General features: G+C 42.4%; 1 protein-coding gene across 1 annotated transcript; it reads left to right on the top strand.

Moving 5' to 3' along the window:
* Positions 1–11,773: 11,773 nt before the first annotated feature.
* Positions 11,774–58,575, top strand: EFNB2 (ephrin B2). The gene is made up of 5 exons (XM_007667986.3): positions 11,774–11,945; positions 33,450–33,733; positions 51,729–51,821; positions 52,566–52,676; positions 54,270–58,575. Exons 1-5 carry the CDS (start codon positions 11,824–11,826, stop codon positions 54,656–54,658), a joined length of 999 nt encoding a protein of 332 aa, XP_007666176.2. The 5' UTR covers positions 11,774–11,823; the 3' UTR covers positions 54,659–58,575.
* Positions 58,576–69,450: the final 10,875 nt, after the last annotated feature.

Below are 69,450 nucleotides of genomic sequence, written 5' to 3'. Positions count from 1 at the left end.
CTTAAAATTTTCGAGTAATTATCACTGCTTTTGACCTGATGCGAAGTTTTCAGAATTGCCTGTTGTATGAACTAAGCACTTAAAAGTAGTTTGGCATGAGTACTCTTTCCTGTCTTGGAAAAGAAAGATTTTCCTTGGATGTTTTGGCGTCTTTTTCTCTGTTGTATTGTACTCTCCCAGGCGCTTAATGCAATGCTCTTCATACAGTAAGTGCTCAATAAATGCCACTGGCTACATTTAGTTTTATTTAAAATCACAGAATTTCTGTTCCAGATGAAGCTAGTGCTTCTGGTATCTACAGGACATGTGCAGTATGGGTGTTCATATTATAAAGAAATAAATCCCCGCCAGCACGGAACTACTTGTCCCTTAAGTTTTCTTCAATCCTTTCAACTCTTTATTTGTGGTAGTGAATGAGGTAGCCAAGTATTATTGCTTATAAAACCCACACTTTATTTTAGCCAGCCTTCTTTGTCTTGTCTTAATACTGTCTAGTTGTCTCTGACCCATAGCGGCTCCATGGACATTTCCCCCAGAACGCCCCACTCTCCATCAGCAATCGTCCGGGTGGTGGATCCATAGAGTTTTCTTGGGAAAAATATGGAAGTGGTTTACCATTGCTTTCTTCCGCACAGTAAACTTGAGTCTCTGCCCTCAACTCTCTCCCATGCCGCTGCTGCCCAGCACAGGTGAGTTTTGACCTGTAGCAGCAGATTGCCTTCTGCTCGCTAGCATGGCCCAAGCTAGGAATGGAATGGGTATGCCTCAGTTTGACTCTCCCTCCCATAGCCAAGACTGGTAGAGTACTGGAAACTCGCCAGGTGCGATCCCGAGAGGGACGGTCTCCTTTATCAAACTTTATTTTAGCCGATTTCAGACCTTGCCCCCCACAAACCTCTCTAATAACTAACAAACTCATTTCCCTTCTCACACTGAGATCTCCACACATTGAAAAGGGTAGTGGCTGGGAGCAGTGCGGGAGAGATTGGAGCATCCACAAATCTGACAATTAGGTGACCGATTTTCAAAAGTTTCTACCTCCTAGTTTTGAAACCGGGGATCAAAATATGACATATCTCCTGAGCTGCTCGCTTCTCTTCCCTACCCTTTCCCAGAAAATCAATATTCGAAAGCATTTTCCAGCCTATTTGTTTAGTACCATGCCTTATGTATTTGTGGCTCTAAGGTACATTTATGTATAGAGTGTATTTCAGGTTAATTTTTGCCACATAATATGTGTGTGCATTTAAACATCAAGGTAATTGTATAATGCCATTATGGTATACAATCCATTCACTGCTAATGGGGCCAAGTTCTACCATAATGCATTTCATTACACACTTCAAATAGAGTCATATTGCAAAATTCAGGAATGTTCTTTTTGTCAGTGCAAGTATCAATCTGACAGTAGGTGATGTAGCATTGAAAGAAATGGTTTGGGGTAAAGTGCAGGATACAGCACGAGTACTGTATAACATGACTTGTCATGAAGGTGACACTCTTCTGGAACACAGTCTCCATGTAACAGAACGGACAATTAGAAAATATCAAACCAATTTTATGGGTATGAAAAGAAGAATTCTAAAAGATCCATATTTATATACATGCACAGGGCTGTGGGGACCCTGGACATAAAAGCCAGGGCAGCTTCGTGCTCTTAGGTTTGGGGGAGGGGAGGATATGCCTCAACAGCAGGGAATAACAGAAGTGTTTAGGGGGAATGGCACTCTTCTCCCTGACCAGCTGGCTGAAGAACGAAGCATGGCACAATTGCCCCGGAATGGGAAGGGAGTGCACTTCTCAGAGTTTTGGGGCTCTCATTTCTTGATGTACAAGCTGCTCCCTTTCCTCTCCTCTCTTCCCCACAGACCTCATTATCCTTGTCTTTAGAAAATGGTATTTGCTGAGCACTTATTCATTCATTCAATAGTATTTATTGAGCGCTTACTATGTGCAGAGCACTGTACTAAGCGCTTGGGATGAACAAGTCGGCAACAGATAGAGACAGTCCCTGCCGTTTGACGGGCTTACAGTCTAATCGGGGGAGACGGACAGACAAGAACGATGACACTAAACAGCGTCAAGGGGAAGAACATCTCGTAAAAACCGATGGCAACTAAATAGAATCAAGGCGATGTACAATTCATTAACAAAATAAATAGGGTAACGAAAATATATACAGTTGAGCGGACGAGTACAGTGCTGTGGGGATGGGAAGGGAGAGGTGGAGGAGCAGAGGGAAAAGGGGAAAATGAGGCTTTAGCTGCGGAGAGGTAAAGGGGGGATGGCAGAGGGAGTAGAGGGGGAAGAGGAGCTCAGTCTGGGAACGCCTCTTGGAGGAGGTGATTTTTAAGTAAGGTTTTGAAGAGGGAAAGAGAATCAGTTTGGCGGAGGTGAGGAGGGAGGGCGTTCCGGGACCGCGGGAGGACGTGACCCGGGGGTCGACGGCGGGATAGGCGAGACCGAGGGACGGCGAGGAGGTGGGCGGCAGAGGAGCGGAGCGTGCGGGGTGGGCGGTAGAAAAAGAGAAGGGAGGAGAGGTACTTATTAGGCCTGGCACTTATTAGGTGCCAGGCATCGTAGTAAGCACTCGGGTAGATGCAGGGTAAATTAGGTTGGACAGTTCCTGTCCCACCCAGGGCTCACCACTTAAGTTACTATTTTACAGATGAGGTAATAGATACAGAGAAATTCAGTGATTTGCCCAAGGTCGTACAGCAGACAAGTAGCACAGAGTTGGATTTATAATCCACGTCCTCTGATTTAATCAGAAACCAAAAGGCCTTAAGCAAAAATGAATCGCCAAAAATGTAAGTTGGGAGTGAATAACGTCTGGATGTATTTCTCTTCACAGATTCAAAAGTGGGTCTCTTTTTGGGCAATTCGATCTATCACTGACCTAAAAAATAAAAGCTCTGGGGCTGATATTGGTTCAAGCACTTTTGGTAATCACTCATATTTAACGAACGCTTACTCTGTGCAGAACACTAGACTAAGTGCTTGGGAGAATACGCTTTATCAGTTGGTAGACACATTCCTGCTCACAACGGGCTTACAGTCTACAGTGGGGGGACAGACAATATAAATAAATTATGGATATGTACATGAGTGCTGTGGGGCAGAGGGAAAGGGGTGAATAAAGGGAGAAATCAGGACGAGCTCTGGGTCAAATACGAAATGACTTTTGTAAAATATTTTGGGCTTTACGGAGGAATCCGCCCATTAAGGCCCCGTGTCTAAGGCGGTCGCAACAGTGTAAGACACAGTCACGTATTTGGAGCATCTGGATAAATATTGTAAAAAGGCGGCCTGTGGAGGGTTGGTAGAGTTTTCCGCTCTAACAGAAGAATGTTTCACATTCAATGGTGCTTCTATTCATAGTACGACATTTGGAAGGAGAATTGCCCACGAATTTTGTGTTTGTTTTTTACTAGTATTCCTATTTTTGCCACCTAAGACAGCCGATCGATTCCTTCCAAGATGGACTATCAGAAAATCTGACGGGGGAAAGAACAAAACAAAAACTCGGGTAAACGAATGGCTACAAAAGCTGTGATACAAGTGTATTTCGGGCTTGTTCCATCCCATTTAAACTCGTTACTCAAATTCCAATCATTCTTATCTGCATCATCTCGGCCAAGCACTGTGAGGTTTCAGCTCTTTCTTCTAAGAAGCACTCTTCAAGAAATGATCCCGACTAGACGCATTTTTGCATTTAGTTACATTTTCGCCTGGGTTTCGTCACAGTTGATATTTTTAAAAGCGTCTTGCAAATTGTGCGCGCTCTTGGCCCACCAAGATGCCAACAGTCGAAGTCAAAATACCTATTTAGCTCGGACGGGCGGAGAGATCGAATGGCTGGCGAAGGGGAGATTGGATTAGCCACATTGTGTTTTCCCCTGCCTCAAAACAGTGCATTCGACCGGTTTATATTTGCTTTTTTTTTTTTGGCTCCTCTCGGCCAAGAAAAATCCCGGTTTCAATGGGCTCGGGCTTGGTCTCAGTGTGCAAGGAGCCGCTCCCTCCACCCCCGGTTCCACATCACGGGCTTCCTGATCGATGGCCGAAGCAAATAAAGAAAAGTTGCCTTTTCGGAGTTATTCGTCCTGACAACCGAAAGGCACTTTTCAGGGGCGCGTTTCCCTTTGTAAAGTGAGATTGCAAAGGCCGCTTGGCGGCGGTGGCCCCCGCCCCCCCCCCCCCAAAACACAGACAAACAGGCGTTATTGCTGCAGCGAAAAAGAATTAAAAAATTAAAAAACGAATGCGCATTGCAGCCCTCCCTGTCCGAGTTGGACTGTGATATTCAAATCAGCCCGTGTTGTTTAATTAGCCTTTAATTAACACTTCAGAGGAAGTGAAACTTCTAACACCCCGAAGTTGTTTGTTAATGCTGATGTGTGTTTTTCACAAATGGTCCGCGGAGGTTGGAAAATCTGCACCTACTTGCCACAAAGTTTGGGCATATTCACACACATCGCTTAATTTATAAAGTGTCAACCAGGGGGGACGGGGTGAAGGGGAGTGATGGCTTTTTAGATCTTTGGTTAAAAAAAAAAAACCAAAAAAAAAAAACCCCAACAAACCAAGGCCACACATACCTTGTTTGAAAAATCATTTTCAAAGTAGGGGTGGACAGGACGGTAGCCCCCTTCCCCCTCCTTGATTTGCTGAAAAAGTGTATATTCGGCAGCAGTCGGGATATTCTCAGGCAACACCGATCTTTTCATTTCCTCTGGTTTACTCGGAACGAGGATGTGGAGAGCCAAGAGGTCACCGCTCCCAGCTTTTGCAAAACATCACTTGGTAACCTTTTGCATGGAAACAAACAATTCGGGAGGATGGGGAAACAGGCCGTTCAGTCTTTACAGGGAACTCTTGTCATCTTTTCAAGCTCTGCGCCTTAAAGAGAAGCCTGAAAAACACTTCTTTTCACAGGAGTTGGGTGCAGCATTCCCTTTCCACCAGCACAGACGGAATGAATCCCAGATCAGCGCGCACTTTGCTTTGAGCGATGGGGCCGGTCCCCTTCTCCCCTTTCTGCCCTAATTCCCCGGCCGGATCCGCACCTCCTTCCCGAGCTGGTAATTAATTCACCAATTAATCCTTGGAAGCAAAACGAGGAGGGGGTGCGAGTCTGCGATTTTTCTTCACCCCCTTCCATCCCCCTAGGAGGGGACATCCAGAAAGTAGTCAGAATTAATCAAAACCGGGGCCTGCGATCTCAGGAGCATCTGACATTTATTTCCCCCCCCCCTCTTTTTAATCGTCGATACCCCGGGCGAATCGGTCTTGCGATTGTCCATTCCAAGCGCTTAGTACAGTGCTCTGCACATAGGAAGCGCTCAATAAATACTATTGAATGAATGAATGACTGAATCAGTAAACACCAAGGGATGTATCTGGGACCTTAAACTGTCCCAAAGCGGCTTCTTTGGTACCAACTGCGCGCGGGCCCAAAAGAGAGGAGAGAGGTGGCGAGTTATCTCGGGGAAAGGGACCCTGGAGAAGGGGACAAACGAGCTTTTCTTTTTTCCTCCTCTTATTAAGAGCTCACCTCCTCCAGGAGGCCTTCCCAGGCTGAGCCCCCCTTTCTCTCTGCTCCTCCTCCCTTTCCCCCCCTCTGATCTCCCCCCTTCCCCTCAGCACTGTGCTCATTTGTATATTTTATTTATTACCCTATTTATTTTGTTAATGAGCTATCTCCTTGATTCTATTTATCGTGAAGATGTCTTGTTTTGTTGTGTTTTGCTTTGCTGTCCTTCTTCCCCGTTGAGATTGTGAGCTCGTTATTGGGCAGGGATGGTCTCTCTCTGTTAACCGAATTGTGCTTTTCAAGCGCTTAATACAGTGCCCTGCACCTAGCAAGCGCTCAGTAAATACTATTGAATGAACGAGAGGGCAGCAGAGTGGGAAGAGGAGGGAAGGGCCACCCAACGTTTGAGGTTGAGTCCAGGGGACAGGCAGGGGTCGGGCCCACAGCCTTTGCTCGCTCTTGGAAAAGAGGAAAACCTTTCTCCTTCGGCTCCCCAGCTGCTCCCGTTAATAACAATAATAATGTTGGTATTTCTTAAACGCTTACTATGGGCCACGCACTGTTCTAGAGAAGCAGCGTGGTTCAGTGGAAAGAGCCCGGGCTTGGGAGTCAGAGGTCATGAGTTCAAATGCCAGCTCTGCCACTTGTCAGCTGTGTGACTGTGGGCAAGTCACTTAACTTCTCTGCGCCTCAGTTACCTCATCTGGAAAATGGGGATGAAGACTGTGAGCCTCACGTGGGACAACCTGATTACCCTTTACCCTAGCGCTTAGAACAGTGTCCTGCACATAGTAAGCGCTTAACAAATACCAACGTTATTATTCTAAGCGCTGGCGTAGATACAGGGTCATCAGGTGATCCCAGGTGGGGCTCCCACTCTTGATCCCCATTTTCCAGATGAGGGAACTGAGGCAGAGAAGTGAAGTGATTTGCCCAAAGTCACAGGGCTGATGTTTGAGGGAAAGGGGATTAGCACCCATGACCTCTGACTCCCAAGAGGCCACTTCCCAGTGGCTCTTACCAGCAAGCCACCCTGCCTCTCGCGTTGGAAGCCTTCTGGGATGAGCCGCCGGGATAATAATCATGATGGCATTTGTTAGCGCTTATTATGTGCAAAGCACTGTTCTAAGCGCTGGGATCCTTCCCGGCTCTTGCAGGGGGTCTCGGCCGTTGTCACGGGTTCTAATCCCGGCTGCGCCGCTAGTCGGCTGCGTGACCTTGGGCAAGTCACTTAACTTCTCTGTGCCTCAGTTTCCTCCTCTGTCAAATGGGGATTAAAACTGTGAGCCCCCCGTGGGACAACCTGATCACCTTGTATCTCCCAGCGCTTCGAACAGTGCTTTGCACATAGTAAGCGCTGAACAAATACCACCATTTAAAAATAGATTTTTTTTTCCATCCACCCACCCCTACTGAGCCCCACTCTAGCCCTACTGAGAGCTCCCCTCCCCAGGCTGAGCCCCCCCCCCGCTCTTCCCCCTTCTCCTCAGCGCTGTGCTCCTTTGCCTATATTATTTATCCCCCTCTTGATTTTGTTAACGAGGTGCACCTCCCCTTGATTCTATCCTGTCTTTTGTTCCGCTTTGCCCTGCAGTCCGACTCCCCCCTTTGCACTGCGAGCCCGTCGGGGGGGGAGGGGGTGGGGGCGGGGATGGCCGCTCTGTGTGGCCGAGGTGGAGGTTCCCAGCGCTTAGGGCAGGGCCCTGCACCTAGGAAATGCTGCGTAAATACGATTGAAGGAAAGAATGAAGCCACCCACCCATGCAGGCCTGCATGCACCCACCCATGCAGGCCTGCCTGCATCCATCCTGTCGGCCAAGGCCTGGGCGAGCGAGAAGCGGCCACTGGGGGGCGCTGTGGATCCGCGGGAAAAAGGACCGGCAGCCGAATCTGTTGTCGGCGCCGACCCAGCGCAGCCCGTGTCTCTCTGTGTCTCTCTCTTTGTGTCTCCCTCTGTGTCTCTGCCTCTGCCCCTGTGTCTCTGCCCCTCTCCCCTGGAGGCCCGGAGCGGGAAGGGCTGCGCTTCCTCGGGAGGCAAGAACTGCGAAAAAGCAGCGTGGCTCCGTGCAAAGAACCCGGGCTGGGGAATCGGAGGTCACAATGATAATAATGTTGGTTTTTGTGAAGCGCTTACTAAGTGCAGAGCACTGTTCTAAGCGCCGGGGGAGAGACAGGGTCATCAGGGGGTCCCACGCGTGGCTCAGTGGAAAGAGCCTGGGCTGGGGAGTCAGAGGTCAGGGGTTCGACTCCCGGCTCTGCCACGTGTCAGCTGTGTGACTGTGGGCAAGTCACTTCACTGGGCCTCAGTTACTTCATCTGTAAAATGGGGTTTAAGACCGTGAGCCGCCTGTGGGGACAACCTGATGACCCTGTATCTCCCCCAGCGCTTAGAACAGTGCTGTGCACATAGTAAGCGCTTAACAAATACCAACATTATTATTTTTAATCCCCATTTTACAGTTGAGGTCACTGAGGCCCAGAGAAGTGAAGGGACTCGCCCACAGTCACCCAGCTGACAAGTGGCAGAGCTGGGATTCGAATCCATGACCTCTGACTCCCAAGCCCGGGCTCTTTCCATGGAGCCACACTGCTTCATTATGGGTTCGAATTCCGCCTCTGCCCCTTGCCAGCTGTGTGCCTTGGGGGCCAGTCAAGACACTTCTCTGGGCCTCAGTCCTCTCACCTGGAAAATGGGGCTGAAAATGGGGAGGACTGTGGGCCATGTCCCTTCTCTGGGCCTCAGTTCCCTCATCTGGAAAATGGGGGTGAAGACTGTGAGCGTTACAGGGGGCCACCTGATGGCCCTATATCTCCCCCAGCGCTTAGAACAGTGCTCTGCACCTAGTAAGCGCTTAACAAATTTATTTTACAGGCAGAGGGTGTGGAGAACAATAATAATAATAATAATAATAATGTTGGTATTTGTTGAGCGCTTACTAGGTGCAGAGCACTGTTCTAAGAAAGGGCTTCCTCGGGGCTCGGCCTGGAGCTGCAGGGCGCTGCAAGTCTCTGCAAGGCACTGCAAGGCGCTGCAAGACACTGCATCCACCTTCCCTGAGCTGATTGCAGCAAAAGGAGGGAGTCTCCGTGAACAGGCAGTGGGGCTGCAGCTGCCCCGGATCCTTTTTTGGGGGGAGCTCCCCGTTCACACCCTCGCACCAACGCTCGCCCACAGATTTGGCAGCTGTGTGACTGTGGGCAAGTCACTTCACTTCTCTGGGCCTCAGTGACCTCATCTGTCAAATGGGGATTAAGACTGTGAGCCTCATGTGGGACAACCTGATTACCCTGTATCTACCCCAGCGCTTAGAACAGTGCTCTGCACATAGTAAACGCTTAACAAATACCAACCTTCTCCCTGCCCCATCCCACCTGGGGACCTAAACACTGGGCGGGAGACGGGCTCCGGCCAGGCTCGGGGAAGGTGGAGGGGCCTGTTGGCCGGGGAGGTGGCAGACCTTTCCCTCCGGGTGGACTAAGCGCTGCTTGGAGGGATGAAACGTCCTGCTGCGGTCGTTTCCACAGTCTTTCATCAATGACCGGAGGAGGCCCCGGGGAACCGGCATCGAGGCCGACAGGGGCCGGATAATAATAATAATGTTGGTATTTGTTAAGCCCTTACTCTGTGCAGAGCACTGTTCTAAGCGCTGGGGGAGATACAGGGTCATCAACTTGTCCCACGGGAGGCTCACAGTCTGAATCCCCATTTGACAGGTGAGGTCACTGAGGCCCAGAGAAGTGAAGTGACTTGCCCACAGTCACACAGCTGACAAGGGGCAGAGGCGGGATTCGAACCCATGACCTCTGGCTCCCAAGCCCGGGCTCTTTCCACTATTGGTTAAGCGCTTGCTATATGCAGAACACTGTTCTAAGCGCTGGGGGAGATACAGGGGAATCAGGTTGTCCCACGGGAGGCTCACAGTCTGAATCCCCATTTGACAGGTGAGGTCACTGAGGCCCAGAGAAGTGAAGTGACTTGCCCACAGTCACACAGCTGACAAGGGGCAGAGGCGGGATTCGAACCCATGACCTCTGACTCCCAAGCCCGAGCTCTTTCCACTATTTGTTAAGCGCCTACTACGTGCAGAGCACTGTTCTAAGCGCTGGGGGAGATACAGGGTCATCAGCTTATCCCACGTGAGGCTCACAGTCTTCATCCCCATTTGACAGATGAGGTCACTGAGGCCCAGAGAAGCCAGGCGACTTGCCCCTAGTCACCCAGCGGACAAGGGGCATTCGAACCCATGACCTCTGACTCCCAAACCCGAGCTCTTTCCACTATTTGTTAAGCGCCTACTAGGTGCAGAGCACTGTTCTAAGCGCTGGAGGAGATACAGGGTCATCATCTTGACCCACGTGAGGCTCACAGTCTTCATCCCCATTTGACAGGTGTGGGAACTGAGGCCCAGAGAAGCCAGGCGACTTGCGGCTAGTCACCCAAAGGACAAGCGGGATTCGAACCCATAACCTCTGACTCACTCTTTCCACCGAGCCACACTGCTTCCCGCCGTATCTCCCCCCCAGCGCTTAGGACGGTGTTGGGCACCTAGTAAGCGCTTAGGAAATAGCACACAGTAATAGCTTAATAAATACGATTGAAGGAATTGTACTTTCCAAGCGCTTAGTCCAGTGCTGTGCACACAGTAAGCGTTCAGTAAATGCGATCGAAGGAAAAAACGAACTGTACTGTCCAAGGGTTTAGTCCAGTGCTCTGCACAGTGTAAGCGCTCAATAAATGCGATTGAAGGAAGAAACGAATTGTACTTTCCAAGCGCTTAGTCCAGTGCCACACAGTAAGCGCTCAATAAATGCGATTGAAGGAAGGAATTGCACTTTCCAAGCGCTTAGTCCAGTGCCACCCAGTAAGCGCTCAATAAATGCGATTGAAGGAATTGTACTTTCCAAGCGCTTAGTCCAGTGCCCTGCACATTAAGCGCTCAATAAATGCGATTGAAGGAAGGAATTGTACTTTCCAAGCGCTTAGTCCAGTGCCCTGCACATTAAGCGCTCAATAAATGCGATTGAAGGAAGGAATTGTACTTTCCGAGCGCTTACTCCAGTGCCACCCAGTAAGCGCTCAATAAATGCGATTGAAGGAACTGTACTTTCCAAGCGCTTACTCCAGTGCCACCCAGTAAGCGCTCAATAAATGCGATTGAAGGAAGGAGTTGTACTTTCCGAGCGCTTAGTCCAGTGCCACCCAGTCAGTAAGCGCTCAATAAATGCGATTGAAGGAATTGTCCTTTCCAAGCGCTTAGTCCAGTGCCACCCAGTAAGCGCTCAATAAATGCGATTGAAGGAAGGAATTGTCCTTTCCGAGCGCTCACTCCAGTGCCACCCAGGAAGCGCTCAATAAGTGCGATTGAAGGAAGAAACGCATTGTCCTTTCCAAGCGCTTAGTCCAGTGCCACACAATAAGCGCTCGATAAATGCGATTGAAGGAAGGCATTGTCCTTTCCGAGCGCTCAGTCCAGTGCCACCCAGGAAGCGCTCAATAAATGCGCTCGAAGGAAATAGCAGCGTCAGCGGCATCAGCAGCCGGGCGGGGGAAGCGCCGCGCCCGCGCGCGTCCCCGCGCGTCCTCGCGCGCGCGCGCGCCGGGAGGGGGGGGGAGGGAGGAGCCCGTCGTCCGGGGAGGGGGGCGGGGCCCGGAGGGGCTGACGGACGGGCCGGGCGGCCAATCAGCGCGCGGCTCCGGCGGGGCCCCTCCGAGGGGGGGGGGGGCGGGCGGCGGGCGCCGTTTATAGCGCGAGGGCCGCGCGCGCAGGCGGCTCCCGTCGCTGCTCGGGGAGCGGAGCGTCGTTGCACGGAGCGTTGCTGCTGCTGCTGCTGCAGCTGCTGCACGGAGAGCTGCTGCACGGAGCGCTGCCGCACGGGCCGCTGCCGCACGGACCGCTGCCGCAAGGACCGCTCCTGCCCTGTGCGGAGCGCTTTGGCCGAGCGGGCTCTTGGACGAGGAGGAGCGGGACCCGCCACCGGCGCGGGAGGCGGCGGCGGGAGCCCTTTGCCCCGTCGGTCGGTCGGTCCGTCCGGCGCCCGCGCTCCCGGAGGAGAATCTCGGTGCCGCCGGAGCCGTCCTGTGCCGTCCGGAGGCGAATGGGCAGCGGGAGCGGGAGCGGGAGCGCCCCGGGACGGGCCGCCGTGCGTCTGGATCTATAATTGGTGTCCCGGCGTGTGGCCGCTTCCCTGCGGGGGCGGGGGCGGGGGCGGGGGCGGGGGCGGGGGCCCGGGGCCGCCCCTGGCCGCCGGTTGCGACCTTCTCCCCCGTTCTCGGCCCCCGCGGAGCCATGGGCGGCCGGAGGGAGTCGGCGTGGCAGTGCTGGTGGGGACTGGCCGTGGTTTTCCTCCGGACCGTGGTGTCCCGCTCCATCGTGCTGGACCCCATCTACTGGAACTCCTCCAACCCCAAGTAAGCCTCCCCGCGCGCCCCTCGAGCCCCTCGCCTCCCTGCTCCTCCGGACGGTGCCCGGGCCCCAGTTCGAATGGTGCGCCCCGGTCGGCGCCGACGCCGACGCCGACCCCGACTTGGAATCACCCGCTCCGACTCCGCCTGTCCCCGACTCCCAGTTCGAGTCATCCCCTCCGTCCTGTCCGACCCCGGGTTCGAATCACCCGCCCCGACCCCTAGTTCGAATCATCCCCTCCGTCCATCCTCTGAATTCGACTCGTCCCCTCCGTCCATCCCCACCCCCAATTCGAATCATCCCCTCCGACCCCGAGTTCGAACCATCCCCCCCCCCCCCGGGTCCATCCCCGACCCCGAGTTCGAATCATCCACTCAGCCCTATTTACTGAGCGCTCCCCTCCAAACCCTCCGAAATCTGCCTTGCCCAGCGCTCAGTCCAGAGCCCCACCCGCGGGAAGGTCCCGATGCAAACCCCTCGATGAACGCGTGCAGAACCCTCTTCTAAGCGCTGGGAAAGTTTTCCCTCCTCCAGGGAGAGAGACCATCCTGGCCCCCCGCGACCTCAGGGCCTAGAGGGAGGGGAGCGTGATTTGGGAGTCAGAGGACGTGGGTTCTAATCCCGACCCCCGCCACTCGCCTGCCCGTGGGCAAGACGCTTCCCCTGTCTGGGCCTCCACGGTCTCATCGGTAGAATGGGGATGAAGCCTGGGAGCCCCACGAGGGACCAGCTGATGACCGTGCGTCTCCCGCAGCGCTTAGAGCAGTGCTTGGCACGTACAAATCCCATCACGATGATGATGGTAGAGGCCCTCCGGAGCCGAGTTTCTGTTTCTCGGGTCGTGGCAGCCAAGCATCTTGGCTTCGGTAGCCCGGGTGGCCCGCGGAGGACTGTCCCACCTTTGTCCGTCTGGGCCTGTGACTCTTAAAATGAAATTCGGGAGTATTTATTGAGCGCCTACTTAGCCCTGTACTAAGTGCTTAGAAAGGACAATTCGACCATAGAGACCAACCCTGCCCATTGACGGGCTTAGAGGCTCCAGCCTCCCGCAGGTGCCCTGCCTTAGGAACCAGGCAGGTAGGGTTGCAGGCCAACATTGGCAAGCGATCGGGTGGCGAGAAAGAGGGAGAGGCAGGGCAGGAGCTGGATCCTGCCTGGACCACTTTTCCCTGAGGGGATTGATGGAAAAGTGGCGTTGGGGGTAGAGTGGATGAGAGCATAGAGGGTGAGAAGTGATGGAGGGGAAGAAAAGGTGGGGTGGAGGAAGGCTTTCTCCCAGCTCTCGCCCTCCTAGGCCACCCTGACCCCCCTCATCCCCTTCCGCAGCCAACGGGGGTGGGGGACGGGACAGAGCTTTTCTTGGGGAGTCCAAGCTGCCCACCGGTCCTCTACACCTTGGTTGGAAAGATTTCCCTCTCCACGGATGGAGATTTCAGCGGGCGCCTACGCTTCCAGGATTTAAGTTGCCCCAATCCTTTGATGACCGGTCTTCATTAGCAGGTCCAAAGCAGAAGGCTATGGGGAGCTCTAAGGGCGCCTTGTCTTAAGAGAGCCCTTTCCCAAATAAGTTCTCAGAAATCTGCTCCCTTCCCCCCTCCCCGCAAAACGCCCAAATTTTGCACTGGGACAAGAACGCCGATCCTCTTGGATGTGATTCAGGATGATCCCGCTTACCGTATTCAAGAGGGGTATTGTTCAGGCCTGTTGGTCTTCGGCAGTAATGCAGTCTAGGTTGTAGTCACTAAATTTAGACTCAACAAAGTCTTGTTTGGAGAAAGGATTTTAACTTTCCCAAACCTCTCCCTCCTGCTTTTGCTGCCTATACGCCCATGTTTCCGTTGGCTGCAGGAAGGGAGATCCTGTAGGGAACAACTTTCTCAGCCCATTGTCAAAGACGCATTCACCATCTTTGAAACTATTATGTATATTTTTTTTTAATCTCATGGCTTTTAAACGGGTGGTGAAGAGATGGTATGAGAATGCCGAGTTGCCTTTTGACTCCTTTGTGGGGATTTAGTTTGGGAGAAGTGGAACGAGTATGAAGAAAAGATGTAAACTAGTTCATAGGAACTACCTATTATGAGTGTAAGGTCCAGAAAATGTAATCCAGGCTAATCGAATTTGCACTGGAATGAGGAGCTAGAAAAATGCTTACTAAAGGAGTCATTCCATTTTCGGATTTCTGAAACTTTTTTTATTCATTTGGTCATTGTCCTATTGATTGAGTGCTTACTGTCTGCAGAGCACTTTACTGAGTGCTTGGAAAGTACAGTTCGGCAACGGATTTTTAGATGATATCCATTCTCCTCACATACTCCAAAAAGTTAAGGTCCAGATTTTTTCTAGTCGAGATGAAAAATTTGTCGTCATTAACACCATTTCAGTATGTGTGTGGGTTTTTTGTTTGTTTTTTTTTTTTTTAATCCCCACTGTTACCGGGGAGTTTTCCTATTGAGTATCTCCAACTCTCATCCTGATTGTCAGTAAATGCATTTCATTAAATCTAGACCACTTGTCTCTCTTTCTCTTTCCCCCCAGTGAAATTGATTTAAAGTATTTAAAGTATCTTCCCCCCCCCCACACTATGAGATAATATAGGATGATAAGCTTGGTAGTGGTGGAGAATACAGCATGAGTAGCACATAACGCAGTAAAGGAATGGATACCTCATTCTAAAGCCAATAATCAGTTTACGCCTATAGAGGTCACTCTTCCAATACTCAAAACCTTCCGTCTGCCGGATTTCTTCTCTAACCTTGCCTGGTTACCCGGCCTTAACTTTTCACTTTCATTGATAAACTTCTCGGTTTTGTCTCTTTCTCCTAATTCAGTATGGCACATTTTAAAAGTTCCCGGGAAAATAAATGAGCACTCTGTCTTCTGGGCCAAAGACTTCATTTGAATCTTGACCATATACTTATAACCCATTGGGAGCCGAGTCTTTTTCCGTTGGAGAGATATCCTCGTTAAAGGGATTGGATCTCATGGCAGTATCTAAAATCATACATTAAAAAAAAAAATTTCTCCTGTTGAGATAGGATTCGCTCTTCTTCGCTCACCTTGAGATTGAAAGACCAGTGGAAATGCACTATTAAAATTAGTCTTTCAGTGAGTGGGACTAACAATTAGTAGGCTAATTGTAGCCCAATTGGAAAGAAACATCATAAAATGTAGTATTGATCTTGCTAGTGCTCTTCAGGAACTGTTTTTCTCACCCCCCCACTGCCCCCAAATTGTTCCAGTTCTTCCCCAAATTGGGTGCCTAATTAATCCCAAATAACTCTGGAAAGAAGTCATCGTCTTCCAATAAACAGGCTGAATCTAGCCCAGATAATTAGAAAATTTTTATTGCTGCTGCCTGGAGGAACTTATGCTAGGGTCATGTTAAAAGGACTTCTTCCGAGATAACTAGAGCCCATTAGTACTAGGCAGTTTATGTATTTATTGAAGTTGTAGCCTGATTTCTGTCACATTTCAACTACAAAATATCTGGTAAGATGAAGGGTCTTAATATAGTGAAAATTTATGTGTCAAATTAGTAAAAAAAAAATGTGGAAAAGTACATTCTATGGCTGAGAAATATAAACACAATCAGCTTAGTTCATTTGGGGGGTCAACCTTTTTAGCAGGTGGCAGTAGAGGAACCGTGTAGTAGTTATTTGAGCACCGGCTTCAGAAAAATTGTCATGTTTCACTTTTTTAGTAGAGGCTTTTATCACTCTGGCTAAAAGAAAAAAAATCCCATGATATTAATGAAAATAAATCGTAAGCTGCACAAGGAAAGTAGCACATTGCGTGCAATCGTATGTGGTTTATGATAGCCGTGGATCAGTCCTAGCTCTTCAGACAGATCCCACTCTAGGAATTCAAGAATGTTATCATAATTTAACTTCTGTTATTCATTAACACTTTAGTCAATTTTTTTTCTCGGCCAGAATTATCACTAAACTAAAATGAGGTACTTGAAACTTTACCTTAATTTCATTTCACAGACAATAGCCCTGCTTTTTAAATTACGTTTTAAAAGTAATTAGGTTGACTTCATTGATGCACGCAACCAAACACAGCAGCCATGTTCCGAGAGTGCAATTCTTGTCTATGGGGTTCACTACCCACCATAGGGTAGTGAGCAAGGCATTTTTTTTCTTTCCCAACATTATTCTGTAGTTCTTGTATCGATTGACTTGAAGAAAACAAAGAGCAGCTGAATATCCAGATAACCTATAGTACATGGATCTGCCCCAGTCAGCCCCTGAATAAATACACGTCAGAGATTGATTAAAAAAAAAAACCACCAAAGAACTACAATGGACGGGTCTAGTTAAACAGTCTATTCAATGACACATATAAGCCAGCTTGCCTGCCATTGTATTTGAAATTCTTATTTTTGTAGGTAAACAAATGCACATTCACTACTGATTGAATAGCTCCTTGAACTATGCTCTGCAGTTTGCATTTGGGTTAATCTTGTCAGTTTTAATATAGAGAGGAAAAAAGGACAAAGCATCGGGGGTGAAATTGTTAGTGCTTTCACATCCACATTCCACGCATTTTGTCAGGATGATAAACTGTAGGTAATGGACAGTCGTTGTTTCGGGGGACAGCTTAGCCGACCCGGGCCCAAGGAGTCTATTTTACAACGTGTTTGGCAGACGTCCCCTCAGACGATTTATTTGGGAATCATATGTCGAGGGGACTGCATTCTGTAACTGACAATTAGTGCTCCAAGCAGTAGACACGGGAGCTGAAGGTTAAGGTAACGTATTAAGAATTTTACTCCAAATCCTGCGTTCGCTCAGGAACCGTGACCACTGATGCTTTGAATAATGATAGTAGACTTGGAATATTATCATTAAATGCTTCTGGCACTTGCCATCCAAAAGTGGTTAAGCGTAGTATTAATCGAGGATTTAGTACCGGGTGAAGAATTCATTTTTGAATCGTTTCCCTTAACCTTTTCTATAGGGTCTCAGCCAGAGTGGAGTTGGTTATATCTCTTTTGTTGATCTTAAACCCTCTTATCTGTAAACTTTACTGGGTGAAACACTTAGTGATGTGGTGCTCATTAAGTCACCCATTTTTTTTAAACCTACCCTTCCACCAGCATATTTTAGTGAGCTCATTGAGCTTCAGCATGACACATAATTTAGAGCTCCAATTCACTGAGCGTTCACCTAATGGGAAAGTACAGAAGTTGAAATCCCAGGATACTTTTCCTGATGTCTGCCTGGGGGGAGGTAGGGAGAGTGGAGGCCTAAGAGGTAGGTCAGCTCCGTGACCTCCTTGATCTAAAAAGTCTATATTTTTAGTAAGAATTTCACATCCTATGAACGTTTTACCTTCAAAATTCTTAACCGCAAATTTTGAAGAAGTGGTGCTCTGGGAGAAATAGTGATTTAAAGCAGCCTTCGTGTATGCCTAATCTCTGCCGCCTAGTGCTGCTGACTCTGAAGGAACCTGTTTTTCAGGCCATTTATCATGCATCTACATAGATTTGCTTATGAGCTCACCCTTTATGTGGCGTGGTGGAGTTGAATAGGAGTGTTCAACTGTCTAGAATATTTTGATGAAAATATGCAGAACTAGAAGCTTCTAGCAGGACTTGGTTCTTTCAGGAAGGATCTCCCCATCTTCCTCCTTTCTTCCCTCCTCTCTCTCTCCCCCCCCCCCACCTTGTTTTGAGGGGAGGAGTGAGGAAAGGGTATATGAAAAGCATAGAGGGAAGGTTGGCCAATGGACGGTGTTCGAACAGCTTGGAAAAACTCCCGTGGCTCCATTGTCTCGCTAAAGCCTGAGACTACAAAGACATAAGCAATTCAGCCCTTCTCCCATGATGGAAAATGTAAACCGTTGACATGGCTCCCCTGTTTAACTTGTTTAATTCTCATTTTAAATTCAGTACTATACCGGCCGTGTGAACTCTGAAGATTTCTTTAGTAATCCATTTTGTAGTTCCGAATCAAAAACAAAGTGAAAAGGTCTGACACAATTTGCTTTTATTTTTAGGCAAATCAACCCTGGTCATAGTTAATAAGGGGATTACAACCCAGACTAGGTCTTTACAGATGTAATGTAAATCAAGGGCAGAGTATAAAGAAACTGATCCCTTTTGATTGAAGTATGGTAAAAAGGCATAGAGAAACTAGCAGCAGTAATCTGATTGTATGGCAATAAAACCACCATTTTCTGTCTTTCAGATAAAAATAATGTGGTAAATCCATGCAGTTCATAAGATGTAAAGGCAGATAAAGAGTGATGCCATGGCAACATATAGATTAGCTTGATGTTAGAAATGACACGTCTCTGAAAAGGGTGTAGGAACTAAGTAAGGCCCTTTGCTCCAGGCTGTTGGGTATTATGTGAGAACTGCACAGAACTTGGAAATCAGGATTAGAAAGTATGAAAGACCTACTTGTGGCCTGGGATGGTTAAAGCGGTAAAGAAAAGCTGCTCAGTTCTTGCTCATTGGTGGTGCATAATATGGTAAAGGTAGATTGCATTTACAGCTCTTTTTTTAAATATATATATATATACTGAGATTTGGTCAGATTAAAGCTTCAGATCACTGCAGTCGTTAGGATCTGGGAGATTTTCCTTTTTTTTTTTTTTTTTTTTTTAACTCCTGGCCTAACAGCAGAGGCCTTTCTAAAGGATTAGCTGCACTTTGCGTTTGTTTCCTTAATCTATTTGGGCTTCAGGCAGGGACATGCTGGGAAGGAACAGAGACCAATGGGGATAGGTAGGACTGGGGTTATCTGAAAAGAAAACAGAGACCTTTTGATTTCAGCCATCCTTCAGGCCGGGCTCAATCTCACACTGCATGGGAGAGGCAAAGATAAACATTACACATTGTCCCTCTCCCGTAGCCAGATAAATCTTTTGCCATTTTTGCCATTCCCACCCCACAGAAAGAGAAAAAATCCAATTTTAATTCAGATTAGCAATAAATCCCATAGCACAGTGGATGGCACTAATCCAGGTGCCTTAAATACGATCGAATGGATTTTATTCCTGAAATGTCAGATTGAAACCTAGAGTGGAATGGAAAGGATTCCTTTTATGTCTTTGGGCGTACGGAAGGACAGGTGAATGTTTGGCAGGTATAAAAGAAAACCCCTGATCTACTGATAAGGAAATCCTTTATTGCCCCTATCCTGAACAACCTTGGAAGTGGATTAGACTTCTGTACACTCGTGGGATTTGCCATTTTAGATACCCCAAAAGACTACTGATTTCCTTATTGGGTTACCGCCTCACTCTGTCCTCTAAACTTGGGTGAACACTTATTCTGTGTAGAGCACTGACCTACAGGTACAGGTCAGAAAGGTAATATTTGCTTTTATTGCTTGCCATCTGTGTGCCTAAGGGGGATTCTGGAGAGAAAACACTGTAGACCGCTAGCTGAAGTTTTAGCGATACAGGTCCTTGGGTGTATTTCACAAAACAGAACTCAGTGCTGGGTCCTTGGCATTCTTTCGTAGCTTTTGTTAGAGTGCTGGATAAGTCTTAATTGCATTCTAAATAGTCTGTTTCCTACTTCCATGGTTTTTGCACTGACAGTTTCATTCCCAGAGCAGCCTCACCAACAGCTGATGTTGGAGGAGATCATCTATTGGAATAATCTGTTACATATGTCTTTTTTTTCCATTGAAGAAATGGCATTCTTAAGGAATTTGAAGACTTCAGTAAACTACATCTGTAGTCTAATGTCAGACCTTGCATTTTAAATGCTTTCGATGATGATTTCCCTCCTTAATTTAACCTCCAGTAGTCTAGATCAAAAGATCTACTTCATTTACTGAGGTTCTGCCGCGAGTTGGGGCACCTTCTAATTTACAGGCTGGTCACATCCAAGCACCTTGCATTCTGCATTTGACAATGATTGCTAATGGGCCATTCAACTAAAGTATTTGCTTGTTAACAGGGAACAGAGCATGATAAATGTCCAGCAAGCTTGCGGCCTCCTTCAGCTTTTCAAATGCAGACTGGTGCATATTTATGGTAGGCAAATGACAAAAGAAGAAGCAGAATTACTCTGGCCTTGTGCTTTCTGTTAGAATAAGGGTTAAAGTGATTAAAGACATAATGCAAAAAGCAAAGTCATTTGTTTGATAACTATTATCCAACATCTAGCTTTCAACCTACCTGCCCCATCACATTTCAGAAACGTTACTGGTAGAGCCATGCAGCTGGAAAGCCAGAAAAAGTAGGGAATGATTTCTGCGAAGCTTTCTCAACAAAGTGCCAGGTAGGACTATTTACGTGTTCCCATAGAGAATTTCTACCAACTGTATTATACTACAGCTGTGTGATGTGGGGCACCTCACTTAACTTCTCTGTGTCTCAGTTACCTCATCTGTAAAATGGGGATGAAGACTGCGAGCCCCACGTGGGACAACCTGATTACCTTCTCTCTTCCCTCAGTGCTTAGAACAGTGCTTGGCAGTAAGTAACAGTGCGTAGTAAGTGCTTAACAAATACCATTATTATTATTATTATGTTGCCTGGTGGATAGAGCACGGCTCCTGGAGTCAGAAGGACCTGGGTTCTTACCCCAGCTCCACCACTTGACTACTGTGTGAACTTGGGCAAGTTACTTAACTTCTCTGTGCCTCAGTTACCTCATCTGTGTAATGGGTATTAAGACTGTGAGCCCCACGTGGGACATGAGCTGTGTCAAACCTGACTGTCTTGTATCTACCCAGAGCTTAGTACAGTACCTGGCATGTAGTAAATGCTTAACAAATGTCATTTAATTTAAAAAAAAAAAGCTACCTTTAAACTACTAATGATCCTATTCTACTAAATTGTTGTTTTTTCTGCATCCATTCGAAGTTTTTCGTAATTCAGAGAACTTCGCAGTTGGTGACTTTCGTATGGTCATGATTTCAAAATAGAAAGCACCAGTATGAGAAAGCCATGTTAAGGAAATTAACTCCTCTGCCCTCGTTACAGTAGTTATCTAGGTAAAACGGTGGATATCAAGTAAATAGTTTTACCGTTTCTATTCTACAAATCAAATAAGTATTTTTAGAAATAAGGTACATACATGTTCAGCATACTGGGGATGAATAAGTGTCGTACCACAAATTTTGAAAATGTCATTGAATTTCTTAATTACTGCATCTGTACATCGTAACAAAGCTATCCCCTGCATTTTTCTTGGAACGAAATTCTATCAGCTACTTTTACTGAGAGAGAACTCTGCAGTAACTACTTCTAGTGAGCTCATTCCTTAATTTTCACCTGCTGAATTTTTTCACGAACGAAATGCATTAAGACAAATCATTAACAGAATCGAGCACCTATGTTTGGAGAACTATACTATTCACGGACTGCAATAAAGTACAGAGGTAATAGAATACACTGTCCTATCCTTCCAAGTAAATAAGCAAGCCCTTTTCTTCTCCATTTTTTTTTTAACCTCTGTTCTGTGGATAATCCTCTGGATCATAATCAGTTCTGGGCTAGAGCAAAGGGCGGTATGGGAGATCTGGGTGGGCATCTGCACTGACGGAGGGGACGTTAGAGGTACAAAGCCTCCCCAAGTCTAGGCAAGTAGCCCCCCTGCAAACAATGCAGTCCATTGGGCAACTGAGCAAAAAAGGCTAGTTGTCTGGTGCACTGCATGGATTCCTTTGGTGTCAGAGAAAAAGCGCTTCCTGGCGGGGGTCCCTGACCTTGGTCTCCCAGTGGTATTCAGAGGAGACTCTTCACTCACCTGCTCAGGCCAGGCTTGGGATTCCTCTTAGGGAGTGGCCCTACCGTGGGATCAGGGTAAAAGCCATCTTAAGGTAACACTGACTTTTGGCAGGAGGAGTCTTAGGCCGAACAGAAGCAATTAGCCCGGGTGGCAACAGTACAGACCTGGGAACTCAACTCTCCTTACTCAGGCCAGCTTGCGGTGAAACTATCGTGAGTTTGCGACCTTGATTCTTGGTACTACTTTCTAGTCAATTCTAATAGCAGCTTAACTTGGTGTTTGAGGTAAAGGTAGTAGGGGTGAATTTGTTCTTAGCTAGTAGAATCTGCATTTAAGGTCAACACTTTTCAGGAACAATCTATGGTATAATGTTGCTTTCTTGTTTACCAAGTCCATGATCTGCCAGCTAGGCCCAAAGTGGTCCAGGTTGTTTTCAGAGACTGTTATCCTCTCTATTTACCTATTTATAGGGTAGTGATCCAGATGAACTGTCTTTAGGAAACTTGATGAAGGAGGAGGAATAGTGAAAATTTGAGTTGAACTAGAGCCAAATACCCTATAAAAACTCATAAAATTATTAATACTGAAATAATTTTCCCTTGACAATCACTGGGAATAATAGACTGCTTGGCCTACTCAAGAGTGTGTGTGTATGTGTATCTATACAGATAAAAATGAACTCCCAGAATTTTGTGGCCATCCTAATTCTCACTCCTGGATGTGTCCTCTGGGGGAAGAAAAAAATCCAATTTTAAGTTTGTACACTGCAACTTGTTTTTGGAAACCAACATCCATTTAGCACAGTGATTTTTCTACTGCTTAATACCGTTCCTCTGTCATAAAAATCCCTAGCAGGCAGATTGACAGTTTGTTCGGTTAATCGTTCTTGACATCACTTTATGCCTCTTTTTCTATAATGTTTGGTTGTTTCTAAATACCCCTTTTTTAAGGTGGCATTAACTCCTTACGTACTTAATAGAAGTAGAAGTAATTATTTGACATTTATTGCCATGAGAAATGGTAATAACTTTGTCCCCTTGTCTAGTGCTGTACTTATATGAAATAATATTTGATCCATCTTCTCTTGTGGAGAGGAAGTCAGATTAGCAATGACGTTTGGTTAGGCCCTGGGATTCCTGATATAAAGGCTAAGGAGATAGTATGACATCTTTTTTAAAGTCTACTCACTATTAAATGCCATTTTATTTTGGATTTTGGGAATGCTGCCAGCTGCCAGCTTGTCAGAGCTGAGAAGCCTCAAATCAAGTCCAGGCCTATTTCTACAGCGAACTAGAATCCTGGCTTCTTGCCTGTGGATTCATTCAATACAGCCCATCTGGCTTTTGATGTTCTGCAAGTTTGAAGCAGTTTGTTTAAGGAAGCTATGCAGTGAAGACTGGAGAACCTCTCTGTCTCCATACATGCTGTAGTTTTGACGCTCTGCATTTTCATTATCATTCGAGCTTGCCATCTGCTTACCTATTGCTGGAGCAGCAGTCGGTCTCTATACCTGACTGGATAAAAATGTGAATTTGGAGTAAGAAGCATCTTAACTCCTTTTGGGGCTCCGAAATCCCAAATGCTTTACTGTCTGCATCTCTGTTGCTTGCTTCATGTTTAATTAATTTCAGTTTAGTAGCAGTCTGGCTTAATCACTCTGAAGTACTTAACCTTTGTTTTTGTCAAAGTAATTCTGGGCTTCATACGTTCACTTAGGGAGGCAACAAAATTACCATGCAGTTTGAAAGCATACCCTTAGTGGATTACTTGCATCAAGAATGAGAACTTTTAAAAGTCAGATTTTTTTTTTTCATTTCAACATCCAACAATGTCCTAACAAAACTTGGTGACATTTTTCTCACGTATGTTTCCAATACAAATTTTTTAAGCTGCATATAAAAAGTACATTGAGAAGATTTGTGGTGAAATGACCTGAAAATATCTGCCCCTCCCCGCCCACAGACTTTAGCTCTATTGTGTCTTATCAAAGATGTGTAAATCCCATTTCTTTAATTTTGCAATGTTACAATACAGTACTGTGTATCACAGACTCTGACGGCATGATTTGGAAGTTCTTTTCATCTCTATGGTTTCCTTACTCAGGCAAATGGAATGAAGTACTTTCTCCTAACAACTGAGAACCAGCTGAAAATTCTCTCTGAATTTTTTTTAAAATATAAGATGTAGTCACATTTTGTAAGCGCCTCGCCTATAAATAACAAGAGTTCCCCACCTTCTTTTATGGACTTTTGCATGGAACATGGTTTGGAACAAGACTGTACAGGTGCAAACAAATTACAGTTGAGTAAGAGACGACTGTAAATTCTCTTCATCGGTGCATGACGAAAGATAACATAGTAGAACATGGTATGAATGAAATCATCCATTTTTGTTGTCCATCCCACCTGCTTGCCTACTTTGTTTTTACCTTTACGGTCTTGTTTCAGAGATCCAGGTTGAGAGCCTGGCTTTTGGCAGGTGCCAGCTGGTCTCTGTTAATTTAAGTCAATTTTTTTTTTCCTCTTGGGGCGTTGGTTCTGCAACTTTTCAAGGGTGTTATAATTTTCATCATAAGCTTTTAGGGTCTTGCAGCTGCTTTCAAGTGAGGCAGGTTTTTATTGCCCTGCAATCACTGTTCACATTTTTTCTAAAGTCTCAAACAATTTCCCCTTTCTGGAAGAGTGAAAAATAATGTTTTCAATAATTTAAAAAATTATCTGTGAGAGTCACATTCTTTCGGTATCATGACAGTAGGAGAAAGCACCGACATTAATATCAATGGAATCTACTTTCATTCCAGTAAAGACTCAACTGTGCCATGCTATAGGCAGTGAAATGTAATATTATTGTGATTTGTTTAGTAATTGTGGAATAACAGAGGAAATGGAGAAAGTTTAAATATATGTGTACCCCATAGTGCATGGATTTTGTCAAATAAGAAAGGAGATTATTGGGGCAAAGAGTGTTCCCTCTGGCTCTGTCATTATGAATTAGGGTTTAGTAAATACTAGTCTGTTGATTGCAGATAAATTACTTTTCACATACCTCATAACTATATATGGTTTGTTTACTCTCTCTCACACACACACACACACACACACACACACACCCATCCCCGCTTCCCCTCCCCCCCCCCCCCCCAAAATCTCCTGAAGTAGCTGAAATGAGGGCTTGTCAAACTGGTTTGTGGCCTTTATGCTCTAAGTGCATTTGAACCCCTGGTCTTATCTTTCCTTTTCTCAAATATTTTGCTCATCATTGCGTGAAGTTTGGTTTGAAATGTACACCCTCACTTTTAGGGCTGGGATTCCTAATACTTTAATGGCTTCAAACTGGATAACCCCTTACTACCCCCTTTCTTTTCCAAGAATGAACCAGGTTCAAGTTGCACATGATCTTTGTTTTAGAAAAATGGCAAAGAGGGGCACCTGTAAAAACAAGCAATTGTTCCAATACATACACATTTGGATTAAGGCAGGGGATGCCAATTGAATCTTCCAATTACTGCCTTGTTTCTTGGCTGTTTAAAGTCAGTGAGAAGATAGAGTGCTAGCAGTTGCTCGAAGTGAAGGTAATTGCTGGATACACCAAGAACAGTATCTGGTAACCTAGTTCTATATAACTTAATACCCTGTAACTGCCCCCCGCCCCTTGTCTCCCAGGTTTTCAAACAGCATGTTTGTGCAGAAAACTGTTCTGAAGTTAGAGTGCAAAAGGGGGCAGTAAAGTGCTATCCAAAAAAATGTTGATTCTTTTTTCCCAGGGAACTCTTATGGTAGATATTATAGTCCTCCTTAGGTCTCTGACTTGGTTATTTGCATTAAAATAAAAATTTCATGACTGTTTTTTGGCATTTAGTGATTCTAAGTGTTAGAAGCAATTTAGATTAAACCAAAGCAACAAAAGACTGAATATCTTGCACGAATGTGAGGTGTGCCATCAAACTGGAATCATTATGAATATGGCCTCCTTTCTTAAGAGTATTCCCCTACAGAGTGTTTCTGAAAGCCAGATGAACACAGTCCTCTTGTTTTGTGTTTTAGCAGTGTTACATCTCTGTGAAAACCAAACAAGAAAAAGGCAACTTTTAGGTTGTTAATGCCCCGTTGAAGTACTGAGATGTGTAGTGGTGTCATGGGTCAAGAGTTGGGCTCTTATCCAGAGTAGCATGCATCATTTATCAAGAGGTAACTAGAAAGAACAACTAATTACAATGCACCTACAGAGAGTTTTCCCATTCACAAATTCTACAGCATAACCAATTTACATTGTCTAGCTTCTGTTCTTTTTGCCTCTGGCATTTAATAAAAGCACAGAGATTTTTTTTTCTCCTGAACTGCAATAAATTGCAGGTGTTTGAAGATTCAATATTGGAAGCAAGCGAATATACTAACAGAGCTAAAGTTTGCCAACTTCTGTGTTAAATCCCGGCATTGAAACGGGTGAGACTTCAGTTTGCTAGAAATATTTTGTAACTGATTAACCCAGATTTAAGAGCTAGTCTCATCTCTTCAGTGTTTTCAGTTACTAGATCTGATATATAACATATCTGTTTCAGTTTGGTACCAGAAATTAGTTCATTTAGTAGGCCAGAATTCTGTTTTATGGAACGAAAAAGTTTACTTTGCAGTGATCATTTAAAACATAGAGATCTAAAGCTTATGATTTGTGGAAATTCTGTTCTCAAAACTTACTAGTTTCAGTTTGAAAAGAAATAAAAGCTGCATGAAACAAAAGACGTTGGTATATTTTGGTGCAGCCTAGGTACTGCAGCGTGGCTTAGTGGAAAGAGCCCGGGCTTTGGAGTCAGAGGTCATGGGTTCGAATCCTGGCTCGGCCACTTGTCAGCTGTGTGATCGTGGGCAAGTCACTTCACTTCTCTGTGCCTCAGTTACCTCATCTGTAAAATGGGGATGAAGACTGTGAGCCCCACGTGGGACAACCTGATTCCCCTGTGTCTACCCCAGCGCTTAGAACAGTGCTCTGCATATAGTAAGCACTTAACAAATACCAACAAATACCAACATTAGGTACGTTTTAAACTATTTATATGGAGCAGCAAGACAGATATATTTCCAAAAGTATTATGTTTGACACAGTTTAAAGTCTTGTTGGCAACTAGTTAAAATTTGCAAATAGCTTGAGATATATGTATACATATATATTCTGTAAATGAAAAAGCATCTGAACACAGAGTGCTCAAGTCTAATAAAAATATTCATTTTAAAAATATATATCCTCATGTAATAATATGCCCTGGTGGCAGCGGCAACAAGATATTGCCTTGCTGGGAGAGGCTCATCCCTGGTCCTTGTGTACCATCTTTGTGGTATCCAGATATCTTGCTTCTGTTTGTTGGTATCACTATTCTCTCGGTATAATGGTGAAAACGATCTTGAAAGGCATCACTAGGGAACAGAGTGGCAGAGGGAAAGCAGAAAAGGGCACAGTAGATGTGACCTGCCTGCTGTGTGACCTTGGACAAGTCACTAACTTCTCTGTTCCTCAGTTTTTTCTTCTGTGAAATGGGGATTCAATTCCTGTTTACCCTCTTATTTGTACTGTGAGCCCCATGTGGAACAGGGACTGTGTCCTACTTGATTATCTTGTATATGCCCCAGTGCTTAATAAAGTACTTGGCACATAGAGTTTAACAAATACTATATAAGAATAATAATTACCATTACCACCAACTTAGTCTAATGTCCTCTTACACAGTAGGAAGTGGGAGAGTGGTCAGATTCTGGAATACCCACTCAAATGAGTTGACAGCTTCATCCTAGCTTCAAGGTTTGGGTGGGTGTCCGTCCGTGTCCCCCTCCAGTTTCAGAAGTGAGCATGTTATAGTCACATTCCTTAATGTTGTTAGCCTGATTTGCACTTTAATAGTATGGAAGTATAGACATACATTATATCAATCGCTTTCACTTGTGACTTTTTTTTTTATTTGACAGTGTGCTGGTCAGAAATGCCTAAAGTATATGCTTTTCATTGACTTTGAAATTAAATTTTGCTTTTTTTCCTAATTTTGGAATGTTATATTTATTTTTCAGTATTATTACATAGCTAATGATTTCATTATCGGGTGAATGCTACGTAGTGTTAATATTGATTACATTAAAAAAATAGCTTGTGCATAGCATTGCATCACGGCTGCTGAGGAAGAGATATTTAAATAAGGCTCTTAAAGTGCATTTCCATGGAACTCATCCATTATTTAACTTGTAGTGTCCACTGATTTTTTTTTTAATATGTGCCTGTCAAAATTAGTTATGGTAAGCCCAGAAATTTGCCACTTCTACTCCTGTTTTAAGCTACAGCTTGGGACAGCAGAGAGCTGTTACCTTTGCAAAGTGGGACAGGAATTGTCTGATTTGATTATTTTGTATGCATTTCAGTGCTTAGCCCAGTGCTTGGAACAAAGAAAGCACATAATAGTAATAATAGTTAGAGGACAAGTAAAATGACACTGACAGGTTGTCTCCCACCTTGGCATGCTGTCTATTGCTATTTTCTCAATCAGTCATATTTACTAAGCGCTTACTGTGTGCAGAGCACTGTACTAAGCACTTGTGAGAGTACATTATAACAGCTGGTAGACATGATCCCTGCCTACAAGGAGCATCTTATCAAGGCACTCTGTGATTGCAGAGTTGGATCTTGGCTGTTTTCTTGGGAATCCAGAAATGTTATTGTAACAAACATCACCACCACATCCACCTTCTAGACTTACTAGGTTTTACGTGTGTTCATGGAATGTAAGAAACCTAAACGGCAAAGGTTAGTCCCTTTTTAAAATGTGTACGTAGGAATCCATATTTTGGGATAGGACAATTTGAAATTTTAAAGAATACAGTCAATTCCCTATCCTGCCAAACTCAGAACTGTCATAAGTAATAATTATTAATCAAGTCTGGATACAGTTGCATACTCCAGGAGTGAAAGGTCTTGTTCGTAAATACTTAGGGTAGTGTCTATGCAGTTATTCCTTCATTCAATCATATTTATTGAGCACTTACTGTGTGCAGAGCACTGTACTAAGCACTTGGAAAGTACAATTCAGCAACAGAGACAATCCCTTCCCAACAACAGTCTCACAGTCTAGGAGGAGGAGACAGACATCAAAATAAGTAAACAGCATCAATAGCATCATTATAAATAAATAGAATTATAGGTATATGCACATACTTAATAAAATAAATAGAATAATAAACGTGTACATATATACATAAGTGCTGGGGGTTAGGGGCTGGAGCAGAAGGAGGGAGTCGGGAAGATGGGGATGGGAGGAGCAGAGGAAAAGGGTGGCTTAGTCTGGGAAGGCCTCTTGGAGGAGGTGAGGTTTCAGTAGGGCTTTGAAGGGGAGAAGTGTGCTAGTTTGGCGGATATGAGGAGGGAAGTCATTCCAGGCCAGAGGTAGAATGTGGGCCAGGGTCAATGGTGGGACAGGCGAGAATGAGGCACAGTGAGAAGGTTGGCACCAGAGGAGTGGAGTGTGCAGAAGGAGAGAAAGCAGGTGAAGTAAGAAGGGACAAGGTGATGGAGAGCTTTGAAGTCAATAGTGAGGAGTTTTTGCTTGATATGAAGGTTGATAGGCAACCACTGGAGATTTTTGAGCAGGGGTGGTGACATGCCCAGAGCGTTTCTGTAGAAAGATAATATGGGTAGCGGAGTGAAATATGGACTGAAGTGGGGACAGACTGGAGGTTGGGAGATCAGAAAGGATGCTGATGCAGTAGTCCAGTCGGGAAATAAGTGATTATATTAACAAGGTAGCGGTTTGTATGGAGAGGAAAGGGCAGATCAGGGATTGGGCACTCTCCTTCCCCCCAGACACACACGCACATGCGGAGTTCACAGAAAAGGTACAGAAGTGCATACACAGATGAGGCTATCCAAACAGAGTTCTTCATCTTTCATCAGCCCAATAATAGAAGGGCTAAAGAGATTAGCTTTAGGCAAATAAAGAAGGCCACAAGCAAATTTATCATCCTTTTCTTAATTATGTTTTTTTTTATTACATCCTTCAGGGCACAAAGAACAGAATATTGAGCCATTGTTAAATTTGCTAAGCACCTTATGTTTGTCTGCCATTTTTTAGTGCCCTCAGTGACTTACAGCAAGAAACATAACTTGGCTTACTAATAATCAGTTTTTAGTGTAGAAAATCCATTGTCATGGAATGCATTGTGAAAATGCTCAGTGCAAAACAAATTCAGTGAGCAGTTATCTTCCTAAGCACTTCTGAAGGTTCCTTCTGGTACATCACAAGAAAACAATGAGTTTGTGTGTGTGTGTGTGTGTGTGTAAATTAACAGATGTAAAAATGTGCTAAGAAATTTGATTTAGGCATTTCTAGGCACATCTTAAATAATCCATTGCCTTTGCACTAGAACACCGTTGTCCATAAATGGACAACAAAGTCACTTTAGTAAGGTGCCAACCACCTTAGGTCAGGGTCTAGTTCGCAATATAAAGCTAATATTTTTAGGAAATGGAGCCCACTTATTTGCATATGCATGAATCTTTTGGTGGACAAATGGAGAATGTCCCAAGATTGCATTCTTTTCTTTTTGTGTATTATAGTAAACCAGTCTATCTGGTCCTTGTGATTTTTTTTGTTTTGTTTGGGGTGGTTTTTTTTATTACAGCCCTTAGGGGACCCAGTAAAACTGTGGCTGTATTTTTATAAAGCTGGTTTAAGTTGTCTCCTTTTAAAGGCTATCTCACCACTCCAGTCAGAGAATTGCTCCTTGGCAGGAGGCATGAAACACAGAATGTTCATGAGACACTAGGCCAATCAGCATAGCAGATCTCATTTTTCTTGAGTTGTTTCAAAATTGTGCCATTAAACCTTCCCAAATAACTACTTTCTAAATATGGAAAAGAGGTTTCGGTAAGCGGGGAGATTGCCCCAATCAGTAGTGTTGATTGAGCACTTACTGTGCGCACAGCACTATACTAACCCCTTTGAAGAGTATAATGCTGATATTCTAGCTAATGTCCTCATCTTTGTTGTTTAATGCTGTTTTCATTTTTACCCAATGTTATTGTGTAACCCTGCTCAAATATTAATCTTTAGTAGATGTCAGAGACATCCAGCCTTTCGATTCTGAATTCCTAATTCAGTGGCCATTGTGAATTTCTGTGGTGGGAGAAAAGCAATTGATGAGAATCACAGTTCATAGATTCCATCAATGTATTCATTCCAGCGGAACAGCATTTCCAAAAGGAATGAACTAAATTCTAAACCCTCCATCAAGAAAATACCATGAGAATGCTACTTTTAGGATTTTAAATATGGTTCCTAATTAATCTTTTAATCTTCAAAGCTAATGCTGAAATTTGGCTTGGGGAAGGGATTGATAAGGTTCTGTTGCAGATGACACTAATAGGAATATTTTTCAGTCAATTATAATGAGAATTTTTGCAAATGGCAGGTATATAACCAAAGTAGATAAGTTGTCTTTATATATGCTCATCTACACGAAATACTGTAAAATCTGTGTGGAGTAGGCTCAGGCACCAGTAAGTGGCCAGACTGAACCTGCAAGATTTAGGAGTGGAGTAGAGCTCTCCTATTCACTCAGACTTCTTCCCACATTCTGGGATTTTTCTGCCTGAGTGGGAGAGTATTAAGAGGTAGTGACTGTACATACATAGGACACCAGCCTGAAAGCTCTGTGTCCTTTAAATGCACATACCAGTTTTCTGGCATCCTTCATTAAGTGTTTTGTGGTGATTGACTTTATGAAAAATCAGTAAGTCACACAGAGCTCCCAAAAGCTAGAGTATAAATCCAATTTATTGACCTAATGACTCGGGAGGAAAAGCACTTGGCTTGCATTTTTATGGTAGTTAAGTGCTTATTGTGTTAAACACTGTTCTAAGTGCTAGAGTATGAACAAGTTAATTAGATCAGACACCATCTCTGTTCCACACAGGGCTCACAGCCGAGGTAGGAGGGAGAACAGGTATTTAATCCCCATTTTACAGTTGATGAAACTGAGACACAGAAAAGTCATTTGCCCAAGGTCACACAGTAAGCAGTTGGCAGAGGCGGAATTAGATCCCAGATCCTCCAACTCCCAGGCCTGTGCTCTTTCCACTACAACATGCTGCTAAAGAGTAGTGTGTAGTAGGTATCAGAAAGCTTAATTTTCTTGTGACTTTTTTTTCCAAGCCTGTGCTAGTGTAGTTTTAAGAACGTATTTCCATTTATCTTCCAAAATTATGTGCCTCTGGATGTTGGATTTCTAAAAGTTGTTTGTAATTATTTTATGATGATTTTGGTTCTTTCTGCAGAAGGGTTTTTGAATTAGGTCATCAATTTATAACCCAGTTCACTTCTAACTCAGAGAAAATAATGCTTGTCTTTCTCTGCAAGAGTTCATGTAAATTTAGAAAAAAAGAGCTATGGAATGAAATAGCATAGAAAGAGTGGCACATTGGCATACCCAACATGCATTTTTCCTGTCATGAAATTGCATTTTTTAATAAACCTGTAATTATTTTTTTTCTTTGTCATGTTACATGCTGTTTCATAACCTGAATACTGGATTTACAAAGCCTTCAGAATAAAATTAATGCCATTCATTAGTATGAATTATAAGCTTATCCTTAGTAGTAGTGGAGCCAAGCAATTCCCCAGTTATGGATTTGAAATTTGGGGCATCCCATTATGCTCTTCTCATAACCATTAGAGTATCTTGGCCCAATAATAATCATTGCTGGTGGGCTTCTCCTCTTAAATAAAGGGTTGTCTTGGAGGGATTCAAGGCTTAAAGCTTTGTTCCCAGGCTTTAATATTTTAATGAGCTCTCAGACTTGGCTGCTTAGAATTGAGCTGGGATTTTTAAGTGGTGTTTAAGGTTAGTACTTATGGAAGGATGTTCATTAGGAAACTCTTGTTTCAGTTTCTCAGGACAGCTCTCTATTAAGGACGATCTTTCCAGCAGTATGACTGGCCAAGAAGAGGGATGAGGGGAGAGAGAGAGAGAGATGCTTTCTGCTCAGGGCATTAGGAGATATATCAGTAGCCCTTGTAAAGACTTGCTTCTAAGCATTAATTGGAGCAAATTCATCTTAAGGAAAAAAGATTAGTACTACAGCAGGACAGTAGCTGTTGTCCTCACAAGAAGAGGACTCTTCATTTCGCAGCTGAATCAATATCAAAGCTAATTATTTCTATTTATCTTTTACTGTTCTGTAAGACACTTCTTTTGTTCGACGTCACCATAAAAAAATACTGTTTGATCAATGACTGACTAATTATGATAAGTAATTTGAAACATTCTTGATGAAACTTGTCTGTTAATTAACTTCCAACAGCAAATGGAAAATAACAAAACAAGTGTTAGACCATCCCTGAGATTGATGAAATCTTTGCATGGTATCCCTTGTGTATTAAAGCTGCCAAATGGTTAAAAAAACAAATAGGTGGGAAGATCTGACTCACATCAGAGAAAAAGTTCTTGCAAAGTTACACAAAGAGTTACTGAAACACTGCAAGTGAAGAGGTGGGGAAGGAATTACAGCAAAGCTGATCACACCTCTAGTCAAAGGGTGTGTTTGCTTTTCTCAAAAAGAAAAAGAAAAAAACAAAAACCCCACACTTAGTTCCTAAAACCCCAGCAGTAGAATTAGCCTGTTGGTAGTCTGAACAAATCAAGTTAAACTGTGGTCCATATTTTGCTTGCTAATTTACCACTCCAAACAAGCAGAGTATCTGGTTATATGTGGCATTGTGTAGCTGTCTTTTAATTTTTTCCATTCATCTCACTTGTCTTTCTTTTGGTTCTTTCAGGTTTCTACCAGGACAAGGACTGGTACTATATCCACAGATAGGAGACAAACTGGATATTATCTGCCCAAAGGTGGATTCTAAAACTGTTGGCCAATATGAATATTATAAGGTTTATATGGTTGATAAAGACCAAGCAGATCGATGCACTATTAAAAAGGACAACACACCTCTGCTCAACTGTGCCAAGCCAGACCAAGACGTTAAATTTACCATCAAGTTTCAAGAGTTCAGCCCCAACCTCTGGGGTTTAGAATTTCAGAGAAACAAAGATTATTACATTATATGTAAGTACAGAATATTGCAGTACAATTAATGAATTTTTAGAAGTAAACAAATTATGGGTTTGTGTGGTCTTAATTTTCTTTGAATAATGTTTTGTTAAGCTGGCGTTTAGAATACTTGACATTCCATTGCTTGCTTCCTGTATAGGGTCTACAGAATCAAAGTAGTATGAAATTTCTGTCAAATTCCAGAGGCAGGAAAGCTTGGCTTCAGCCTAAAGATTGGCAATGGATAATTTACCAAAATGAAGTCAGAAAAAATTAATCCATGTTGCCCTTGGTGCAAAGGCAGAGTTTTGAACAGAAATTCTGGGGAGCTAGTTGTTTGTTTTTTTTTAATGTCTGTTAAGTGAGCTAGGCATATTTCACACAGGTGCTTTCCCCCCATAATAGAAAGAGACGTCATCATGGGATTTTTCTATTGGGCGTGATCGTGCTAATAGACAAGATCATTTTCTGTTAATTTGAAAATCAAGATCCTGTATACACAGTTATTCAAGGACATTTTTTCTTTTTTTACTTTCTCATGCTTCTAAGAATATTAAGCTTTTCCTGGAAAGAAACATTTTTAAAACTACAAAGCAGTGGATGGAGTATAAGTCAGTCTAAAGCTATTCTAGTAGAGCTGAAAATCAACAGTATGATTAAAATAGCTTTTTTGTCTTCCCTGTTTATTTTGTTCCGTAGTTTTGCCCACCTTTCTACCTTGACACTCATTAGCATTCATAGTTATTGACAGGCTCGCTTACATGATTCCATATTCTGTATTTGGATGGGGTAGTTTGGAAGTGAGGCCTCAGAGAAGAATTTGACTGTGAGGCTAAAGGGGTTTGGAGTTTACTGGGTTCTTCCTGCTGCCATATTGCACAAACAAGGTAGAAAGAAGATGAACCTATCAGATTCTGAGTATAGGACCTCTGTTGTGCTGAGGCACAGCTTGATTTCAAGCTGTAATACTTTCTTTCTGGTATTCTCTCTCTTTTGCTCCTGCTCTTTCCAAAAGCTATCTCTCTTTATGTTTCCCTATTTCTTTTCTCTTCCCCCCCACTTCTAATTTAGCGTTCTACCTGACTCTGTTACCCTTCCGTTATTTATTCCCTGACTCTTTCTCTCTTACTTTCCCATCTTTTGTCATGTCATTCCTTTTCCTCCTCCTCCTTAACCCAGTTCTTCTGTTTTTCCTCTTATTTGTCAGGTTTCTTCCTGAAAGTTGGTGCAAGGGCAGAGTTTTGAACAGAAATCCTGGGGATCTATTTTTTTTTATATAGATTGTTCCCATTTCCCCAGCTCATCCTGTGTCACTGCAGGCAAATTATTTAAACTCTTTACCTCGGTTTCACTGTCTGCAGTGTGGAGATATTAAACCAGGATTCTGTAATGCCTATGCTGTTGGTTTGACCTAAATTGATCTTTCTGAAGCAGGACCAGAACCTTAATAAATCCTGAAGTTCCTTAATATTAAGAGCCTTCAATTGACCTGAAATTATTCTTAAACCATATTCTATGCAACGCATACACACCCCCACCCACCCACACACATTCTCTCTCTCTCTCTCTCTCTCTCTCTCTCTCTCTCTCTCTCTCTCTCTCTCTCTCCCTCTCCGTGCTCTTTATTCACTCATAATTCTTCTACTTGTTTCCTAGTCTTTGCAGTTTAGTGGGCCCATTCTCTAACCTTAAATAAAGTAAGAAGCAGATAAGTTTCGTTTAGGCCAAAATGATTGGCATAAATATTTTTAAAAGTTCAAGATGAGAGGGAAATAGTACTGAATAGGTAAGTGACCAATGACCAACTACTATAAAAATGGAATTAAAAATATCTCAAGATAACCAGGTCAGGAAAAAGTATCTGTACAAACAGGGCTAAGGACATTTTCCAACTGTGGAATGGACACGAGGTTAACAATGGCAAAGTGGTATTTTTTGAAATGGGGTCTTCTGATCAAATAGTAATTGTGAGTGTTAGCTTATATGAGATAACATGCCAATAATTGTGTGGTATAAAAATACCTCTGCTTCTCTAAATGACAGATACATTCAGAAGGAATGTATGAAGGAAAGTAGTATAAGTCAGAGTAGCTACAGTAGTCATAGCATTTTAATTATAACCTTCAACCATTGGCTGTAGCTTTCTCTGATGTCAGTTGGGTAATTTATGAATCAGTATTCTGAAAAGCTGTCTGAAAGCCTTCCATTTGCTCTGTGACTTAGTTGCACATGTGAGCAACATGGCCTAGTGAAAAGACCATAGACCTAGGAATCAGGGGATATGGTTCTAATCCTGGATTTTCCATTTCATTTATTCATTCAATCGTATTTATTGAGCACTTACTGTGTGCAGAGCACTGTACTAAGTGCTTGGAATGTAAAGTTTGGCAACAGATAGAGACAATCCCTGCCCAACAATGGGCTCACAGTCTCAAAGGGGGAGACAGACAGCAAAACAAAACAAGTTCCATTTACCTGTAGTATGACCTTGGGCAAGTCATTTGACCGCTGTGCTCAGTTCCCACCTATGTAAAATGGGGATTAAATACTGCTTCACCTACTGTGAGGCCCCTTTGGGACATAGACAGTACCTGAACTGATTATCTTAAATCTTCCCCTATTTGGCCCACAGTAAGCTTTTCGCAAGTACTAGAATTACTATTTTTACCCAAAACTGTGACTCTTGTGGAATACTATTTTAATATCTTTGTAAATCTTTCCATCCTTGATCACAAATGGAAAAAAAAAAAGTGATGGGAAGTATTCTTTGTTGGAAAGCACTGTAAAGTCTACAAATCCTATATCAAATCATTAGATTATGGTAGATCTGATTTTTTTTGTCCGTGACTTAGTCCTCTCCAAGAAGCGTGTGACCACACCATCACCATTCATCATCTAGTGCCAAATTGGAATTGCTAGAAATACGACACGGAGTACATTGGTGATTTTTCAAAGTAGCCAGGTGATAGAGAAGCGAGATTGCACTAATTAACTTGGTGCAATTTGCCAAGTAGGGGAAGTGTTTATAGACTCTCAAACTTTATTAGCAAAAACCCCCCAAAAACATATTAACAGTAACTTTCATCCCTGAACAAATCTTTTCCCTTCTACCCCCTCAAAAAATGGAGAACTACAAGATTGTTGCTGTGGGCCTTTCATTGTAGTGTTTAATCAATCAATTGTAATTATTGAGTGTTTCCTGCTTTTGAAGAAATAAGAACTCAGATGGAAAAATGCTCTCGTAAATCTAAATAAGACTTGTTTTCTTTCACACTACCACACACCCGTATTAGAAGGACTAGGAGGGGCAGAAATATCTGCCTTTTTGCATATTCTAAAAGGCAAGCAAAAAGCTGAATTTCCCATGAAGGTGCTTTTTTTGTACTTTTCTGAGAAAAGGGCTTTAGACTAGGTCACATTTGTGCATAAAACATTATTCTCCACATTGAAAATATTTCTTCTATTACCTTTCATTTGCTATCATCTTTTAATCGGTGTATCAAGAATAATTTATTCTTTATTCATTGAGATTTCCTTCCAAGAGCATATGATTTGCAAGAACTGGAGTAATCTGAAGTATTTGTTTTATAGTCAGTAATTCCTTTATGAATTTAAATTTATGACCAGCTTTTTTATTTTTAATTTTTAATAGGGACATGAGTAAGATTGGTTGTGTAATCCTTAAGAATGCAATTAAACTCTGGAAACTTAGATGTAACAAAAATTTTAGAGATTTTAAAAATTTGGTGCTCTTTAGTAATTCTTTAAGATCTAAGGTGTAAGGAGTACCTACAAAACTGCCTTAGGAAATGTTGTACTGAAGCCCCCATAAAACTTCATATCTCAGTTTCCTATAAGATGATCATTTGTTTTAACATCAACAAAGTGGAATACATAGCTTTCCCTAAATGTTTTATGTCATGGCACACTTATATAATAGGTCATGGATTTATATTACTTGCAAAAAAATCCTTAATTGGAATGGTCTAGTAGAATGCACTGCGGAAAGGCTTAATAGTTGGGTTTAAGTCTCTAAACAGTCCCTAGGAATATCAAGTTCCTTTGGATTAAAAAAAAAAGGAAGTAAAACACTTATTAATTAGACTTAATTGATAGGGTCCCTCAATCAATTGTATTTATTAATAATAATAATGATGGCATTTGTTAAGCGCTTACTATGTGCAAAGCATTGTTTAAGCGCTGGGGGGATACAAGGTGATCAGGTTGTCCCAGGTGGGGCTCACAGTCTTCATTCCCATTTTACAGATGAGGTAACTGAGGCTCAGGGAAGTTAAGTGACTTGCTCAAAGTCACACAGCTGACAACTGGTGGAGCCGGAATTAGAATCCATGACCTCTGACTCCCAAACCCGTGCTCTTTCCACTGAGCCACTCTGCTTCTCATATGAGCGCTTACTGTGTGCAGAATACTGTACTAAGCACTTGGGAGAGCACAATATACAGCTACATTCCCTGCCCATAATGAGTTTACAGCCCAGAGGGAGAAATGGGAATTAAAAAATTATGAATGGGAACATAACCCAGTCAATTGTCATGTCTTTCTTTTGTCTCTGATTTTTAAATGAGCGCTAATCTTTGTCTCCCCTTGGGATTTTAATTTTAATACTGTGTCTTTTCTCATGGGAAAAGTCTTCATTGGTAAAGAAGCATTCAGTCAATTGCCCTTGTCCTTATAGATTCAAATATGAAGAGCTGACTCGCTTCTGGAGTGAGTAGACAGAGCTAGGGAATGTTGAACACCTATAATCTCATATGAAAACCATATACAATATGAGGTATCAAGAGGTTTACAAGTTTGGATAATGTTGTACAATATAATTATAAGGCTTTCTTGCTTTATTGTCTCTGATTATTATAAATGCTTTCCTGTCCACTGTTTCTTACTTCCAGAAAGTGTTCACTGGAAGGGTACTTGATTTTGCCTAAGCATGTCAGTAAATCCATTTTAATTCCCAGTAGTTATTCAGGGGAAGAACGCTGAGATACGTATACTTTTTTTTCCCTATCCAGCAAAATGATTCAAGTGATTTGCCCACATTCCTGTTTTACTAAAAAATAATTCTGATGGAGTCAACAAGGCGATTAGATTTTTCAGTGAAGACTTAGTTAAGAAAGTTGTCCTGTCCATGGTAACTAAGATATGTTTTAAAATAACAGATTATTTCTTAATGTAGACTATCTGAAGTTTGATTTCTTACTCTACTGAGGAATTTGAAAATTTTCATCAACAAAATTACTACATGGCCATTCGAATATAAGCAAAGCTTATGAACACTAGGTTATTGAATGGAAACAAGGCTGATAGAGGGAGTCTTAATGTCTGCCTAGCTTCAAGTTACTAACAGAGCCTGTGGCCTGACAGCCTAATGGAGTCATGGTCCACTGGGATTTTGTCACGGACCACACAGGGTTTAGAAGAGAATAAGGCTATTTTAGATTGATGGTCTTTGTTCATATTCAATGGCATTACCTAGGCGATACTGACAGTTTATCTCATTTATAACTATACAGTGGTAGTATAGCAGGAAATCTCTAAGTACCACTTCTCTATTCCCAGGGGCCAAGAATGAAAGAACAGGATTATTCGGATTGTTAAAGGGATGGGACTGGTGAATCATAAAATCTTAAAAAAGAAAGCAACAAACCTCAAAATGAGTGTGAAAATGACAGGAAATGAAAAATAATTTCAAGGAAGAGAATAAAGAGAATTTTTCAGAATGAAAATGTTTTCAATATTTCAGAAGTACAGTGTGATAATTCCAGATTTATCACTTTAAAGGTTCATTTAGCTTTATAAATAATCTAACATTTGCAGAAACATGAGAATTCACAAGAAACCTTCAAAACATTTTCTTTATTAATCTACCATAAGGAATCAAATTAAGATGGAAGTGTTTTTTAAAAAATTACCTAATAATGCTATAGAAACACTCACAATATGAGTTTGTTTCAATTTCATTTGCAAGAAAAAAAAATCTTCCTTGAGTACCAGAATCTAGCGTGGCTCAGTGGAAAGAGCCTGGGCTTGGGAGTCAGAGGTCGTGGGTTCTAATCCCACCTCTGCCTCTTGCCAGCTGTGTGACTTTGGGCAAGTCACCTCATCTGTAAAATGGGGGTTAAAAATATGAGCCCCGTGTGGGACAACCTGCTCACCTTGTAACCCCCAGTGTCTAGAACAATGCTTTGCACATAGTAAGGGCTTAACAAATACCACCATTTTTTAATTTTAAAACCATGTTTTTGGTTTCCCATGAAAGAGAGTGGTAAAATACTTTTTCTTTTAAAATTTTTCTTGAGCATAAACATTAAAAGCAGTGTGACGTAGTGGAAAGAGCACTAATCCGTGATTTGCCCTTGACTTGCTTTGTGACCCTGGTCAAGTCACTTAACTTATCTGAGCTTCAGTTTCCTCATCTATAGAATGGGGATTCAGTACTTGTTCTCCCTGACCTCCCTGGTACAAGGACTGTACCCGATCTGATTAATTTGTATTTACCACAGCGTTTAGAATGATGCTTGATGCTTAGTAAGCACTTAACAAATGTTGTTATTATTGATATTAGCAAGAAAGAATTTATAAATATTTGATTTTAAAGTATAATGGCATCTGTGGCTCTACAACACAACTGTTCTTACTCATACAAGATTTTTATCAGTAAAAAGCTTAGAAGGTTCATAAAACTTTCCATTTTAAATGGAAATAATTAAACCAAAAGCACATAAAGCATGGGACTAATCTACTTGAAGCCAAAAAACTGGTCCTGGAATTCCGCTGAAGAATCCAGAACTTCTATATAATATGTATGATGCATAAAATGTGAAATTATGACCCTCTCCATCCCTTACTATCTCAGCAGTAGGGCAGCATATCATTAAAACCAGCTCCAAGGGTATATTCCATTACAACGTGAAAAAGTTCAGATGCAGTCTCAGTACTGAATTTTTATCTCATTAGACACCTTAAGTAAGACATTAAACCAATTTTTTCTCTCACTTGTCCATTCTTGTGTATCATCAGGCAAATGATGATGGTGGTGGTGGTGGTGATGAGGAATGATAAATTCTGATTTGCAAGACAGTTTGTGAAATTCTAGTTTAGAAAAATCTGTGGATGGTATTCAGTCTACATAGTGAAGAAATACATCTCTTCATTCCTTCCTCCCCCACAAAACGGCATACACATACAGCATGTAGAACTAAGCCAAACTATTGATTAACTCATCCAAGTACAACCTTTTGGAAATTATCTAGTGTAATTCATCAAATTGCAGAGGTATCTTACCACATGTGAATGGAGGATCATTATGTGATGTAAACAGCTGTATATGTTTGTAATGAAGCCTACTCTTGGTGTGTTTGATATAAAATCAGGAAATGATGGCATTCTTTTAGAGGAGCAGCATGTGGAAAATTGCTCTAGATTGTTGTAGTGGAGGTGAATCTCCTTTGAAAGGAAGGAGGATCATCTGTGGGGCAAACTCTGACTTGGATACTTTATTGGGGTGACTGCTGGACTCTAGATGGTCAAAGCAAGTAATGTCGTGTCCATCTAAAAACTATTATCGTGTGAGTGGCACATTTTCTCATCTGTAGTGTTATATTCTAACCTGTCAGTAGACATTAACCCAGTCAGTATTGAAGTCCTACCACCTAGAGATGAACTCTGCTTCAAAATGTTGTTTTCCACTTGAGTGCTACTAGTCCAGCAATTACTGGGTCATTAATATCATTGCATGCAATTAGTGACAGTAGAACAAGCAAGAGGTTTGTGGGGCTTTTTTATTCGCTTTTCACTCTAACCCTTTCTTAACCAAGACTTCTATTCACTATGTAAGATTTTTCACATTATATTCAAATTCAAAGGGATGCAATTGTCTCTTCTAAATTATTCTTTCTTGGTTGCCCTCTGAAGCACATTGCTTGTCATTTAGAGACCCTATAACTTGAATGCTAATTCCATTAGTTCTGTGTAATGCACTATTTTACAGAGTTTACTAGGACTGTAAGAAAGGGTTTTCTGTCTATTTTTATGTTGCTCTCTCCAGGTATTTTGCAAACGGTGTAAAACTGCCTGCTGACTTCTGGGAAAGTTAGTCACCTGCTTAAAAATAACAATCCAACTTGTTTTAATTAGCAGGTTTTTGTTGGCAATACAGTTGACCTCATTCAAATAACTTTAAATTATTGATGATCATTCCCCCACTATAGCTTTTTGAATCATTATGGTGTTGCTAGCATCTCAATACATTTTTAAAAAGCATTTTTAATAAAATTACATTGGCAATTCCTTATCTGTGAGGTTTAACCAGCATGCAGTAGCTTAACTTTTTCAGCAGTAGTATCTCAGAGAGACTGTTCATCCTCCCCCTTCTATTTTATTAAATAAGGGCATTGATAAAGGTGGTTTGAGGGAGAATAAAGCAAACCACCCCATGCATAATCTCAAAATCATAAATGTCTCGCAGTGAAAGACCTACTAATAATGAGAAGGTACAGGCTGATGAGACAGAGCTTTGTAATCCACTTCTTACTTTGTCATTCTCTATTCTTTTACCGTAAGCCGTGCCAGAACCTGTCCTTCACAGAGAGAAACTGTGGCTCTGATAGTCATATTCATTAAATCAAGTGCTCTTGTTGGAAGTATGCTCAATAATTTAAGAAAGACCAAGTGATCACTTGGATAAATTGTATTCCGTTGTCACTCTCAGGACCTATTGGTATAGGCTAGTTAGTGTTACTTTTTCAGGCAGTGCTTGATTATGAGACTTTGACAAACAGCATATACAGTATCTTAATAGTAATCATTAAGTGCTTACTGTGTGCAAGGCACTCTACTAAATGCTGGGAAAGAAATATATGACTGAGGTATAATAATAATTATGGTATTTAAGCTCTTACTGTGTGCCAAGCCCTGTTCTCAGTGTTGGAGCACTGTTGCAGACATAGTCCCTGAACCCCATGGGGATCACAGTATAAAAATGAGGAGGGCATAGAAGGAAAGGGAAACTAAAGTGTCAAAGACTCAGGTGATGGCAAACCCGAAAGAGCAACAGGATTTCATATAACACACTGTCTTTATTAGAGAGAGTGTAATGACATTTGTGGTATTTAAATGTTTACTGTGTGCTCTGGGGTAAGGTAGATACACTACATCGTATCAGACAAAGTTTCTGAGCCACATGTCTCTCACAGTCTAAGGTAGAGAGAGAATAGATACTCCTACTACAGCCCAGCCCGCACACTCCACTCCTCCAGCTCCAGCTTACTTAGTGTGTCCCGATCACATCTCTCTCATCACTGACCCCTTTCCTAAATGCTCTCCCAGCCTGGAACTCCGTCCTCGTTGGAACTCCTTTCATGTGCCATAGATGCCAGACTGCCACTCTCTCCACCTTCAAAGCATTATTAAGGTCACATCTCCTCCAGGAGACCTTTCCCAATTAAGCCCTCTTTTCCCTGGCTCGTACTCCCTTCCGCGTCATCTGTGCACTTGGATCTGTAACCTCTGGATGTTTGATATTCGCTCAAAACCCACAGCACTTGCGTACATATCTTAAATTACATATTATAAATTGCTTATTCATGTTAATGCCTGTCTTCCCCTATAGACTGTAAACTCATTGTGGACAGGGACCCTGTCTGCTGATTCTGTTGTACTCTCCCAAGCTCTTAATACAATGCTTAGCACTTAATAAATTCTCAATAAATACCACTGATTGATAAGAGATAATGAAGCAGCATGATCTAATGGAAAGAGCAAGGGCCTGGGAGTTAGAAGACCTGAGTTCTAATCCCAACTCCGTCACTTGTCTGCTGTGTGACTTTGGGCAAGTCACTTAACTTCTATGTGCCTCAGTTCCCTCACCTGTAAAATGGGGATTAAGACTGTAAACCCTACATGGGACATAGGCTGTGTCCAACCTGACTAGCTTGTGTCTACCCCGACACTTAATACAGTGCCTGGCAAATAACTGCTGAACAAATACCATAAAATAAGTATTTAATCCCTACTTTACAGTTGAGGAAACCGAGGCATAGAGAACTTAAGAGACTTGGCCAAGCAGCAGGCAGTCGGCAGGTTTAAAGCCCAGGTCCTCTGATTCCTAGACCCGAGCTTTTTCCATTAGGCCATGCTGCTCCTCACAAGCTTGTTGTTCATTCTCTAAAAGTGTTCGTAGACTAGGAAATGATTTATGATTATTTTTAAGTCTTTCAAACAAAGAGATAAAAGTGATCCATCATCCTTCATCTAACCAGAAAGTCAATAGGGAAGGACAAAGGATTTGGAACAGCAGAATTTTGTTTCCCCTTGCTGTAGTGCAGAGGTCACTACATCGAGGCGTACATATGCACTGACATTTCTTCCAAGACTGTGTCATTTTATTTCTGAATAAGATTTCATTGTCAAAAGAACATTCCCTAATTCAGATATGTAGTGAAAATACGTAATTATGACAAAATTGAGTCTGCTGACTTTTTCTCCTTGGGTGGCGAATAGGTCTTGTGCTTGTTCTTTCCCAATTGCTCTCAAAGGGGTGCATCACAGCCAGTGCACACTTAATAAATACCATTTTTAGAACTACTGCTAGATAGCAGGCTAGAGTGATGAGGAACTGGGGTGTTGCATATCTCCCGTATGCAACAGAAAAATTTGTCTCCACAATTTCTCCAAGAAAAGGAAGAGTGTTTACAAGCACACATCATACCTTGGCTCTTTAGATAATGACATTTGTAATTCTGGGAAGCAGTTTCTGGTTAAATCTTGACAGGATGATGATCTTTCTTAGTGCCAGACATGTCTAGCAAGCCCTCTTGGAAAGTCCTGCTGAGCCGTGTTTCTTCTTTCCCTTTTTCAGTCAACATCACAGAAAAAGAGGGGAGGAATTCATTCATCTTGTTCCTTTCGAACAATTTAGAATTCCATGAGAGTTAAGAGGGTTTTTTCAATCACCCCATCTTTGTAGAAAATTAATGTTAATTACTGTCAATAAATTCTTCTGTCCAATGCAGTTTCTTAAATGGACTTGTATAATAAGGCATTAAACCATTAACGTGGCTAGCTTTTCTAAGATGATCTGAATATTAATTTGTCTCTTAGACTTGAATCCTGCACTTAATTTTTGAATTAATTGAGTGAATGAATCTGCATCAGTATCAATTTCTGATGACCATAGTGTATGCTACTTTCTCTCTTTGTATAATATATTTCATAATAGTAGCAGTACATTCATGCTCTTTCTTGTTTTGGGGTTAATATATTGCACGCATTCTAAAACTATTTCCAAGCATCAAAAGATCTGCACTTCTAGTGTAAGGAGATACAGTTCATTTTTGTTTCTTAATTTAGTAGATTTTTTTTGTGATCGTTTGTGTCTTCTGGATTTTTCATTTGGTCCTGTTAGTGAATGGGCCTTGGAGTCAGAAGGTCATTCTAATTCAGGCTCGACCACTTTTCTGCTGTGTGACCTTGGGCAATCCACTTCACTTCTCAGTTATCTCATCTGTAAAATGGGAATTGAGATTATGAGCCCCACATGGGACAGGGACTGTGTCCAACATGATTTGCTTGTGTACACCCTCATGCTTAGTACAGTGCCTGGCAAATGTAAGCGCTTAGCAAATATCACTAGTATCATTATTATTATTATTACTTCACCTGTGGATTTGAAATCTGTTTACTGAGTAGACTCTCTTTACCTGCCCTTCTCAGATTCTCTCCCCCCTTTGCCCTCCCACCCTTCCCTGTATTCCAACCAATGTGGGGCCATTTGCACTTGGTCAGTAGAGTCTTAATGTGAGACTTTTTGAACAGGATAGCGGACGAACAGGGTAGAGCCAACTGAGTTATGTTCTCTGTGCTAATAGTTCTCTATATTCATTTGAAACGAACCGCTCCCCAAGATACCCCTGGAGCAAAGGTGCAGGAAATATGTGTGACTCTAGTACAACCAACGCTAAGGATGATGCACACAAAGTTCTCCCCTTAGCATCTACAAGGGCTCATAACTACCATGCTATAATGAAAGAAAAGGAAGCTCAGTGAATTGCATAGACACATTTATTAGACAGAAATATAAATCAGGTAAGGGGGACCAAGCCCTACACAGAGGATGTCGTCATTAAAGATACCTTTAAATGAAAATAAACACAAAAAGGGTAGGTAGAGAAAAGTCAACCATAGTCTAGCATCTGACCACTTCTTGCTGGATTTTTCAACCCCTTGTGAGATTCTTCAGTTGTGTGATGTTCTGTACACTTTAGATAAAGTCGAGGTGAAAATCTTGTTTTAAAGTTATATTTTCAGAATTTAAAATAACTGTGTAAAACTCAAAAGAATTAAACTGAAAAATATCTTAAAATTGGGGATGAAGTTTGTTTCTAAATACCTTAAGAGTGAGTTAACATTGATTTTTATGGTACCGCCTTCATTCAAAATCTCTTTGTGACTGAAAAGTCACATATTGGCAGAAATCCAACCGTTTAATTCCCCATCTGATTAGAAAATATTACCAACCTGATAGACTGGATCCAGCCAAGGTCCATGCAGCAGTGTGGCCTTTTGGGAATAAGAGTAATAACAATCAAATAAAGGTATATTAAAATGTCATATTGCTTCCCCTCTATGGGGACTGAATAAGAATCGTAGCCAGGAATCAGCTTGTCTACTTGTTCATACTCCTTGATTTCCTGTTTCTGCCTTGATGGCTCAGTTCACTTAATATGTAAGAGTTTCCTAGTCCTGAAAGCAGATAGATGAAAATCTAGCTATTGGCTTATGTCATTTTCAGAAGTGTTCTAGAATTTTAAATAATACCTGAATTTGAAAATCAGGAGATATGAAAGAATAAACTCAGTAATGTGAGCTCTTAAGGTCTTTTTAAAAATGTTACTTCACAGCAGAAAATAAAAGGTGTGGATACTCTTTTTTTAAGCACATAATTTCCATGTGCCTGAAATAAATTTTCGTGTACCTTTTTAATTTTATGGAAATTTTTTTCCTTTACTCAGAATAATTTGTTCCAACCACTAAAAGCCTTTCTATAACAATGTCAATCTCATTCCGTTCAGTTTATTAAATGTTTTAATATCCATAAGAGGATGAAGGAATGTTTATAACTTTGTTAATGTTGGAAGGATACACTATTTGAAAATGTACTATTTTTAATACTAACTGAAGCCTAATGAGGTAAACTTAATTTTAACCTGCTAAACATTAGGCCAAACAAAGCCATGCAAATGACAAATAGAGGAAATGGTCCAAGAATGGAAGTACATTTTATTCATAAGCTTTAAAAAAAAATACATGTTGTTCAGAAACACTGAGTAGGTCTCAAGGCTTCTAGGCAATAGTTACTATTAAAAGACTCAGTATACTATGTTTTTATTTTTAAATTCAGAAAATTGTTACGAACTCAGTAATGAATCACAGTCAGCCATAATTGTAGCACAAGAAGAAAAAAGCGTTCAGAGGGCAGAACATTTGGACTCCAGTGTCAAAGTGATTAAAGCCAATTTAAGCATTCAAGGAGCTGGACTCTTCCACCCCCTTCCCTTGACAGGCACACGAGACTGGGGTTTGCAAAGGGGAGGTGTAACAATCACTTTGGGATCAAATATAAGGCCAGCTGAAAGTGTTTGGGAATGTTTCGCCTTTCCTCTTACATTTGACTTCCCACCCTGAGCTTTAACAGCATGAAGCTGTGTTTTCCTTGACATCTCATTTCATTCATTGTGTCATAGAAAACTCCTTCAATTCTTGGAGCAGTATGCTTCAATGACCCTCTCTTGCTCATATTAGCCTCATGGCAAGATGGGTTAGATGATATTTTGACAGCCTTCGTTAATGGAAATTTACAAATTATTTCTTTCAGGACCGTAGTTAATTGTCAGTTAATTACATTGAAAAGCTGAGTCTGGATCTTGGCTTTAGTGTTAGAATACTCCTCACTTATTGGAATGCAGTACTCCCTAATTTGAGCAATAATATCTTAGGTCTTTAGGAAAATTCTTGGAAGGCATGCAGTAAATTGTGCTGAAAATTAATTCATTGGGTCTCAGTATTGTAAGTGTGTTCTTTTAAAGGCAGTAAAAATGCAGTAGTTTGATCTTTTTTGTGGTATTTGTTAAGCACTTACTTTGTGCCAGGAATTGTGCTAAATGCTGGGATAGATACAAGATAATCAGGTTGGATGCAGTCCATGGCCCACATAGAGTTCATAGTCTTCATCCCCATTTTCCAGTTGAGGTAATTGAGAAGTTGTGACATGCCCAGGGTCACACTGCAGACGAGTCACAGAGCCAATTTTAGGTCATTCATTCAATCGTATTTACTGAACATTTACTGTGTGCAAAGCACTGTACTAAATGCTTGGGCGAGTACAGTACAACAGCAAACAGACATTCCCTGCCCACAAAAAAGCCCCACGGTCCTTTGGACTCCCAGGCCCACGCTCTGTGCACTCAGTGCACATTTTTCACACGTATGGTACAGTTTGAAGGTGACCAAAGTTTCAGTGAAAGTAACTGTGCCCAAAAGCACTTAAGCTCTCCATTTGCATTTTACTTTGTGGTTACAAGTGGCTGTTTGACTTTTAACACTCTGGCAATTTGCCTCAACCTAATAGCCTCTTTTGTATTTCTACAGTGTCCTAAATTTAATAAATCTCCAGATTGATTAGTGTCATACCTTTTAAAGATTAGAGATGATGTAATAAACTTAAAATCAAGAGGAAAGTGACTCGAGCATACTACTGCAGTTCCCAGAATGCAAGCTGTAACTTCGTTTTCATATGCCTTCTCCACTCAAACTAGCTTTTTGCATACTGTTACTTTCCCATACCCTTTGCGCTTGTGTGTTTGGTAAATAGGTATTGATAATAAACTCAACAAAGATATGTTTGACTTGTCTAGAACTAGTTCTTCCATTAATCATATTTGTTGAGTTCATACTGTTTGTATAACATTGCACTGCCCACAACCGTGGTGTTATCCTTGACTCCGCTCTATATTCAATCCGTCATCAAATCCTGTCGGTCTCACCTTCACAACATTGCTAAAATTCACCCTTCCTCCCCATCCAAACCGCTGCCACCTTAGTACAGTCACTCATCCTATCCCGCCTAGATTACTGCATCAGCCTCCTTTCTAACCTCCCAACCTCCTACCTCACTCCACTACCCGGACTGTCTTTCTACAGAAGCGTCCAGGACATATCACTCCCCTCCTCAAAAATCTCCAGTGGTTGCCTATTCCCCTCCATATCAAACCCAAACTCCTCACCACTGACTTTAAAGCTCTCCATCACCTTGTCCCCTCCTACCTCACCTCGCTTTTCTCCTTCTACAATCCAGCCTGCACACTTCGCTCCTCTGGTGCTAACCTTCTCACTGTGCCTCAATCTCACCTGTCATGCCGCCAACCCTGGGCCCACATCCTGTCTGTGTACCAGAATGCCCTTCCTCCCTAAATTCTCTACTCTCCCCACTTTGAAAGCCTTAGTGAAGACACATCTCCAAGAGGCCTTCCTAGACCAAGCCCCTCTTTTCCTCATCTCCCACTCCCTTCTGCATCATCCTGATTTGCTCCTTTTGTTTCCCACCCCGCTCCCTGACCAACAGCACTTAGGTATATATCTGTAACTTTTTTTTATTTCTATTGATGTCTGTTTACTTGTATTGATGTCTGTCTCTCCACCTCTAGGCTGTGAGCTTGTTGTGGGCAGGGATTATGTCTCTTTTTTGCTGTATTGTTCTTTCCCAAGCGCTTAGTAAGGTGCTTTGCACACAGTAAATGCTCAAGAAATACGAGTGAATAAATGAATGCACTAAGTGCTCAGGAAAGTACAATATAACATATTTGGTAGACATATTCTCTGTGTGACTTCTTTCCCCCCAAGTTGGGGAAAGTATATGCCTCTATTATTTTCTGAGTCTAGTTCTGCAGCACACATTTCAGATTTAGCTTTTATCTCAAATGGGGAATTTTTTATTTTTAATTTAGGAATGTTTTGTTTTAGTTCATTTGACGTGAACCGCTTAGGAGTGGGTGTCCATCCATAAGAAAGAGCAAAGCCTGTACTGGAATGTGAGATGTAATGAAAATTTAGTTGAGGCAGATATGAAAAAAAAATAGAAGCAATTAAATGGTTAGAAGTTTGGTTTGACTCTTTCAAAGAGAAACAGGATTAACATTTGAAGTAGCAAAGGCACTTGAAGATTTGTGAACTACAACCTAATGAAATTTAAATTGAAAAATCAGAAACCTGAAGTAGGGTTGGATTAATTTGAATTTGGGGATTTGGATGGCCTCTCATCCAGTTTTCAGTTGGCCTATCTCCTGCCCTATTCCGATGGGGTAGAGGAGTCTCGAATGTCTGTTTTGTAACTTTTGACGATAAGCCTCTCAATGTCATGATTCCTGTTGCTGAGCTTTGTGGCTTGATCACTTACCTGCTGTGTAACCTTGGGCAAGCCCCTAAACTTCTCTCTGCCTCAGTTCCCTCATCTGCAAACTGGGGATTCAATACCTCTTCTCCCTCCTACTTAAACTATGAGCCCCAACTGGGACCAAATTATCGTGTATTCACTCCAGTGCTTAGAACAGTGCTTGGCTCACAGTGAGTGCTTAAATGTGATGTGATTTATTATTACTTTTACACCTAAATTCACACAGACCTGGGAAAGTGTATGTGGCGTTGTCGGGCGGGGGGAGATTCCCCAGAAAGTTTACATAGTTTCTCAAAATGGAGGCTATGGCTTCATTAAGTTGTGTTTTTTGTACAGCATAATCAGTGGGATTTATTGAGCGCCATATTAGCATTTGGGAGAGTACAGTATGGTTGGCGGACATGATCACTGCTCTCAAAGGGTATAACAGTCTAACATGTGTAACATCACATGCATCTCCTTTTTCCTAAATTCGGGAGAGCCATTAGTAACGTGCCTACTTGGGATAGAAAGAGAAGATAGTGAAATAAAAGTTTTAGGCCTCTTGAAAGGCTCTGATGTGGCAGAAGGGAAGATCTGAAACCTCTGCAGAAAAGGGAGTTTTCATTCATTTATTAAATACAAAACGGTTGCACTGTTGTGTCAGATGCCAAGTGACTACTACTATTCATTGTCATATTTATTGACCTTCAGAGGCTGGTTTGTAATGTAAATAATACAGTAAATGAAAATATTTGTATGGTCTTGGTTACTTGGAGCACTGTGGAAGGAAATAGGAGTTGATTTTTCATTAAACGTTTAACTTCCCAAGTGTGTTGCCCTTGCATTTTGCAAGTATTGTAATTGCATTCTCTATCAGTAGTTATAAGTTGGTGTGGAATTTAAGAAAGCCACCCATAAGCGCAAGGGCATAACTATTTGCTTGTGTGGAGTGGTGAAATGACTAACAGACAATAAAAGCTCAGAAGACAAGTAAATTTTAGTAATTATGTTGTTTGCCAATGAGTGAAATATCAGTCTTTAGTTTTGAGGATGTGTGTGTGTGTGTTAATGAATAATTGTTCTTTAAGCAGGAAGTCGAAATCAGAGGAAGCAGGTGTTTTGTGGTGATTGTCATGATGCTACTTTTTTAAAATTATTGAATTCAGTATTTTGCTCTTTTGACCATGGAGTTGAATTTAATCGATTTGTAGGCTTATTTTGGAAGAAGCTGCCTTTATTTAGAAGCATAATAGTGAGCCAGTCAAAATGAAGGAATATATGTTTCTAAGAACATGTAAACCTGATAATCTACTCACCGGTGTTTTTATACATATACAGAATACAGTTTACCCGTTGGTTCATTATTCTTTTTTCTTTTTTTCCCCTTTTTTTTTTTTTGGCTTTTAGCATTTCATGAGTTTTTGAAACAAATCCCTCAGAAACTAGAGTGACAGCAAATTCTTATTTTTTTTAAACTGTTTTCAGGCATTTCATGTTCATATAAACTTGGCTATTGATTTCCTGATTTTTCTTTATTGTTTTGTTCATTTTATTTTTAATCAGCTACATCAAATGGGTCTTTGGAGGGCCTGGATAACCAGGAGGGAGGGGTGTGCCAGACAAAAGCCATGAAGATCCTCATGAAAGTTGGACAAGGTAAAGACCATCTGCTGCTTCATGAAATCACTTTGATCTGTTTCAGTCTTCCACTTAGTGTGCAGGCTTCTTTTTAATAGGGTAGAACAGTGTTTGCCAACTGAGTCTACCTCAGTCATTCTTCCCTTGAGTTTTGAAAGCAAAGCCTATTTTACTGTTCTCTGAGCCACTGACAGATTTCTGAGTCAGTGTAATAAGAGTCTTTCATTAGAGATTTCTCCAAAGGAAAGGTCAGACAGGAATAATGTGTATTTCAGTAATTACATTTTTTTCCTTAAATAAAACAATTCCATGGTTCAAAATTACAAGAAATATAATATCACAGGGATGAAAACTCTTCCTTATTGTTTCATTTGTTTCTGAATTTTGGCTTCAGAAGTGGTTTTTGTCAGTCCTTTCTATGTATAGATAACACTATGCAGAAAGAATTATTCTTCTAATTAGAAGTTGGGTTTAGTCAGTCAACTTGCTCAGTTAAATTGAAATGTCATCTGCAGAGCTTTGCTTGCCAACTGCAAGAATCCCTATAGTTTCCACAGATGGCATCACATTCTAAACCTCTGAAATAACTAGTATAACCATTTTTGCTTTAAAGGGAAAATTACATTCTTCTATCTCTCAGTATTTACCTCAATAATTTTATTTAGAACTATTCATACCTCATACAATATACAGACAGCAACTAAGGCTTAATTAATAGCTCCAGCCATCGAAGCTGTAATGAATCATTTGCTTTTCTTATAGATGCCAGTTCGGCTGGGTCAACCCAAACCGATCCGACCAGGCGCCCAGAACTAGAAGCTGGCACCAACGGGAGAAGTTCAACAACAAGTCCATTTGTAAAGACAAATTCAGGTAGGGAAACTTTGTCTCTCTCTCTCTCTCTCTCTCTCTCTCTCTCCCTTTGTGTGTGTGTGTGTCTCTTTGTCTTTTGAATAGCATTTTTAGGATGGACTTTTCCTATCCATTTTTGAGTTTCGACACCAGTAATCGGCTGAAACCAATCTTCGGCAGGGCAGGGGGAGAGAGAACAATTTTTTTTTTAAAGTGTGCTTCCCTTGGTCGTGATTAAAAGGTGTAGATTTTGGCAGGCACAGGTAGTCTTCTCTCCCAGCTTACAGTAGGAATTAACTGCATCCGATAGGGATATTTCATTTCCAGGAAAGTTGGGGATAAGGAGTTCTTGAAATAGCTTTATGTTGTAGTTGAAGTGCTGTTTTATAGCATTACCTTGGCAGACCCAAGTACTTTGCTATATTTCTCCTCCTCCTTCCTGATAGTCAAGCCGATTCTCAACCTCAGTTTGAAGTTTAATGCATATGGTCTTTCAAATTATTATACCTAGGCCACTAAGAGCCTAATTGATCCTTTTGTAAGTTTTAGGTGGTAAATTCTAAAATATTGGAAGTTAGACTTGGCTGTGTCACCTATCTCGGAGGGGGGAAAAAAAGCTCACATTTTTCAGGGTAGAGTAAAATGAATCTGATCAGTGACAAAGCAGTTTTAGGATACTGCCAAGGAAAGCCAGTTGTCTTTTGACTTCATTTTCTAAACAGTAGCTTGAAACCTAGTAAGTATTTGCTGCCATGCTAATGATTTGTTACAGAGCAGTTGTTGAGCAGACATCAGCAATTTTATGCTAAGGGATCTTTATGCCTGGTGGGTAGTTGTGTGAATTTAGCATCATCAGCAATATTCCTTCTTTTACAAAGCATCAAGGAGAGAAGTTATTTCAAACTTTATATGACAAAGATATATCAAATTCTTGTGACATCCAGATAAATGGATAATCTAATGATGCCAGGCAATTCTTAAGCTCTTTACATTTGGGTTGTCAGGCCGTGCACTGTGAGTGTTTCTACCTCGTTCCCCACATATTTTGTACATGTAAATCAAATTACAAAAATTGCTTAGCTCCCTAAACTCTTGCACTGCCTTGTGTTAAAAAATGAGGTAGGATTTCCTTAGACACAAGCTCACTGGAAGATTTACGAATGCACAGTTGCAGTCTAAGAGCTGACCAGCTCAAGGTGAGCAGTAGGAATTGACACAGGAACTTGCCGTATCTCTTTTTTTCCTCTCCTCCCTTTGCTTTCGGCCTAGGCCACATCTGTTAAAAGATGAGGCACCCATCAAGGACTAGCTGTCCCTGCCAGTCCTGGCTGCTGATGGATGGTGATCTATGATAAGAAAACAGTGAGGTTTGGGAGCAACATAGAAGTAAGACCCAGATATGCAAAGTCTTGTTTAATACCTATTGCTGACTTCTGCTGTTTGCATTTAGCCACTGAACAGGGTAATCGGTGTGTCAGAGTTTTGCTGCCAGTTAAGGTTCTGGTCCTGCTTAGTTTTCTCCTCTCTATGGACCGTAAAAGCAGTCTGTCAGCATTGAAGAGGTAACGTTGCCTGACGACTTTTTTTTTCTGTTGTGTTTTCCAAACCCTCTAGGTTCTAGCACAGATGGCAATAGTGCTGGACATTCTGGGAACAATATCCTGGGTTCCGAGGTGGCCTTATTTGCAGGGATCGCTTCAGGGTGCATCATCTTCATCGTCATCATCATCACTTTGGTGGTTCTTCTACTGAAATACCGGAGAAGACACAGGAAGCACTCACCACAGCACACAACAACACTGTCACTCAGTACATTAGCTACTCCAAAGCGCAGTGGCAATAATAATGGCTCTGAGCCTAGTGACATTATCATTCCACTAAGGACTGCAGACAGTGTTTTCTGTCCTCACTATGAGAAAGTCAGCGGAGATTACGGGCATCCGGTCTACATAGTCCAGGAGATGCCTCCTCAGAGTCCAGCAAACATTTACTACAAGGTCTGAAAGAATGCTGTGGAATCCCTTCGATTTCCCAGAGGAAAACCTACCGGTCAGATGCTTTCATTCAGTTGAGGGTTTTTGGTGACACCTGGTGCGATAGGATTGACTGAAGCACAGCGGGCAGAGAGTAGTGCCCCATCTCAGAGAGCCTTTTTGAGCTGGACAGCTTACCTAGTCTGTAGAATTTCTGTCTCGGTGAATAAATGTTCACTAGAAGCTGGAAGATGTGCTGTAGAAGATACCCATTCTGATGGCTGTACTCTCGTTACATTCATCATCCTCTAAGCCATGCACTGCAAGCGTTCAGGCATGTTCAAAAGCCAAGGGAAGATGGAGTGATTTGGGAACCTTAATCTAGTCATCCTGGGAACGTGCTCTAGGATATCAAGCTTGAAATGCAATCTTCTGACTGTGTGTGTTTTTTCTATCCGTGCATACTGGATTTGTCGCACAGACTTCGGCGATTCAGTAAGACTTGAAAGTTCTCTTGCTTTTAGTCCATCACTGTTACGTTTCTGTTATCCAGGTTCTGCCATCCTTCACGTGAGACTCGCTTTTTCACTCCATACCGTGCATCACTAATGGAACATGAATGTTTGGAGTCCCGTGTTCTGCCCCACTTGAGGCGGCAGTCACGCTTGAATGGGTAATACGCTTATAGGACTTGGGTTTATCCAATAAAGAGCCTTCCAGACAGACGATAGGCTGTCAGCAGAGTAAAACTAGGAGCCTGTGGATGGGGGTTAGAGGGGAGGGCTGAACGGAGTCGCAGCAAATTGCTGCTGCCTCAGAAGCAAAGCTGGAACGAAGAACAATTTAGGTAGCACAGCACTTTGGTTTGCTATGTTTCAAGAGGCGAGTTAGAAGACACAACAACACACGCGGTGGATAGGGATGGAATTTGAAGGAATTCACTGTTATCGGATAGCAATGTGCCGAAAAAAAAATAGACCCTCTTAGTTCCGTAGAACAAAAGGGTGTTGTTAGTAAATGAACGAGCTTGGAGGACCGGGCAATAGTAGGCCGCTGATGATGATATATTAGGGCAGGACTGTTGTGGTACTGGCAATAAGTTATACAGCTTTGAAGCTGTAAGAAAGTCTTAGTCTGCTTTGGAAGTTTTTTTGTTGTTGTTTTGTTTTTTTAAGCAGACTCAGCTGCTATACTTATCATATTTTACTAAACACAGGGAAAGCATTTTGGAGAAGAGCAGAGAGCCAGATCTGACCTAGAGGTTCAAAAGTCAAATGTCAAATAGACTGTAATTTCATCACCACTGATGTGATTAAAGGCTTCTCCTGTATAAAAGGTCAGATAATACACCTCCTTCTACCCCCCTCTCCCTCCCTTCCACAGCCTTTCTGTGCCCCACCCCGACTCCAATTGAGCCTTTTGACACTTTGGTTCGTAGCGTGCTATTTCTGCATCGGGCAGTGTAGGTACTATGCCTGACCCAGCAGTCCAAACTGTTGTCGGTTTCAAAGTAAAGCACATATGGCAAACCTCTTACCGTCCATGAGACTGAAATAAATTATGAGTTTTTGAGGGGGAGAAGATAGGACTTATTTATAAAAGGTGTATAGAACACAAGGGATATAAAAAAAAGATTTTTTTACTAATATATATTTTAAGATGGCACAGCGTGCACACCAGAAGATGTGACCATTCAGTTCTAGCAATGAAAAAATAAAATTGGACAACTGTGCTTCTAGGGAAAAATAACTTTAATCCAAAAATAATAATAATAATGAGAGTAAACACAAAATTCATAAAGTCCTCTGAAAGCATCTCACAGAAACAGTAGACTGGGAAATACAAGCCCCCCAAATACTGGGAAATCAATGTTACTGCGTCATCTGTTTTAACAATGACAAGATGTTCTGGAATTTATTTTCTGTGTTGTGTTTTCCCTTGCCTTTTAGGCTGAAGTGTTCTTTAGACTCCAGTAGGTCACAGAATGGAGGTTTCAATTAAAATTTTAGATTTGCGCAGTTCCCCCTCAACTCCTCACCAATCCCCTTTGTCCACCCGTTTACCCCCCTAAACTCTTTCCTTGTTTTTTTAAAAAAAAGAAAAGTAAACACAAACCCTACTTTGTGCTATGCAAAATAGACATCTTTAACGTAGTCCTGTTACTATGGTAACACTTTGCTTTCTGAATTGGAAGAAAAAAATGTAGCAACAGCATTTTAAGGTTCTCAGACCTCCAGTGAGTACCTGCAAAAATGAACTGTCACAGAAATGATTTTTCTCTCTATTTCCTGAACCTGAAAATTACATTAGTCCAAAAGTATGTGAGTGCGTGTGTGAGTTTGGTGTATGTGCACATATATGTATAATATATACTACCTATATATTATATATATTGTCTGTGTAAGGTAGCCATGGTGACTAACCACAGTACATATGTAGGATATGGATTTTGGGGGTTTAAAAAACAATTACCCCATAAGTATCATGTTTTTTCAACCAAAGTAAAATCCTGTTTGGATTTTCATTATTTTTGTACATATGGGGCTCTATTTTAGTTCTTTAGAAGTGATTGTACCCCCTGATCAAAACAAGCCAGAGGAGGGAGGGGTTGGGAAAAGGGGTTGGGAGGAGATGTCATGGCAGAAGTTTCTACTGCTGGGGCAGCCCACAGCCCTAGGGTGGCAGCAGGGGCAGGGAAGACATGAGGCTCTACTCTCTGCTATTGAAGCAGCAGCAGCCACTGTCCCTTCATTTTCTAGTCTTCTGCCACTGGGGGCTGCTACAATTGACTTCAGCCTTGGAGGCAAGAAGGGTTTGGGAGAAAAGAAATGGAGAGGAGGGAGATAGGATTGGAGGTGTGCAGCAGATGCGTGGAGCTCTGCAGGGAGACATAACCAATTTGGGAGAGTGGAAAGGGACACACCTGAATTGTGGAAAACGTAAAAATAGGCATGGGGGTAGAAATGGGTCCACATAGGATAAAACGTGAAAAATCCATAACCTATACATATGCAGTTCTTTCCCAACCCTTTATTTGTGTGAATCTAAAGGAGATTTTCTTATAAGCCATTAGGATTTCATTTTGAGGGTGGGAAGAGGAGAGAAGGGAAAGATATGGGTTTAAAATATCTGATTTTTAAAGAAATCAAATTTACAAATCATCAGTTGGCTACATTTTGGTTGTGTATGAAACTGTGAAAAATCAGATGAATTGATGAAGAGTAAACTACAACCAATTGAAAAAAAAAGTGTACTGTGTGTCTTTTGTGTCTGGTGCAGAATATGACAATCTACCAACTGTTCCTTATTTGAAGTTGGTTCAGCTTTGGAAAGTTACTGTAAATGCCTTTGCTTGTATTATCATCCCTAGTCACCTGACTTTGGAATTTGCACCATCATGTTTAAGTGAAGATGCTGTAAATAGATTCAGATTTACTGTATATGGATTTGGGGTGTTACAGTAGCCTTATTCACCTTTTTAATAAAATACACATGAAAAAAGACAGAAATGGCTTTTCTTAACCAGATTGTGTACATAGAGCAATGTTGGTTTTTTATAAAGTCTAAGCAAGATGTTTTGTATAAAATTTGAATTTTGCAATGTATTTAGCTACAGCTTGTTTAAAGGCAGTGTCATTCCCCTTCGCACTGTAATGAGGAAAAAATGGTATCAAAGGTTGCCAAATTGCTGCATATTTGTGCCGTAATTGTGTACCATGAATATTTATTTAAAAATTTCTTTGTCCAATTTGTAACACAGTATTATGCTTGAGTTATAAATATTTTTTCTTTCCTTTTTTTTATAGCCTGTCATAGGTTTTAAAATCTGCTTTAGTTCCACATTGCAGTTAGCCCCCAGAAATTGAAATCCATGAAAATCACATTCCACGTCTGTTTCAAACTGAATTTGTTCTTAAAAAAATAAAATATTTTTTCCTATGGAAAAATTGCCTTCAAAGTATTTTCTTTTCACCTTTTTTTCTTTTCTTTTTACTTTGGTTTATATTCATTTAATTTTATTCGATTTCTATACACTTGTCAAATATTGGAAAAAGATACTGGAAATATCTGGAATGCTATATACAGGACCTCTTCAAACTGGGACAGAGGCAAGCAAGTAATGTGAACTGTTACTTGCTCCATTACTATATATATATAGAGAGAGAGAGTGCTATTGTCATAGCAAGTACTGTAGGCACTTGGGATAATACAAGGTATCAGTTGGCAGAAGAGGGGAAACACCCTTTGGTACTCTGTTGGACTCGGTGGTTAATGTTGGTTTCAATTCTTTGTAGATTCTCTCTACAATAATTCCCATTTGTCTGCAATAGAGAGAGAGAGAGTGCTATTGGCATAGCAAGTACTGTAGGCACTTGGGATAATACAAGGTATCAGTTGGCAGAAGAGGGGAAACACCCTTTGGTACTCTGTTGGACTCGGTGGTTAATGTTGGTTTCAATTCTTTGTAGATTCTCTCTACAATAATTCCCATTTGTCTGCAGTAGAGAGGAACTGATTGATATTTGTTGTTCATGTTGGTCGGCGGTGAACACCAAAGTGAACTCTGAGCTGCAGAGTCACATTTATTGGTACTGGATGTGAAGGAAGCCTGGAAGTCGCCCTAAGTTGAGTCTGCTTTATTCACATGGCAATCAAGGTAGCTTCCTATTTGGCAGGAAAAAGTAACTAAACTGAAAAGAGTAACACTGTGCAATCTGTTGAAATTATTTCTAATAATAATAATGTTGTTATTTGTTAAGCACTTACTATGTGCAGAGCACTGCTGTAAGCGCTGGGGTAGATACGGGGTAATCAGGTTGTCCCATGTGAGGCTCACAGTCTTAAATCCCCATTTTACAGATGAGGTAACTGAGGCACAGAGAAATTAAGTGACTTGCCCACAGTCACACAGCTGACAAGTGGCAGAACAAGAATTCGAACCCATGAACTCTGACTCCTAAGCCCAGGCTCTTTCCACTGAGCCACGCTGCTTCCACTAAGCTCTCAGTAAGTGTGATTGATTTAAATAGAACTGGTGAAGAGGTATTGAATCCCCATTTTGCTGCTGAGGAAACTGAGTGAAAGAGAAATTAAGGGACTTTTTTATGGCAGGGAAAGCAGTGTGGCAAAGCGGCAGAGCACCGGCCTAGACGCCAGAGAACCTGGGTTCGAGTCCGAGCTGAGTTGTTTGTCTGCTATGTAACTGTGGGCAAGTCACTTAAATTTCTCTGTACCTTAGTTTCCCCATCTGTAAAATGGGGATAATAAAAGCAGCGTGGCTTAGTGGAAAGAACACAGGCCTGCGAACACAGGCCTGCGAGCCAGAAGGAGCTGGCTTCTAATCTCAACTCTGCCACATGTCTACTGGGTGACCTAGGGCAAGTCACTAAACTTCTCTGGGCCTCAGTTACCTCATCTGTAAAATGTGGGACAGGGACTGTGTCCAGCCTGATTAATTTGTATCTACTCCAGTGCCTAGAACAGTGCTTGGCACATAGTACATAGTAAGCGCTTAACAAGTGCCATTATTATCATTATTATTAATACCTGCCTTGTTTCTCTACCTCACAGGGTTGTTGTGAGGGTTGAAATGAACTAGTTAATGTGAGGGCACTTTGGTGAAGAAAAGAAAAAAGTACTAAAGCAAACCAAGGTGTTATTTTTGAGCAGCATGGCATAGTCGATAACATATGGGCCCAGGAGTCAAGAAGGTCATGGATACTAATCTCAGTTTTATCCCTTGTCTGTTGTGTGGCCTTGGGCAAGTCATTTTACTTATCTGAGGTTCAACAGTAAAATGGGGATTAAGTCTGTGAGCCCCACATGGGACAGGGGCTGTATCCAACCCGATTTGGTTGTATCCACCCCTGCGCTTAGTACAGTGCCTGGCACATAATAAGCGCTCAACAAATACCAAAATTATTATTGGTCCCTTTCTACTAGGCCTTGCTATTTCTCTAATAAGCCACCTGCCCAGCTGGTGGAAAGGAATGAATATAACCAGCCCTGCTTGGTTTCGCTCTTGACAACTTGCTGTGAAGACGGGCAGACTTCATGGACAATATCAGGTAATCTGGCTATCGTACATTCCTCCTTTCCACTCCTCTGTGGTGTGACTAAAAAGAGCCCCTCCCTAAAAGCCTGCTTGGTGCTGACCCCTCTTTCATCTTGTGAGTAACTGGGAGGGGAGGCCTCCCTGAAACCTAGGTCTATAAAAGCTTTTTGTTTGTTTGTTTAGACTAAAATCAGCCTATCTAAACTTCACCTCCCATTAGCAACTATTGTCCTTGAGTAGGGCTCTTTCTCCCATTCGAATACAGGGGTGTTGTTTGTTTTGAAAAGACTAGTGGCTCCTGCCGGTCAGTCACCAATTTGCCACTTTATCCTTCAGAGTTCAGGAATAGCCTCTAGTCCCGCCACACAGGAGGGATTCCATTCTTCCACCCTCCAGTCGAAATACTATTTTTTGGGAGGGCAGAGCCTAGACCTGTCCCTTTCTTCTAGTTAGGGCAGAGCCCTCACAGTCTAGAGCTACTCCTCCCTTATTTCATAAAACAACCCCCTCCACCCTCTCTCCCACGCTCTAACCACTTGAGGTCCTCTTCCCTGAGTGTGCTTCTTTAGGGGAATAGCACAATACACTGTTTTACTTTCTGAGAAAATATTTTCAGGGCTAAAACAGCTCTTATCCCCTTTTTTTCTCCCAATTCGTTGCCGTGGAGCCCCGCTTAAGGAGATATTAGCGGAACTTCTGGGTTTGTTCCTCTTATAGCTGCACTTTCCCAGCTCAAACTGGGACTTGAGGGAACTTTGATAGGATCTCTTGGGCTTGTCCTCTGACAGCCCTTAACACCTCTTTGTCAGATTCTAGGTCAGCTGACCCCCTGCCTGTTCACATCCTTACTGACCAACCTCAGAAAGACTCTTGATGTTCCATCACAGTGTGAGGGCATAGTCTCTGATTCGGGAATCACTCCCAGTGTCAATCAATATCATTTATTGAGCATGTGCTGAGTGCCCAGAACTGTTACTCTTGGAAGAATAAGATGGAAGCAGTAGACCCGATCCTTGAAGGCAAGGAGATTTTAGGGTTGATACCAAAATTATAGGTAAGAGGAAGGAAAAGGGTTAAAAGTGTGTACATAAATGCTATGGTGAGGGAAGGGTACTCCAGTGCTTAGGTGACATGAAAGAACTGGATTTTGGCCTGAATAGAATGGGGAAATGAGAGATTAATCAGGGAAGGCTTTCAGGAAAAGAGGCGATTTTAGAAGGGTTTTGAAGATGGGGAGAGAAATGATCTTTTGGATGTTTCACAGCACATGTCTGCTTTTAGGAAAGCAGGCAGAGTGAATATGTTTAGACTCTCCCCTCTAGCTCCTGACTGGGCTTTACCTGAGAAGGGTAGCTCCATGATCAGGTTTACCAAATCACATCCCATATTCAAATCCTCCATCTCAGTGAACTTTGTCATAAAACGGAGCAGACTAAATCTATCATAAATCCAGCGAGGTAGAATCTCAACCTCTCCTGCAGCCTGTCCTTCATACCAGGATAATGTTACCCTCACTATCCGTCGTCAGGTGTGGAAGATAATTCATGTGGCTTAGTGGAAAGAGAACGGGCCTGGGAGTCAGAGACTTGTGTTCTGACGCCAGCTCTGCCACTTGTCTGCTGTGTGACTGGTCAAGTCACTTAACTTCTCTGTGCCTCAACTCATCTGTAAAATGGGGATTAAGACTGAGAGTCCCATCTGGGGCATGTACTGTGTGGAATCTGATTAGCTTGTTTCTGCCCCAATTCTGAGTACAGTGCCAGATACATATTAAGCACTTAACAAATACCATAAAAAATTTGCATTCTACCAGGAATCTTCCTTTCTTCTCAGCCTTAACGTCAAGAAGTTTATTCCCACTCTTCTTTGAATCTATGATAGAGTGGATCTTCCTGGGGCAGTTGACCTTACCTCATGAATTCATCTTTAAAAGCCCCAACACCAAAACTTAAAAAACTTTTCATGTGTTGAATTCTTCCAGCTACCTGGCCTAAATGGTCAAATAACAAAAAAATGGCATATGCCGTGAGAGACCATCTGTCTCTCCTACCCAAAGGAGTCATTCTGGCCGTGAGTGACCTCCAGGGTCAGCTGAGGGCTCCAAGTTCGGCTCAGGGCAATCAAGGACGAGTCTTCCATCACTTCTTGGGTTGTGGTAACAGTGATCAAACTTAGAGCTTTGCCTGCCTGCAGCTAAGAAATTGATCCCATTGATTGTAGGCTTGTTTTGGGCAGGAACAGGACTGCCAACTCTGTTCTACTGCACTCTCCCATGTGCTTAGTACAGTGCTCTGCACATAGTAAGTGCTCAGTAAATATCACTGATGCTGAATGAACTGTGAGAAATTGGGCTTGGCTTTCTGCTTTTTTCCTGGAAGAGAAGGAGAATAAGCTGGTGGAGACACAAAGTTGAGGAATCCTGGATCCCATAAGTAAGATTCAGTCTGGATTATGCAGGGGTTATTATGGCCATTAGGCATCCTGAGAGAGAACATATTGCCTCACCAGAGAGGCATAAACTGACTTCTTTCTAATCCAGGATCCTGTGCCTGGGGGGATGCTGGCAACTAGTAAGCACTCGATAAATACGATTGAATAAATGAATGAACAAGTACTCTAACTCTGGACTGGAGAACCTTTGAAGGCTGTGGCTGAGATGGGTAAGTGAATCCTGGTGGCCCCAACCTGAGCCAGACATGAGTGACTCTTCATGAATGATGAGATTACCTTAGCCCACACCACCTGGACTGAGTCAGGCTGGGAGCCATTATGTCTTCCAGAACCACGCACACTGACGAGCCACCTGGCACCTGAACAGGTTGATAGAGCCGACCGAGGACCTGAATTTTGTTGGCAACAGGAAGCTGGCCACAAGATTTACCTAAGCCTGTCCTCCTGACTCTAAACTGGTTGTGGGCAAGGAATGTGTCTGTTTATTGTTATGTTGTACTCTCTGCAGTGTTCAAATGCTATTGAATGATTTGAATGAATGTCCCCAGATTTGGATTGGTTTTTCATGCTGACCTTGGAATATTGATCTGCTCATGTGACCTCTCCTTTCCAGGCTAGAATATTTGTCTCACTTGGCCCAGCTGTTAAGATCAGCTCTACAGTGCTCTGCACATAGTAAGCGCTCAATAAATGCTATTGAATGAATGTAGCAGTCATTTCTGGATTTTATGTGGGAGAGACTGGTGCGTAGCTCTAGTCATCTGGTTCCTTAAGGACTATCCAAGTTTAACCACCCCTTAGACTTCATCCCCCTTGGTTCTTGTCTCCCCTAGTCCCTGCACAGCTGTGGTTTCAAACTCCTCATGTGGATGGCTAGGATTCTGAGGCCTTTCCTTTATGCCTCACATGACAAGATCCTTCAGGTATTGGTGACCATCCTCACTTAAAACAATAAAACAACACTATGAACCCACTCCAGCTTCATTCCCAGGTGGTTTTCAATTTTCTCATCGATTACAAGCTTCCTGTGGATGAGGGTGTGTTTTATGTTTATAGTAGTCTCCAGCAGCTGAACAGGGCTCTGTGCAGAGTAGGCTCCAAGTAAATACCATTGATTGATTTTCTGGTCAATCCAGTGCTTGCTCTGCCTAGGTGCTCTCTAGATCCTAGAGAGGTTGCTCTGCACACATGGATGTCAGAAAACTGTCCTCCTATTCTCTGGATAGCTTCTAAGCCTCCAAGTTCAAGATATAGTAAGTTCTCTGCTTCCTGGAGCTGACATCGTGAGCCAGGCCAGCCAAAAGAGGACCCTGAGGCTTCATTTCTGTTACAAAAAGCATAGCTCTCCCCCTCCTGGAGTTGGTTATGGCTCATTCCATCTTGTATGAGGGGAGCTAAATGGATCCATTCCCTTAACTTCATTACGCACTTTTGCTTGGATACTTCTAGAAGATACTTCTAGAAGACTGAACCAGCAGCTCCTGTTTTTTATGGATGTACCACTACCTTCCCAGGACCATCTATTGTGTCTACCGAAGTAGCCTCCTCACCACTGGAGTAACGCAAGCTCCTTATCAAAGCCTGAATTCTTCATCAAGATGAGGACGTGCCACATTCTCTTGTATTTTCATATTTTTGTGCTCTCCCGTTTGGTAAGTTCCCTCCAGACTGTGAGCTCCTTTTGGGCAGGGATTGTGCTTACCAAATCTATTGTACTGTATTCTCCCAAGCGCTTAGTACAGTGCTCTGCACATGGTAAGCACTCAATAAGTATCACTGATGTGTGGCTGGGAAACAAGAGGGGAGAAGGGTGCTTTCTGACAGGATAGATGGAACCTAGATGGAACCATGGAGAAGCAGCGTGGCTCAGTGGAAAGAGCACAGGCTTTGGAGTCAGGGCTCATGAGTTCGAATCCCAGCTCTGCCACTTGTCGGCTGTGTGACTGTGGGCAAGTCACTTAACTTCTCTGTGCCTCAGTTCCCTCATCTGTAAAATGGGGATTAAGATTGTGAGCCCCACGTGGGACAACCCGATTCCCCTATGTCTACCCCAGCGCTTAGAACAGTGCTCGGCACATAGTAAGCGCTTAACAAATACCAACATTATTATTATTATTATTAACCTGGTCTCCTCCTACCAAGGAAGACAACTCCCCCTGATCTACAAGGGGAAGCCCTGACAATATCCAAGAGCGGCTTCCAGACCGATCACCTGGCATGTTTCATATCTTTGGACCACTCAGGTTAGGGTAAGTAGGCCTTGTTAAGCAAGGATTTTACAGACTCACATTCACCGCTTGGAAAAAACTCAGATTCCACCCTTTGACACCACAGGGCTGTTTAGGTTTGCAGCTCTTTTTAAACTGCTTCTCAGTAAGGTAACCTCAGCCGGTAGTCCTCGGCAAAATTGAAAATAAAATGATGTCCATTGTTGTCCACCTGAATTGGAAAGCAAGGGTGAAAGTCAAAATAAAGTGCCAGTACTTTTATTTAAAATGTTATACCAGTGTCAAACTATCCCTTCATTGCCTCTGATACTCTTTCAGCTAGCTGCCTGTCACTTGGCCTTCTCAGAGGGAATCCAGCCATTGTCAATTGGCTTTTAGACAGCGAAGTTGCTCATTCAGGGACATTCATAACGGTTAGTCAGAGAAATGAGGAAAACAGAATCGAGTGTCACTGCATGGATTACTAGCTTTATGGAATAGCATCAGTCTCCGGAAATACTGTGAAAAGATTGATCTGCAAAAGGCACGTGGAGCAAAATCACAGTCCTGATTTGAAAGAGCTATTATTTACAATATACATTGGCATCGCACCTGCCACTTTAATATCAAGGAGACTAAACTAGGAAAAAAGTCACTTTTTGGAATGATGCTTGATAATGATCATACAGATATTATCAACTCATCTGTAGAGACACCCATAAGGCGGATTTCCAACATTTAGAAAGGAATGCAAAGAGTATTTGAAAACTGAGATACTTTAAGACTCTCAGTCTTAAAGGTGAAATTCAGTATAGCACATAGATGGCACTGATGAAATTCCTCTGGGAGTCAAGTGGGTATCTATGGCACATCTACGTCTCACAGTTCTGTATCCCTACAGTTTGACTTGGACTTTGATGCCAGGTTGGAAGCATATTGTGGCTTAGTGGAAAGAGCATGGGCTTGGGAGTCAGAGGTCATGGGTTCGAATCTGAATTCTGCCACTTGTCAGCTGTGTGACTGTAGGCAAGTCACTTAACATCTCTGTGCCTGTTACCTCATCTGTAAAATGGGGATTAAGATTGTGAGCCTCACGTGGGACAACCTGATTACCCTGAATATACCCCAGGGCTTAGAACAGTGCTCTGCACATAGTAAGTGCTTAACAAATATCAACATTTATATTCTGTCCATTGATCTCCAAAGGATACACTAAGAATAATAACTATGGTATTTTGTTAAGCTCTTAGTATGCACAAAGCACTGTACTAAGCACTGAGGTAGATACAAGGTTATCAGGTTGGATACAGTCCTTGTCCCACAGTGGGGCTCAAGTCTAAGCAGGAGTTGTGTTACTGGACAATATGCTTTCTAGCTAACAGAATTCAGAAAGAGTATTGAATATGGGTGAGTGAGGCAGTGGATACCTTTGATTATGGGTAGAGTTTAAGAGGTGTTGGCTAGGGAGTGATTTCACTCTTCTTCCCACAATTGTCAGTCCATAGTGCTTTGCAGGATCTGAAGCTTCATTTAGAATTCTCTGTGTTCTGGGGGGGAAATGTATGTTTTAGGGGACTGATCATCAGTATACAGGAGCCTCTGTATGACTGAGTCGAAGTTTCTTGATGATACACTTAGTCTGTTGGCTTGAAATTGTTTCTTAAAAGATTGGAATCATATTCTTGACACCAGCTACCAGATTCCCTGCTGCAGGTTTGAGCATGGATACGTAAAGCCCTGACTGCATTAATAGAGTCGTATCTGCCATTGTAAACTCAAATGTTTCAGAATAACAGTTAAATTCACCCACCCTTAATTTTGTGATTATGTATAACAATAAGAGAACTACGTCAAGGTAATTTTGCCAATTAGTCAAGCTGCAGAACTGTTTGGCTTGTGCTCTAAGACCTAGACTAAGAAATGTTGTCTTTTGCAAGAATCCAGGTGATGGGGTAGTTGAGATTCTTTTATAAGGCAAGATATAGAGTAGATTAGACTTGAGGTCACCCATAGAAACAAAGTAAAATGGGGAATTAAAGCTGCTGACTCATTCTGAGCTTGGAAAGCCACAAACCCACTCAGGCTCTGACTCTCCATCTGCAATGTAAGTATAATGACCTTCCTTATGGGGATATTTTTAAGCATGACATCGTTATGCTTAAAAATATGTTTAACTTCTTGGTATCTCACTGGTTTAGACTGGGCAAGTGCCACAGAGAGCTAGTATTCTGGGGCAGCAGATGGTTGAGAGGGAGGAATCATTTCTAACAGCTCTATGTTAATCCCCTCCTCTCAAAATCATTCACCTTAAACTTTCAACCAAGTCTCCAAGCAGGAGACTGGCTATCTCCAAGCCCAGCTTATTCTGTTAAATGAGCATGGCACGTTGGTGGAATAATCGAGATCGTAATCATAATTGTGGTATTTTTTAAGCACTTACTATTTGCCGAGAGCTGGGGCAGATACAATAGAATCAGGTCAGTCACTGTTCCTGCCCCACCTGGAGCTCACAGTCTAAGGGGGAAGGAAATCAAGTATATCATTCCCATTTTACACATGAGAAAACTGAGGCCCAGAGAAGCAAAGTGACTTACCCAAGGTCACAGAGAGACAAGTGGCCAAGCTGAGGTTAAGATCCAGCTTCTCTGACTCCCAGACCCTTGCTCTTTCCACTAGACAACATTGCTTCCAGAAATATTTTCAGTTATAAGCAGCTAGTAAAGTACTCTCAGACCCAAGATGAGAGATGAATATAATAGAATTTGTCTTCTTATAATAATAATAATAATGTTGGTATTTGTTAAGCGCTTACTATGTGCCGAGCACTGTTCTAAGCGCTGGGGTAGACATAGGGGAATCAGGTTGTCCCACGTGGGGCTCACAATCTTAATCCCCATTTTACAGATGAGGGAACTGAGGCACAGAGAAGTTAAGTGACTTGCCCACAGTCACACAGCCGACAAGTGGCAGAGCTGGGATTCGAACTCATGAGCCCTGACTCCAAAGCCCGTGCTCTTTCCACTGAGCCACGCTGCTTCTCAATATGCTTCTTATGCTTTCCTGGTGTTTTGAAATGGCATTCCATCCATCTTTATGTTCCCCCGTTATCAGTGTGTCGGTAAACATTTACATTGTGTTTCCAATATGTTAACATGCTGCTTAAAAATGGAAGCTAATTTTAGTATATCTGTTCTTTGAAAACCCTTAGTAGCTTTAAGAGACTGCGTCTGACCTTGAAGGGCAGAATCAAGACATTTCCAATTGATGTCCTGCCCACGTTGGTATGTGTGCAGGAGAGGCTGCTCCTTGGCTATAATTGGTAGTTTTCTTCCAGACGGTGCTGAGAGAAGAAAGTGCAGAGAGTTTCCTGCCTATGGATGGCAGTTAGCACTTGGGCTGGCTTACCAGCAGTGGAAAAACTGGAGTCTGGGCATTTGAGATACTAGCCAATGAATTCCTCGTGGCTACGTGCCGCACAGGCATTTTATACTAACATAGAGCTCCTCCAACAGAAACAAGAATGCTTTCCTCTCCTCTTCCCCCACAGCTTTCTGCCTTTGGAAAAAGGGAAAAAGCATCTCCTCCCTCTTTGCTTAAATATTTTCAAGAAAAATATGCAGGATTGTGCTAATCAGAATTTTACTTATGCAAGTATTTTTGTTCCCCATGCTCCTGGCTGGTTGACAAGAAAAAAACACACCAGTTTTTAGGCATATGTGGGCTAGAAGGTTCTTGTTGGGTACAGCATTTGTACGTGGGTTTTTTGAAATGCTTTCCGGATGCGACATCAGCTCCGCTGTTGATTCCAAAGAGGAAGCTGTCAGGCACTCGATTAAACTGAACCAAAGTCCGTATTGCGAGCCCCTTGGAGCTGTCTTGCCACACACCGCTGTGGCTGACCTGGTCCGCGGAGGATTGCAGCCTGTGGGAAAAAGCCACGTTCTGCTTTACAACAGACGCTGAACTCATAAAGCCCGGAGCCCAGCGGTCCTTGACAATGCTGGGAGAGGCCACTGTAGCAACTCGACTGGCAACATACCTGGCGTTAGGAAGAATGACCTAGAGGAACATACTTTCTCCTTGAGTCACCCGCCACCTCAAGGACACCT

Source organism: Ornithorhynchus anatinus, chromosome 10 (genome assembly GCF_004115215.2).
Source record: "Ornithorhynchus anatinus isolate Pmale09 chromosome 10, mOrnAna1.pri.v4, whole genome shotgun sequence".
In the NCBI taxonomy this organism is placed as follows: Eukaryota; Metazoa; Chordata; class Mammalia; order Monotremata; family Ornithorhynchidae; genus Ornithorhynchus; species Ornithorhynchus anatinus.
Note: the sequence above shows the minus strand (reverse complement) of the source record. Positions and strands in the feature narration are given on the sequence as shown.

What these genes read in the sequence shown, in the direction of transcription:
- EFNB2 (XM_007667986.3), top strand. Translation starts at nt 11,824, where the DNA reads ATGGGCGGCCGGAGGGAGTCGGCGTGGCAGTGCTGGTGGGGACTGGCC. An exon ending in CAAAGATTATTACATTATAT is followed by an intron (nt 33,734 to 51,728) that starts GTAAGTACAGAA and finishes ATTTTTAATCAG; the next exon opens with CTACATCAAATGGGTCTTTG. An exon ending in CCTCATGAAAGTTGGACAAG is followed by an intron (nt 51,822 to 52,565) that starts GTAAAGACCATC and finishes CTTTTCTTATAG; the next exon opens with ATGCCAGTTCGGCTGGGTCA.